Below are 72,089 nucleotides of genomic sequence, written 5' to 3'. Positions count from 1 at the left end.
TGTTTGGATATACAGGTAAAGTTACTAGGTTGTTAGCTAGCTAGCCAATGATGGAACCATTTGTTTACACTTCAGTCATGTTAACGGCCCGCAAATAATTTTATAAAGGCCCAAAACATGGTTTATGAATGGGAAATGTGATCTGCTATAGGAAGATAAAAATGTTGCTCCTGTAATATGGTTCAGATCATTTGACCTGGTGGGCTAGAAGCAAGCCATTTTTGCTGTAGTAATTTTTATTTTACCTTTATTTTACTAGGCAAGTCAGTTAAGAACAAATTCTTATTTTCAATGAAGGCCTAGGAACAGTGGGTTTAACTCCCTGTTCAGGGGCAGAACGACAGATTTGTACCTTGTCAGCTCGGGGATTCAAACTTGCAACTTTTCGGTTACTAGTCCAACGCTCTAACCACTAGGCTCCCCTGGTGCAGCCTTTACGCGATCGACTCTGCACTCACTTTTTCTCTAGGGCACTCGAAACAAAGTGAAGCCTTATTACAACAGTTGTTATTATCTGGGAGATTTGTTTTCCTATTCGCACCGTGCTCCAAATATTCATGGATGAACAGCAATATGTTCTTAACATATTTTGTTACATAGAGCTCTGGGTTCATGTCTATTTTCATTAGTTTATCTTATTTATTATGTGGCCTGTCTTGCCTTGCCAAAATTATTTTATAGAGACTTCCATATGCCATTAAAACCAGCCTATTTCTCATGTTCTACTGGTTTTCAAATCAACTTTTATTTTATTGTCAAATAGCCGAACTTCATTCCTAGTCATATTAGCAACCCATGCTAGTTGCATCTTTAGATCTCCCATATTTCTAAAGATATTTTAATCTCTTTCACTTGAAACCACTCGCATGTGTGGTGCGCTTTTGGCACCTGGGTTTCTCTGCTAATTTCATTATGGAACCAGCATTCGCGCGTAGCTTACTGCTTTGTGCGCATTGCTGTGCTTAAATGATTATTTCTTCACATTATATCAAAGTGTTAAGCTAATAGATCTGATCTGTTGCATCAGTCTCATTGCTTTTGAATTGATTTATTATTTGGTGTAACCTAGGACTACTGGTTGTAAAGTTTGGGATCTATTGTCCCATAACTGTCCCAGAGTCTGTTTTGGAATAGGCTATTTATTTCTCGCACAGAACAACATGCTGACCAATAGAATAGGGGAACTTTTCTACTATGGGGGATAGTAGATTGACATAGACAAGTGATTTTGCTGTTCGTTACTCCGCTAATATTGGTATTTCTCAAATGTCCGGTAAATAAAAATGCTGAAAGTCAATTTTCCTAACGGAAACCTTGATGAGGACACACCATATGAACCAGGGGTGTAATCATTAGTCTAAACACCTGCAAAACAGAATGTATTGGACAAATTCAGGTAGGTCCCTCCCCGTTCTGTTTAAGAAGCGTTTTGCAACAGAATTGGCATTATGAATACAGCCCATAGATGCGGGGCAATGATTGGTACAGGGCTCTGTGTGTGTGTAACGTTTTGTCTCTTTAGACGTCGCGGTCTGAGGGCTTCATGGCACTCTACAAAGGCTTTTTCCCCAACTGGCTCCGTCTCGGCCCATGGAACATCATCGTATCCTTTCACCTACTCACAGAAGTGTGTTTATGTTTTCATTTGTGTATGTTTATCTACCACTGACGGTTTGCACCAGAGTCTAGGTCAATTCCAGTTTAATATACATCTGTAGAGTTGGTCATGGAATTTCTTTATAGGAATGAAATTCCTAAATTGACTGGAATTGATCCCAACCTTAGTTTGGACATTCCAATGGCGCCAGAGGGTGAATCTAATGCCAGCTAACGCAATTATGTAATGCAGTTGCACACACATTACAGCTGCTGTAATAGCAATCCAGTTTCACCTAGGGTAACGGGGATCTAGGAGCGAGAATGGTGGTGAGGAAGATGGAGGGTAAGGAAGAGGGGGAGGAAGAATGGGGTGGGGGGAGAGGGTTTAAGTTTGGAGAGTGGCCAGGTCCCTTTGGTGCATTAAGAGAGAGGGAAAGGAAATTAAGATTTGAGGGAGAGAAATCTGTTCCCTGTGGCATGATGAGGCTGGTTTACAGTTGGTCTGTAGACAGATGTCTCAGTGACATCATGAACGAGTATAAACCCAAAATGATAGCCTCTGCATGACCTCCAAATAGCCTACTTTTATTATTTTATTTTATACATTATTTACAATTTACAGAAAGTCACGGAATAAAAGTAAATTGTCATCTGAGAATTGTACAACTCATGCACCGTCTTGTCACAGGTGGATTTGGTCTTGTTGCTGTAGCAGCCCAGTAACCACAACGGATGTTGCGACAGTCGCACAGACATGAACTTTTTTCATGTCTATGCAACAAGGAAACCGACGGTCTACAGACATTCCATCGGAGTATAAATTACATGTTTTGAACAGCGACACTTGTTACATTCTAATTATCTACAGATATGGCATTAGAACAAGTATAAACCTTTAGGAGAGTGGGCCTATAGATTGGGCAGAGGTAGCAGCTATAACTAAACCTCAGCCATGTAATGTGATTATTACATTGAGGTAACCAGGGGATCACAGAAGGGAGCTAGGAACGGGTAACCAGGGGATCACAGAAGGGAGCTAGGGACCTGTAACCAGGGGAGCTAGGAACGGGTAACCAGGGGATCACAGAAGGGAGCTAGGGACCTGTAACCAGGGGAGCTAGGAACGGGTAACCAGGGGATCACAGAAGGGAGCTAGGGACCTATAACCAGGGGAGCTAGGAACGGGTAACCAGGGGATCACAGAAGGGAGCTAGGGACCTGTAACCAGGGGAGCTAGGAACGGGTAACCAGGGGATCACAGAAGGGAGCTAGGGACCTGTAACCAGGGGAGCTAGGAACAGGTAACCAGGGGATCACAGAAGGGAGCTAGGGACCTGTAACCAGGGGAGCTAGGAACGGGTAACCAGGGGATCACAGAAGGGAGCTAGGGACCTGTAACCAGGGGAGCTAGGAACGGGTAACCAGGGGATCACAGAAGGGAGCTAGGGACCTGTAACCAGGGGAGCTAGGAACGGGTAACCAGGGGATTACAGAAGGGAGCTAGGGACCTGTAACCAGGGGAGCTAGGAACGGGTAACCAGGGGATCACAGAAGGGAGCTAGGGACCTGTAACCAGGGGAGCTAGGAACGGGTAACCAGGGGATTACAGAAGGGAGCTAGGAACCTGTAACCAGGGGAGCTAGGAACCTGTAACCAGGGGAGCTAGGAACTGGTAACCAGGGGATTACAGAAGGGAGCTAGGAACCTGTAACCAGGGGAGCTAGGAACTGGTAACCAGGGGTCACCGAGGTGAGCTAGGAACGGGAATGGAAGTCTACAGGGTGGACGTGGTGTGTTTGGGATGTGTTATGTTCCTAGCAAAGCTCCTGCACAGAGAAGGATGTTTTTATTTCTCTCTTTCTGTGCCTTGTCCTTAACTCCTCCTTAGTTCTTTGTTACCTACGAACAGCTGAAGAAGATGGAGGTCTGATGGAGAGAATGAAATGTAGCGCTGTGGAGAAGAGGAAAGAACTCGGCCAGAGAGGGGAAAGAATGGACCAAAAGAGGGGTGGACGTATCCTGTCTAGCCTCCCACTTCTTGTCTGGGTGGTGTTGACCACGCCCCCTCAGACACATTTCTCCTTTCTGATTGGCTGCTTACGTAATGGAGCTCTGGTTGGTTGGGAAAGAGGAAGTGAAAAGTTGCGGTCAATTGCACCATCAGAAAGCAAGGTGACGCGAAGACCATAATTTTGAAACTGGCCCTAAATTATGTATTTATTATTATGTTTTGAATCTGTCGAGCCTCAACTGCTGGTATCATATAAACACACAAGACATGGACAAATGTGGGTTGTGAGTTGGGGGTTTGTTACTACGATGATATATTTCTATTTATCCGGACCTTTGCAACCGAGGAAATTTATATGACCGGACCTTCTAAAATAGTACTTGAGTACCCCTGATGTACAGGATCTCAAATAATGTTAAAAGCAGTCACTACTTACCTCAGATTGTATGGATTTCAGATGCCTTGGTGTGCGTTCTCTGGTTGCAAGAGGAACTGCCAAAAGAAGCTGTGGAAAAGACTGCTAACTTTGCCATTTACTCAAGGACTGGCCACTTTCTGAAACCCTAGATGTCTGTGCAGCCACTTGAAAGCTTATATTTGTTATGATGGTTGGTTGTGGGTTTGGATTTTGTATGTCAGAGTATTTTCTAATTATAGAACTGGGTTGGTAGGACTTTTAATGGGGCTAGTTGTATAACCAGATTAAGATCAGAGGTCAGGTGACCACTAACTCTCTCCCACACACACTTAATCACACACACACACAATGGCACATAGGTTATTAATGCCAGGTTGAATTGGCTCAGTGTATTGACTCACTAAGTCATGTGGGCACCCTTAGAACAAACTTTCTTCATTTCAGGGTGACCTGGCACAGTATGAATGACCTACACACAGTTAATGGGGACGGTGTGTATGGACTATTCTGGGTTCATATTATTAGTACACTCTGGACCGCCTGATTGGCACGCCACCCCTTACGTCATTTCAGGACCCCTATCTCTGACACACACGCGGAGCCCCAGTTCTTACTCTGCCACAGCAGCAGAGACTCCATATTCTATCCCTGTTCAGGTCGAGGTGTCCAATCCAACCTATTTAACCTTTCATTTACAGGATATCTCTTCAACTTCCAGAGACCTGCCTGTGGTCTGACCTGGCCTATGCAGTAACAGGGAAGTGAATGTCAAGAGGTGGCTGTTCTATATTTAGCCATTGCACCTGACTACCAATGCCATTTTCTGTGTGCTGGTGTTGTTGATTTGCCATTTTATGATCCCAAGACACAGAACAAATGTACATGTCAACTAACTGTTAATCCTCTATTACCCTTCATTTCTTCTACTTTGTTCTTCACCATTATCAGTTAGATCGTTTGAAGGTGAGCTTGCTAGTTTTTTCTTTTTTCTTGAGTTAAGGTTGAACCTCGGAGTGTGTTCATGTGACAATATGGTTATTGTATATTGTTTATAGCCCCCAAAGCCTTAATTCCAATGTGTCACTGTCATAGCCCCTTAAATACTTCTCTTATCCTGATTTAAAGCAAGACATATATAAACTTCTGACTGGTCTCATGTTTTACTTCAACTGGGAGTAAAGCTCAGTCTCTTCACTAGGATGAAACGAAAGCAAACGGGGCAAAATGGGGATGGGCTACCTGACGTTAAGAAACGCTTGTTTTTCTATTCCAAAAATGTTTGCTTCGGGGTGCGCTAATGAAAACGACCGTGAACTTGTGATCTGACCAGGAATGTAATGAGCATATAGACTCCGTCCCAGTCTATTGACCAATCCTGTATTGACACCTAGTCTCTAGGAACATGCAAAATCATATGGTGAAAATTCAGTTTATGGCTTGATTCAATCCGTTTTGCAGAAGTTCAGTGCTATAGCGGGATTGAAATGTGACGGTAATTTACGATGTGAACCGACATGAAGCATTCACTGAATGCACTCTCCGTGACCAGGGCAACATGGCCTTTACATTTCAATCGCGCTGAACGTCCATGATCAGTATAGAATCGAGTCCTTGGACTATCAAGGCAATATTGCTTGCTGTCCAATTCTTTCATATCAGCTATGGATTTGTCATACCTGTAATTTCCTACATGGAAGTCCCACTAGACAGTTACACATTCGTCCACAGGGTGCCGCTGTGTACCATGTCTATGCATAAGCTCTCTATTGCAGACACATTTTTACACTCAGGACCCAAAATCTAGCACCACCTTTTAAAATACACACACACTGAATCATGAATAATTCAAAGGCTCTGATCTAATTGTTTATTTCAGTGGATAAATATCCTAGTTTTCCTCACCAGTTTTTGAAGAGATGGGACTGCTGGAGAGAGATTGCCATGAACCCTGACTGTGTGTATGAATGCTTTAGTTATTTTATTGACACACCATGGGATGGACTCATTAGACGTATATAGATTACTGTTATTCTAACTTCTGAATCTGAGCCATGATTTTTACTGCAAAGCTTCACTTAAAAAAATATATTTTCAAAATGCTGGTGTTTTCAGTAATTTCACAGTGGAGCAAACTATCTGACATATGAAGGCAATACAACCAAGAACAGTCCAAATGCGTAACTCAAAGCTTACCAACTACACACACACACACACACACAGGGCTTCTCCAAGAGCCAATGGCCATGGGGGGTTCCAATCACCATGGTGCATTGTGGGTAGTATTCATTCCTTTTTCCTCCTGGGGTACAGGGGTTGGCTTATTGTGTTGGAGGGATCTGTATGTGTTAGAGGAATTTGGTTCTGGGCTCCATTCCAAATTCTCCTTGATTTGCTCAATAATGAAAGGACAATAATATAATTGCTTGCAATCATGTAATTTTGGTAATGGTGAGAGGTACAATTCTTTGCATAAATTGTCTACATTACTACAAATATTAATAGCTAATTATGGAAAATAAGAAACAGGATTTTTAATATATATACAGTGGGGCAAAAAAGTATTTAGTCAGCCACCAATTGTGCAAGTTCTCCCAAGTTTTCATCATATGTACACTTCAACTATGACAGACAAAATGAGGGGAAAATCATCCAGAAAATCACATTGTAGGATTTTTAATGAATTTATTTGCAAATTATGGTGGAAAAATAAGTATTTGGTCAATAACAAAAGTTTATCTCAATACTTTGTTATATACCCTTTGTTGGCAATGACAGAGGTCAAACGTTTTCTGTAAGGTTCTCACACTGTTGCTGGTATTTTGGCCCATTCCTCCATGCAGATCTCCTCTAGAGCAGTGATGTTTTGGGGCTGTTGCCCAGCAACACGGACTTTCAACTCTCTCCAAAGATTTTCTATGGGGTTGAGATCTGGAGACTGGCTAGGCTACTCCAGGACCTTGAAATGCTTCTTACGAAGCCACTCCTTCGTTGCCCGGGCGGTGTGTTTGGGATCATTGTCATGCTGAAAGACCCAGCCACGTTTCATCTTCAATGCCCTTGCTGATGGAAGGAGGTTTTCACTCAATCTTACGATACATGGCCCCATTCATTCTTTCCTTTACACAGATCAGTCGTCCTGGTCCCTTTGCAGAAAAACAGCCCCAAAGCATGATGTTTCCACCCCCATGCTTCACAGTAGGTATGGTGTTCTTTGGATGCAACTCTGCATTCTTTGTCCTCCAAACACGACGAGTTGAGTTTTTACCAAAAAGTTATATTTTGGTTTCATCTGACCATATGACATTCTCCCAATCTTCTTCTGGATCATCCAAATGCTCCCTAGCAAACTTCAGACGGGCCTGGACATGTACTGGCTTAAGCAGGGGGACACGTCTGGCACTGCAGGATTTGAGTCCCTGGCGGCGTAGTGTGTTACTGATGGTAGGCTTTGTTACTTTGGTCCCAGCTCTCTGCAGGTCATTCACTAGGTCCCCCCGTGTGGTTCTGGGATTTTTGCTCACCGTTCTTGTGATCATTTTGACCCCACGGGGTGAGATCTTGCGTGGAGCCCCAGATTGAGGGAGATTATCAGTGGTCTTGTATGTCTTCCATTTCCTAATAATTGCTCCCACAGTTAATTTCTTCAAACCAAGCTGCTTACCTATTGCAGATTCAGTCTTCCCAGCCTGGTGCAGGTCTACAATTTTGTTTCTGTTGTCCTTTGACAGCTCTTTGGTCTTGGCCATAGTGGAGTTTGGAGTGTGACTATTTTAGGTTGTGGACAGGTGTCTTTTATACTGATAACAAGTTCAAACAGGTGCCATTAATACAGGTAACGAGTGGAGGACAGAGGAGCCTCTTAAAGAAGTTGTTACAGGTCTGTGAGAGCCAGAAATCTTGCTTGTTTGTAGGTGACCAAATACTTATTTTCCACCATAATTTGCAAATAAATTCATTAAAAATCCTACAATGTGATTTTCTGGATTTTTTTCCCCCTCATTTTGTCTGTACCTATGATGAAAATTACAGGCCTCATCTTTTTAATATATATATATATATATATATATGAATGAGGCTATATGTAATACAAATTGAGGTGAGGGCGATGGAAATGCATTTGGCCGTTGATCTACTTTTGTTCTGTAAATGGCACTGTGTACTCTTTTCGAAGGATGGATCCCAGTCTTTTCAGGGCTATGCCATATTGTGGGTCGGGGGCGGTCTGCCAGGCATTGGTATGACAACCCAACTCTAGATGAGGGCTTTTAGCGGTGGAATAGTGGGGACCAATTGGAGGTTTACTTAGTAGCAATGCAAATATCATGGTACAACAATATAGACACTTAATTATCATGTTACGTTTACAAACATATATATTTTGATAAATAGAGTTGTAGGTTGTCTCATGGTGAAAAAAATATAGCCAGTTATAATTGCAGATAAGAAAACACTTAAGGTTCTTTACCTGGCACAACAATTTTAGAATTTGTGCCAGTTTTGTAGAAAAAGGATTGAGGGGGATGAAATATATTTCTCCCATGGGCAAAGAAATTAAAAAGGGGAGATGGTTTTTATTAACAGTAATTTTGATCCACATTTTTTAAAATTTCATTTAACCAGGTAGGCAAGTTGAGAACAAGTTCTCATTTACAACTGCGACCTGGCCAAGATAAAGCAAAGCAGTTCGACAGGTACAACAACACAGTTACACATGGAGTAAAACAAACATACAGTCGATAATACAGTAGAAAAATAAGTCTATACACAATGGGAGGTAAAGGCAAAAACTTTTAAAAGGCCATGGTGGCGAAGTAAATACAATATAGCACGTAAAACACAAACAGTAAATATGCAGTGGAAGAATGTGCAAGAGAGAAATAATGGGGTGCAAAGGAGCAAAATAAATAAATACAGTAGGGGGAGAGGTAGTTGTTTGGGCTAAATTATAGATGGGCTATGTGCAGTAATCTGTGAGCTGCTCTGACAGCTGATGCTTAAAGCTAGTGAGGGAAATAAGTGTTTCCAGTTCCTGCTATGGTGACCAGCGAGCTGAGATAAGGGGGGACTTTACCTAGCAGGGTCTTGTAGATGACCTGGAGCCAGTGGGATTGGCGACGAATATGAAGCGAGAGCGTACAAGTCGAAAGCCTTTGGTCAGGTCAATGAATACGTCTGCACAGTATTGTTTCTTATCGATGGCGGTTAATATTTTGTTTAGGACCTTGAGCGTGGCTGCGGTGTACCCATGACCAGCTCTGAAACCATATTGCATAGCGGAGAAGGTATGGTGGGATTCGAAATGGTCGGTAATCTGTTTGTTGACGTGGCTTTCGAAGACCTTAGAAAGGCAGGGTAGGATAGATATAGGTCTGTAGCAGTTTGGGTCAAAAAATGCTTATTGAAATTCTCAATTATAGTGGATTTATTGGTGGTGACAGTGTTTCCTATCTTCAGTGCAGTGGGCAGCTGGGAGGAGGTGTTTTTATTCTCCATGGACTTTAGTGTCCCAGAACAATTGAGTTTGTTGCAGGAATCAAGTTTCTGCTTGAAAAAGCTAGCCTTGGCTTTTCTAACTGCCTGTGTATATTGGTTTCTAGCTTCCCTGAAAAGTTGTATGTCACCGGGGCTGTTCGATGCTAATGCAGAACGCCATAGGATGTTTTTGTGTTGGTTAAGGGCAGTCAGGTCTGGAGAGCACCAAGGGCGATATCTGTTCCTGGTTCTTCAAATTTCTTGAATGGGGCATGTTTATTTACGATGGTGAGGAAGGCATTTAAAAAAAATAACCAGGCATCCTCTACTTATGGGATGAGATCAATATCCTTCCAGGATACCCTGGGCCAGGTCGATTAGAAAGGCCTGCTCGCTGAAGTGTTTCAGGGAGTGTTTGACTGCTGACCCATTACAGATGCAGGCAATGAGGCAGTGATCGCTGAGATCTTGGTTGAAAACAGCAGAGGTGTATTTAGAGGGCAAGTTGGTTAGGATGATATCTATGAGGGTGCCCGTGTTTACGGCTTTGGGGTGGTACCTGGTAGGTTCATTGATAATTTGTGTGAGATTGAAAGCATCAAGCTTAGATTGCAGGATGGCTGGGGTGTTAAGCATTTTCCAGTTTAGGTCGCCTAGCAGCACGGGCTCTGAAGATGGATGGCTGGCAATCAGTTCACATATGGTGTCCAGAGCACAACTGGGGGCAGAGGGTGGTCTATAGCAGGCGGCAATGGTGAGAGACTTGTTTTTAGAGGTGGATTTTTAGAAGTAGAAGTTTTGGGTACAGACCTGGATAGTAGCCTGCAGAGTTCTGTCCTATCTTTGCAGTAGATTGCAACACCGCCCCCTTTGGCTGTTCTATCTTGTCTGAAAATGTTGTCGTTAGGGATGAAGATTTCAGAATTTTGGGTGGTCTTCCTAAGCCAGGATTCAGACACGGCTAGGACAATCTGGTTGGTAGAGTGTGCTAAAGCAGTGAATAAAACAAACTTAGGGAGGAGGCTTCTAATGCTAACATGCATGAAACCAAGGCTATTACAGTTACAAAAGTCATCAAAAGAGGGCGCCTGGGGAATAGGAGTGGAGCCTGGATTCACCTCTACATCACCAGAGGAACAGAGGAGGAGTAGGATAAGGATATGGCTAAAAGCTATGAGAACTGGTCGTCTAGAACGTCTGGAGCAGAGAGTAAAAGGAGATTTCTGGGGGCGATAAAATAGCTTCAAGGTATAGGATGTGAATACAGTGGAGGTAAACATAGGTATTGAGTGATGATGAGAGATATTGTCTCTAGAAACATCATTGAAACCAGGTGATGTCATCGCATGTGTGGGTGGTAGAACTGAAAGCTAGGATAAGGTATAGTGAGCAGGGCTAGAGGCTCTACAGTGAAATAAGCCAATAAACACTAACCCAGTGGTTCTTAACCTTGTTGGAGGTACTGAACCCCACCAGTTTCATATGCGCATTCACCGAACCCTTCTTAATTGGAAAAATACAATGATTTTTTTCAAATTCAAAACAGGTATATATTTGGCTGGTGCACAAAATGAACCGTGCATCAACATCACTGTGTTCAAAATCATCAAAACATGATTTTCACACAAACATAATAATGAATATTTACTGCAAATCAGTGTGACTTCTGCTGTTGCCTTTCAGAGACCAGTTCAGAAATGCGCGGCTTCACCTTGGCAAGTGCCACTCTCATGTCATTTTCGCAACAAAGTCTGTTCCTTTTCTTCGTTTTTATGTCCAGCATCCTCGGAAAGGATTGCTCGCAAAGATATGTTGTAACAAACGGTATGAAAATCTCCAGAGCTTTCTTAGCAATAACAGGGTACGTTACCATTTGTTGACACCAAAACGTTGAAAGCGTTGTTGTTCTGAAGAGTTGCTGTTGAACCTGGCTTTGCTGAATTTCAATGATTTCATCGAGGTATTCATCATTGACACCTGTTGTCTCAACACTAAACGTAAACGGCTGTCTCACCCATGCTGGATATGACTCTCTTGTAGGGAAGTATCCGTCGAGAGACTTTGCAAGCTCATCTAAGTGCGTGGCAATTGCTTGCTTCAGTTCCGCGGGTACAGAAATGTCTCCGATTCCAGATACATCTTCGATCTTACTTACACAGTCGTCCAGCAGGGGAAAGTTTGCGAAGTTATTGTTCTCTGTTCGTCGTTTCCATAATGGTAGCTTTTTTTGAAAAGCCTTCAGGTTTTCCTCCGCTTCGATGATGTTGACTCCACCGCCCTGCATCTTTTGATTGAGATGATTGAGAGCTGCGAAGATATCGGCCATGTACGCTAAAATGAGAATGAACTCAGAATTCCTGTCCCCGGGATAACCACCCGGGGACAGAGAATGGTACAGAAGTACCTCGAATTCAGAGCCCATTTCTTTACACAGCTCACTGAAGATGCGATGCCGCAGAGCACTAGTTCGCACATAGTTCACGCATTCCACTACAATTTTTAATACTTCTGCCAGTTTTGGAGGCAAGGTTATTGTTGCCAACGCATGCCAGTGCAGAATACAATGCGTAACAATGATGTGTGGTGCATCGGCTTTCACTAGAGCACCAAAACCAGTCTTTCTTCCCAGCATGACTGGAGCTCCGTCCGAAAAAACTGCAGAAACCATATCCCACGAAAGATTGTTGTCTTTGAAGAAGTCATCCACAAGTTTCTTCACATCGGCTGCCTTAGTTGTTGTAAGAGGCTTACAAAATAAAAAATATTCCTTTATCACGTCGACTTTCACATAGTGCACGAATACAGCAAGCTGGCTTAGATTGGAAACGCCTGTGGTCTCGTCGAGGTGAAGGCTGAATTTTGCCGGGCTTGAAATCAGATCTGCAATTACTTGAGCCAAGATGTCTTTGCTCATGTCCTCTATTCTGTCGCTGATGGTGTCATTTGAAAGAGGAATTTGGGATAACTTAACTTCAGTCTCTTTTCCCAGCATGATATTCGCCATCTTCAACACAGCTGGTTTTATGAGTGTTTCACCAATGGTGTGTGGTTTGCCCTGCTTTGCGATCAGGTAAGCAACTTTGTACGATGCTGTGAGGATCGGTTTGTTGATGGGTACAAAGCAGAGAACAGGCAGAGTAGCCTTTTCATTGAATCTGGCTCTCTTCACCTTGAATTCAGCGAGCGTTGTGTTCTTGTATTTTCCATCTCCATGCAGCTTAAGGAAGTGTTCTCTTAGTTTTGCCGGTGCTAGACTAGAATTGCTCAACTTGGCATTGCAAATCATGCAGTTAGGACACTGACTCCCATCACGTTCCGTTATACATGTGAATCCATATTGTACATATTCGTCCGACCACTTTCTTTTTTTGCTCGACATAGTAAGTATGAAGGGAATAAAATATTAAGAAAGAAATCACAAGACGTTACATCACGACAGTCACAAGTCGACTACTGAGCGCACCAAGTTCCCTGCAGCACAGATAGGCCAAGCGATGTAGCATGATGGCCAAGCGGAGAGTGTCATCACGAATCATATGAATCGGATGTGTGTCTTGACCTCCGCCGAACCCCTGAGACTGACTCACCGAACCCCTGGGGTTCGATCGAACCCAGGTTAAGAACCACTGCACTAACCAGAACAGCAATGGACAAGGCATATTGACATTAAGGAGAGGCATGCTTAGTCGAGTGATCATAAGGGTCCAGTGAGTAGTGAGGTTGGTTGGGATCACAGCGATTCAGACAGCTAGCCAGGCCATCGGTAGCAAGCTAGCATAGGATGCCGTCGGTAGATTAGTGGGGTTCCGTGTGGTAGAGGTAATCCAATTGGCAAAATAGATATAGTTATAGTGACCCAAGACAAATTGTGTGCAAATTGTCCAAACATATCATCAAAGTAGATGGATAATTTTAAATATGTTATTGGACAATAAACATATGGCTTATTAACACATACGGTCCAAATAATGATGATCCAAGCTTCTTTGAAAATATATATAAGAATTTATCAACTCTACAAGCAACACTAGACTCTATTATTATGGTGGGGAATTTTAATACGGTTATAAATATTTCTATGGACTGTAAAGGAAATCACACTACAAACTCTCACCCTCAGGCACTTAAGGAAATCATGAATGTCATGGATATATTGGAATTAGTGGATATATGGAGACTTAAATACCCTGACCGAGGGAGATATACATGGCGACTGCTTAATCAAGCTAAGTCTGGGAAAACTCCAGGGCTGGATGGCAGACCAGTGGAGGTATACCAAACTTTTTTTTTTACATACTCAGAGGACCATTATTAGCATTTTGTAACCACTCCTATTGGACACGGAACAAGAAGGTCTGATATCATTATTACTGAAAAAGGACCCAAGTGGTGTGTATTTAAATACACACTACACACTTCAAGTGTTGTGATGCAAAAATCCTAGCAAAATGTTTGGTGCGTAGAATTAAAGTATTGTCAGATATTATTCATCCTAATCAGACAGGTTTTTTACATGGACGAAACATTGGAGATAATATAAGACAAGTACTGGAAACAATAGAATACTATGAAATATCTGGGACACCAGGCCTGGTTTTCATGGTTGATTTTGAAAAGGCTTTTGATAAAGTACGACGAGTTTATATACAGTTGAAGTTGGAAGTTTACATACACCTTAGCCAAGTACATTAAATGCAGTTTTTCACAATTCCTGACATTTAATCCTTGTAAAAATTCCCTGTTTTAGGTCAGTTAGGATCACCACTTTTATTTTAAGAATGTGAAATGTCAGTTCTGCCCACATTTCCTATTGACTTGAGGTCAGGGCTTTGTGATGGCCACTCCAATACCTTGACTTTGTTGTCCTTAAGCCATTTTGCCACAACTTTGGAAGTATGCTTGGGGTCATTGTCCATTTGGAAGACCCATTTGCGACCAAGCTTTAACTTCCTGACTTATGTCTTGAGATGTTGCTTCAATACAGTGGGGCAAAAAAGTATTTAGTCAGCCACCAATTGTGCAAGTTCTCCCACTTAAAAAGATGAGGCCTGTAATTTTCACCATAGGTACACTTCAACTAGGACAGACGAAACGAGAAAAAAAATACAGAAAATCACATTGTAGGATTTTTAATGAATTTATTTACAAATTATGGTGGAAAATAAGTAGTTGGTCACCTACAAACAAGCAAGATTTCTGGCTCTCACAGACCTGTAACTTCTTCTTTAAGAGGCTCCATGGTGGCTGACTAAATACTTTTTTGCCCCACTGTATATCCACATAATTGTCCTGCCTCATGCCATCTATTTTGTGAAGTGCACCAGTCCCTCCTGCAGCAATGCACCCCCACAACATGATGCTGCCCCACCCCCGTGCTTCACGGTTGGGATGGTGTTCTTCAGCTTGCACGCATCCCCCTTTTTCCTCCAAACATAACGATGGTCATTATGGGAAAACAGTCCTATTTTTGTTTCATCAGACCAGAGGACATTTCTCCAAGAAGTATGATCTTTGTCCCATGTGCAGTTGCCAACTGTAGTCTGTCTTTTTTATGGTGTTTTGGAGCAGTGGCTTCTTCCTTGCTGAGCGGCCTTTCAGGTTATGTCGATTTATAGGACTCGTTTTACTGTGGAAATAGATACTTTTGTACCTGTTTCCTCCAGCATCTTCACAAGGTCCTTTGCTGTTGTTCTGGGATTGATTTGCACTTTTCACACCAAAGTACGTTCATCTCTAGGAGACAGAACGCGTCTCCTTCCTGGGCAGTATGACGACTGCGTGGTCCCGTGTTTATACTTTGCATACTATTGTTTGTACAGATGAATGTGGTACCTTCAGGCTTTTGGAAATTGCTCCTACGGATGAACTATAGTTCAGTTTGACTTAAATTATGTCAATTAGCCTATCAGAAGCTTCTAAAGTCATGACATTATTTTCTGGAATTTTCCAAGCTGTTTAAAGGCACAGTCAACTTCGTGAAGGTAAACTTCTGACCGACTGAAATTGTGATAGTGAAATAATCTGTCTAAAAAAATTGTTGGAAAAATGACTTTGTCATGCACAAAGTAGATATCCTAACCGACTTGCCAAAACTATATAGTTAACAAGAAATGTGTGGAGTGGTTGAAACACTTAGGTTGGAGTCATTAACTTGTTTATGTAAACTTCTGACTTCAACTGTATAAATGCAGAGAATATTTCTACTTTGGGGAATCTCTTAGAAAATGGGTTAAAGTTATGTATAGTAACCCTAGGTGTAAAATAGTAAATAATGGCTACATCTCAAAGTTTTAAACTATCTAGAGGAGTAAAACACAAGGTCGTCCACTATCGGCACGTCTATTTATTATTGCCATTAGAAGCTAAGGTGTCATTGTACGCTGATGAGTCATGTTTTCTTTTAAAACTACTATCTCTCCACTGCCTCATGACGATCTAGATTCTTTTGCTATCTTTTCTCGATTAAAACCAAATTATGATAATTGTACTATATTACTGGATTATTGGATCACTAATTTTACATTACTGTGTAGTTTACCAATTAAATGGTCTGACGGAGATGTGGACTTACTCGGTATACAAATCCCAAAAGAAAGAAATTATCTCAAATACATTTTTATAGAAAGTTAGCAAAAATAGTTAGATATTTTCCTTTCCATGATAGCAAGATCTTATCTATTTATAGAAAAATCACCCTGATTAACTCTTTAGTCATATCACAGTTGACCTATTTCCTTATGGTTTTGCCTACACCTAGTGACCTGCTTTTTAAATTATATGAACAAAAAATATTCAATTTTATTTGGAATGGCAAGCCAGACAAATTAAAAAGGGCCTATTTATATTATGAATTCGTAGGGGAGAAATGACTAAATATTAAAGCATTAGACCTCTCACTAAAGGCATCAGTCAAACAAAAGTTATACTTAAATCCAAACTGGTTCTCTAGTAAATTGGTAGGAATGTCTCATCCTATGTTCAAGAATGGCCTTTTCCCCTTTATTCAGATTACACCTGCTCGCTTTCGGTTGTTTGAAAAGGAAATAATCTCATTTTTATTTTTTTACAAGCCTTAGAAAGTTGGTTGCAATTTCAGTTTAATCCACCTGAAAAGACAGAACAAATAATACAACAAATATTGTGGTTAAACGCTAATATACTTATTGATTAAAAAAATACATATTTTCAAAGAATTGTTTAAGTGTTGGTATAATTTTAGTGAATGATATAACTATGACTGGTGGAGTTATGTCATACATGCAGCTAACACAGACATATGGAAATGTCTGTTCTAACCAAAATTACAACCAACTAATTGCAGCATTACCGCAAAAATGGAAGAGGCAGGTAGAAGGGGAAACAAGTTACTAACTTTTATTGTCAGCCCTGCATTAAAGACCATAAATGGTTAAAGAAAAGTGTGGTGAATAAAAACATACCAATTTCATGTATGGACCAAAAAACTGACAGCTGTGTCATATAAGTTACAAAATAGTTGAAGAGATTTTCGATGTACCCATTCCATGGCACATGGTTTATGATTTGATACGCAAAACAACGCCGCATTCAAAACTTGCACATTTGTGGCCTGCTGGAGGTCATTTTGCAGGGCTCTGGCAGTGCTCCTCCTGCTCCTCCTTGCACAAAGGCGGAGGTAGCGGTCCTGCTGCTGGGTTGTTTCCCTCCTACGGCCTCCTCCACGTCTCCTGATGTACTGGCCTGTCTCCTGGTAGTGCCTCCATGCTCTGGACACTACGCTGACAGACACAGCAAACCTTCTTGCCACAGCTCGCATTGATGTGTCATCCTGGATGAGCTGCACTACCTGAGCCACTTGTGTGGGTTGTAGACTCAGTCTCATGCTACGAGTAGAGTGAAAGCACCGCCAGCATTCAAGTGACCAAAACATCAGCCAGGAAGCATAGGAACCTAGAAGTGGTCTGTGGTCACCACCTGCAGAACCACTCCTTTATTGGGGGTGTCTTGCCAATTGCCTATAATTTCCACCTGTTGTCTATTCCATTTGCACAACAGCATGTGAAATGTATTGTCAATCAGTGTTGCTTCCTAAGTGGACAGTTTTGATTTCACAGAAGTGTGATTGACTTGGGGTTACATTGTGTTGTTTAAGTGTTCCCTTTATTTTGTTGAGCAGTGTATATATATTATTAATTTTTTTTACCAAAAAAAGATTGGGGATTGGAAATGATGCAGACAATTACATTGATGGAAGCAACATTCTTTCCGCAATATTAAGCTGATCCACCCCTTAAAAAATAGCATTTTTTAAATGACAAGAAAATGATGAAAGGACAAAGACATGGTAGAAGCTCCATTCACTATTATGGAATCATCGCCTATTGTTACCTTCTGTAGTGCATCTGTCAGAATTCAGATCTACCAGGGGTGTCGAGGGCAGAGGATAGGCAGAAACTGTTTGGTTTGGAATGTAGCCCTTTGGGAGAAGAACAGGAGGAGATGTGAGGAACTCTCCCCAGAAATGGAACTAGGCCCTATGGGCCTCTGGCGCTGAGCACAGGTGTCAGTCCAAACTACTGCCCCTGTTTTTTGTGAATCTAAATCGCCTCTCCCATTAATCTCTCAATATACCTTACTATGCCATATGACCTCTGATATACTTGCATTTTGTGAATTATTCAATGAGTACATTAACATGAGTACATTCAACAAAAATACGGTTCTCTAGAACAGTTGCCAAAAGATTGACTCATTTAGGCTAACTTAATTTAGGGATGCTTAATCATGGCCTGTAGCCTATAATCTAATCGGTCAATTAGCATATTTACAGATCCTGGGCTTTTGGGATTCATTCCTCAATGTTTTTTTATGTTTTTGAGAGAGAGCTGATACATACACACACACACACAATGCTTTCATGATGTATTTGAGGAAGTGCCTCATGTTTGAGGGTTCCATCCGTAAGTGCGCTAACAGCCTGCTAGATAATTTGGTTTCACCAGAGAGGATCTAAACCTTACATTCCGCCACCCATGAGCCAAACAAACACGAAACACGGGTGGGTTGCATTGGTGCCATGGCTCAGATCACACAGTTGATGTCTTTTGTCTGGTCGATGATTGAGGTCAGTGTAGTTACCTAGAAGGAACACTAGATGAAGCTCTGGCTTTGTAGCTGTGTCCTATGTGTGAGGGTTGGTCCTCACTGAATAAGTCCCTAAAACCTCTCTTTCCTTCTTGCTTTCTCTCTAAACCTCTCACAGCTTACATCCTGTATTGCTGCTCCAGATAAGGAATAAATATTGAGAAAATATAGCGATATCAGTTTCCCTCTGATGTCTGATTTTAAAATTCCCTTCCCTGGGACATATAAAACACACACACATTAGAAAAGTGCAGGGGTTTTGGTGTCCAACTGTGATCCCATCAGCTTTCCTTCAGGAGCACAGGCAGCTGGGCAACCTCACTGTAGCGATGGAGAGAACGAGAGAGGAGAGGGAGTCTCACTGTACAGTCATTTCAGCAGTGCTCTCAAACATGGTTGTAAACGTGGTTGTAAATGTGAGCATGCAGACATGCGCAGCCAGACAGACAGACGCCACACAGAGTCACGTAGGTCAGTGTGCTAATGTGGTCTGGGTTCACTGACCTACTCACTAAGTTTAATGGAGATGTCCTTTTTCTAGGGATATTGGTGTTTGTGGTTACTGGGACTGTTTGTGCCTCAATCTGATGGGAGATGCAGCCTCAACTCCTCACCTCACATATAATATTACATTTACTCAATTTAATGCAATACATCCTCACACACACATAAAGAAGTGGACAATTGGTCTCCATGCAGCAAAAATACACACACACACACACAGAGGACCTGGGTTAGCTGACCTGCTGTCTCCCACCAGTACCACATGTGGAATGCTAAACTAATCCATCACAAATGGAAAGTGAAGAAGAAAGTCTGAGTAATCCACTTTCACCTTTGTCACAAGATTAGTGTCACATGAAGGCATGAGACTCCGTATCACTTCATCTTCTCCACAGCTACACAATACTGTTAGAGTTGTACAAGAGGTGGGAGGAGGGAAAGAGCAGGAGACACATTTTCTAACAACCTACATGATCTCTCTCTTTACCTGGTTACACACACATACATACTCTCACAGCGTGGGTTTGTGTGTGTGTTTCCCTTTGTACAAGTGGCCCACATGTGGGAACAACTATTAGCCTGCAGTTCATTTACTGGGAAGAAATCATTAGCAACCTTTTTTAGACAAAAAATAATGACCCTTTAAATACCTTTGAACAAAAGATGGGACTCTCTCATTATAGTGTCACTGGGGCTCTCAATGCAGCTGCTGGTTCCAGTGCTTTTAACACTGTGGTCATTCATTCAACACACACACGCTCACACACACTGCTCAGTACATATCCACCCACACATTAGATAACTAATAGCCTAGTTCTGTAAATAGCAGTATTAACTGTGTTATGGGGACCCAGTCTCATACAATGTGACCTCAGTTTACCCCCCTACCATACAGCCATTAACGAGTCGTTAAACCTCAATTAGAACAGGCGATCTGCTGTGTGTGTGTGTGTATTCTTTCATGGTGCAAAATGCAGACATTCTGCAGACAACATACTAAACACAGCATGTATGTGTTGAATGTGTGTAAGACACCCATATTTGGAAGGCCGCCACGCTGCTTCGATTAAGACCCAGAAACCTCTGCCTCAGGCATCCAGTGTACAGTAATGTGTGTGTTCATAAGTCCAGGCATCTGTATGACCTTTGATCATTTGGGTCCTTAGTATTGTATTGCTCCACTGTGAACCCTAATAAAGTATTCAATATGTGAGTTTCTGTATTTAGCCTTCCAGTAATGGCATGGCTCAGTGTTTGACAGGACAAAGGTCCACTACACACGACCCCAGGGATACTGTCAAATGATTACAGTGAAAAAGAAAAGCTTGGAGAAAGAGACAAGGGGATGCAAGGCTTTATTGAGTTAGAATAGACAGACAGCCAGAGGGCATATTCATTATTAGTGGGCCGACTGTTAACTCTTTGCCCTCTGTTTCTTATAGAACATTTTATAAAAAGTGTATCAAATTCAATAACCAAATTCAGCGTGTCCATCCATCTCTCGTGCGCTCCCCTCTTTTTCTCTTATTTCCCTACCCTCCCTTATCCCACTGCCCCTCAGTTTATCTCTGTTATCCGTGTATCAATGTGTAAGAATGAGGTCGAGAGTGGGCAGCAGACACTGTGGCCTTTCGCTGTCCTCCATATTAGGTTCCATAACTTCTCCAAGATGGCCGCCTGTCGCCCAGACACAGGCTGTATACAGTACTGTCAAAACAACACATTCAGCTATGTCTCTACTGCCAAAATAAAAGAGAGCAGAGAGGAGGGAAGAGGCATAACTCTGTAGTTTTATTTTATAGGTTAGGGCAGGAATGAAGATTCAATGCACAGAGATTGGTAATGCATGGGGGGGGCAAGAGGAGATGGTGGAAGAGAGGGTGTGTGAAGTTGGAGAAGAAGAGTCAGACCGCTGCACTGCTGCTTCCTAATGTCATTACTTATACATCTGGACTCACCAGAAACGCACTGTGTGAGTGTGTGAACACTTGCTAATATTTAGTTGCACCTCGTTTTGCCCTCAACAGCCTCATGTTGTCGGGCATGGACTCTTCAAGGTGTCGAAAGCATTCCACAGGGATGCTGGCCCATGTTGACTCCAATGCTTCCCACAGTTGTGTCAAGTTGGCTGGATGTCCTTTGGGTGGTGGACCATTCTTGATACACACAGGAAACTGTTGAGCGTGAAAAACCCAGTATAGTTGCAGTTCTTGACACGCTCACTGGTGCGCCTGGCACCTACTACCATACCCTGTTCAAAGACACTTTTAGATTTTGTCTTACCCATTCACCCTCTGAATGGCACGCATACACAATTCATGTTTCAATTGTCTCAAGGCTTAAAAATCATCCTTTAACCTGTCTTATCCCCTTCATCCTCACCAATTGAAGTGGATTTAACACATGACATCAATAAGGGATCATAGCTTTCACCTGGATTCACCTGCTCAGTCTGTCATGGAAAGAGCAGGTGTTCCTAATGGTTTGTCCACTCAGTGTATGTGTGGTGTAATGTTAATTATTTGGTGTTGCAGTTGGTTGGTTCATCTTAATGTTGTGTGTTAACTGAATTTATGCTAATTTAAAGTGTTCAACCCCAAAATATGACAAACACAGTCCTTCTCCTGTGAAACTTCAGTGGTTTTTAGCGGGGAGAAAATGTGGCTCATCTATGTGTTACAATGCAAATGTCAGCCATGATGGCTCCCTGTTCCCTCTTCTGCTCAGATGTAAAATAGCAGGAAGAGCAGATGACAAGCAAAGCCCCCTGATAGGCCTCTGTCCTAGTGCCTTCACTCGTCCCATCTTCTCATAAGTGCTGATGAAAGAAGGAGGGGACAGGGATAGTAGTCCACTTTGGAGTGTTAAGATGTAGCCATAGAAGGGTCAGTGTGTGGGGTCAGGGTCATGTTATCTGATTTGAAGATGTACTCGTTTTCTAGTAAGGGTGAAAGTTCAATATAATACACACACACACACTAGTAGTTTACCATGTGGACCTTGTCATGTGTTACGTATTGCACTGGAAGGAGGATGTGTCGTAATTACTTTTGGAGTGGTTTGGTTTGATACAGTCTGAGTGTTTGATACAGTCTGAGTGTTTGATACAGTCTGAGTGTTTGATACAGTCTGAGTGTTTGCCGCGTGAATCTGTTCCGCTGTTATCAACCATATCCAGGGAACAGATCGGCACATGCTGTTGTGGTGAAGTGGACTTTGAGAACACATACAAATGACAACACATGTCCTAATGTCCACCTCAACTACATAAAGAAAAGGTGACCACGGCGACGGCTGAATGACAGCTGAACACTAGCAGACGTCTCTCTGAATTTACAGATAAACCACACTCACTAGAACGTTCTTTCAGTGCCTTAAACCCCCCTGGCCTACGTTGTGTATGTGCATGTGTGTATGTCCCACAGTAGCCAGTGAACAACTTCATGAATTATCCATCCACATCCATTTGTTGTTCTAGAGAGTTCCTATTCCAACAGAAACACTAACACAGAAACCTGAATAATCTCATTGGTCATTTTCTTCTCATTGATCTTCAATGCATTCACTTTACGATGACTACTAAGTATTAACCGAAGAGTTCAGTGAATAGCGTGTGTGTGAGAATGAGTGTGTGAATGTAATGTACCCACATCAACTAAATACTCAACTCAGTAGAAGGAGAGATTAGAACTATAGATGAAATAGGGGTGTTTTAAATCAGAGGTGTGATGGGAAGTAAATGAGAAAGAGAGAAAGAAAGAAAGAAGGAAAAAAGGAGGGATTGGAAAAAGGGAAAAAGTGTATATATAGAGAGGATGGTGGTAGGGAGATAAGAGTGAGTCAGTCTGGAGATTGGAAATAGAGAGAAGGGGAGGTAATGGAGGGGGTAAGGAAGACTGATAGACACTCAGTCTCTTAACTTTGAATACAGAAGATTCCATTGATAGGATCACGAGGAGTTACTGGAGGATGGACAAACACACACACACTGTTTGGGAAACGCTCAGTACAGAGAAATGTATCGTTCCATATCTTCTGGTTAAGGTGTCCTATCCTCACACACAACAGCCATTCACACTCATTGCCTGGGAAACCCCCCAGGGTTTCTGCTTCAAGCTCCAAGCGTTTACAACTAACTAACCACCCTTACTGACTGGCGTTAGAACATGCAGGCTGTCCATCAATCTGGTCAACAGCTTTCTAAAGGACACTTAAAACATCTCTCTCTCTGTCACAGTGTTGTATTGTGTTGCAGTCAGCTGGATCCCAGTGCTAAAAGACTATCACAGCAGTCACACCACAGAGAGAGGCCTGAGGGGGACTACACACACAGACGTGCACGCATACACACGCGCACAAACACAGGTATTTATGAAAGCGAATAAAGATTGGGTCTGTTTCACAGTTACATATTAATTTGCGACTAAAGACTCCAGCACCTGCGGCAAAAGTTCCCTACAGACGCTCTCTTTTCTTCAGGGGTGAATTTTTCTGTGAGACAGAACAAAGGGAGGTTGTTCACGCCTCTCATTCGTCATATCCACATGATCCTCTTCTGCTATGATCTACCCCAGTGGTATTCAAACTTGTTCAGGATGCCACTTTTTCAGCCAGAATTTCTGGAGACCCCTTTTTTTTTACGAAGCATTTCTCACAAACCCACCCCATTTCTCATAAACCCAACCCGCCCCGCCCCGCCCCACCCCAAATCTAAAGACACAACCTTAAATCAGTCAATTAAAATGTTTACATAAACAAATAGCCTTCAATTCATTACATTTTCATATCTTTTCAAAATGAAAAGAAATCAATAAACACATTTACTCATAAAATGTAATTTTTTAAATGATCTTTTTCAAAAATGTTTGTATATTGTCCCATACAGTAATCTGTACTCTTCTTTTTTTTTAACCCCCCCTCCCCCCAAAAGTACATTTTTCTTTACATTTTGGCAACCCCACCCCGGCATTGAATACCACTGCTCTACCCTCTAACCATACCTAAACCCTGCCCCCTCTTAATCTAATGTATCTTTCTCTCTCTCCATTCTCACTCTCTCTCTCCATTCTCCAATGTCCCCATTCACCCACCCTCTCTCTCGAACTGCATGTGCGTCAACCCATCTCTTTGCATCATACTGTTGCATTTCATTTGAGAATGGTGAAATGCAGGTTGAAGTTTATCAAGAGTATAAAAAAGTACGTCCCCATGACCCCACCCCTCTCCCTATTGGTGCTTTTGAGGTGTACAATCCCTGAGATGGATTTACATTCAGTTTTGGGGCGTATTTGTGACAATCCAATGAGCACGGACTACCCTTTTCAGATGGGGTACTTTGTTAACAAGGTTCCTTCATCCCTATAGTAACAAATGAGGTTGTTTTAATAGCTACTGTATGTTTCTCTACGTGGCTATATTGACATGGACGAGAAAGATACAACGACCACATTTTATATTGTATAGACTTTATCTAACTTGTTAACACATTTTAATTTTAGATAGCAAGTTAGCCAGTTGAAATGAATTATATAAACAACAACCTAAGTATATGGCTAGCTAGAAAAACAGGCTAGTTAGCGTGTTATGTGTTAATAACAGACTATGCTACCCATAGTGCAATGCACCACCCAAGCAGTGGATGTTGATAGAATGCCTTGCATGACTACAAATCGAATCAAATCAAATTGATTTATATAGCCCTTCGTACATCAGCTGATATCTCAAAGTGCTGTACAGAAACCCAGCCTAAAACCACAAACAGCAAGCAATGCAGGTGTAAAAGCACGGTGGCTAGGAAAAACTCCCTAGAAAGGCCAAAACCTAGGAAGAAACCTAGAGAGGAACCAGGCTATGTGGGGTGGCCAGTCCTCTTCTGGCTGTGCCGGGTAGAGATTATAACAGAACATGGCCAAGATGTTCAAATGTTCATAAATGACCAGCATGGTCGAATAATAATAAGGCAGAACAGATGAAACTGGAGCAGCAGCACAGTCAGGTGGACTGGGGACAGCAAGGAGTCATCATGTCAGGTAGTCCTGGGGCACGGTCCTAGGGCTCAGGTCCTCCGAGAGAGAGAGAAAGAAAGAGAGAATTAGAGAGAGCATATGTGGGGTGGCCAGTCCTCTTCTGGCTGTGCCGGGTGGAGATTATAACAGAACATGACCAAGATGTTCAAATGTTCATAAATGACCAGCATGGTCGAATACACCGTTGTATTGCTAGCGGAAGTCTTTTTTTTTAAGTAGTTAGATGTAGACTCAATGAAATGACGTTGCCACGAGCAGCGCCACAGATATTGAGATGAGTGAGATGCAAGACTAACCTCTCTCACACAGTTACACACCGTATCGGCGTATGTGCACGGGTTCGCTTCACCCTGTATACAGCGTGGAAGCCAGGTCACCAAAACACAACAATGTCTATTCCCCCTCGGGAGACTGAAAAGATTTGGCATGGGTCCCCGGATCCTCAAAAAGTTCTACGGCTGCACCATCAAGAGAATCCGAACTGGTTTCATCACCGGTTGGTAAGGTAACTGCTCAGCATCCGACCGCAAGGCGCTACAGAGGGTAGTGTGTATGGCCCAGTACATCACTGGAGCCAAGCTTCCTGCCATCCAGGACTTCTATACCAGGCGGTGTCATGTTCAAAGACTCCAGCCACCCAAGTCATGGACTGTTCTCTTTGCTACCGCACTGCAAGCGATACTGGAGTGCCAAGTCTAGGTCCAAAAGGCTCCTTAACAGCTTCTACCCCCAAGCCATAAGACTGCTGAACAGTTCATCAAATGGCTACACAGACTATTTTATTGACCCCCTTTTGTACGCTGCTGCTACTCGCCGTTATCTATGCATAGTCACTTTACCCCTACCTACATATTACCTCAATTACCTAAACTAACCTGTACCCCCTCACATTGGCTTGGTACTGGTACTCCCTGTATATAGCCTCATTATTGTTGTTTTGTTGTGTTACTTTAGTTTATCTGTATTTTTATAGACTTGTTTTATTTTTCACTCTGCATTGTTGGTTAAGGGCTTGTAAGTAAGCATTTCACGGTAAGGTCTACACTTGTTGTATTCGGCGCATGTGACATTTGATTTGGTTTGTCATTTGTTCAAGGGTCATACATAACAGTTAGCTAGCTTCTCAGTTATGTAGCTTAGCTGGCTATCAGCTAGCTAGCTAACGTTAGCCATTATCAAGCTGGTGCACAAGATATGATCATGCCAGCATAGCTACGTAGCGTAGCCACGCATGTAGACACATCAAAACAATGTCATTTGTCACTATGGGGGGTGGCGGAACCTTGATAAAAAAGGGCCCCATGCTCATTGGGTTGTCACATATTCTCCTATTTCAGCCAGGTTGCTCAAGATCCACTGAAATTCCATGTCTGTCCAAATAAGCGGGACATTGGAAGATGACTTCAAAACCGGCCACTAAGGGCCATGGTGAGTGCTATTACCATCAAGTAGACAAGCTCGGCTCCAAGGGTCATGTGTTAAATCCCAGTGCTGGTCACTCTTTAAAAAAAAATACAAATGTTTAACCCTATCCCAAACATTAACCCTTACCTTAACCATTCGGAATGAATGCATTGACTTAACCTCAGAAATTGGACTTTTATTGACAAACGTCGGATTCTGCATTGAGACTGTGAGAGCTTGTTGCCTATTTCCTCAACATAACCTACAGTAACTCAGACTAATTTTTACCCTCTCCGCACCAAACGATATACAGGAAAACTGGAAGACAAAGGCGGGTGTTGAGTGAAATAAGTGATGCTTCTTCTGCTCCCTTTCAACAAGGGGCGTCAAGCTGTCCTGTATTGAGCCCTGTGTGTGTGCATGGCCTAGGGCTAGGTGGCTGGGGCACACCAGACTTTACTCAGCAGGATTGAGGACATGGCTTAGAGCTATTGGGGTTAAAGATCAGGCTCTCTGTTGGATGCCAAGGAGGGGTCCTAGTTGAGACTATATTAATATCCCTCGGATGAAGAATCATCACTTGTTCCAGACAACATGCTCACAACACTCTCCATTGTCCTAACGCAGAGGTATCAGTCATTTTGCCAACTGGGGCATTTCTTTAAAGGCAAAAATCAAGAGGGCTGCAAACGTTGACAACTTTACAAATAAACCAACGCTATACTTACATTCCCCTAGTATATTGCCTATGAATTCTCCAACTTCCAATCTGTTCTAATAAGGGGTGATAGAAAATAAGTAGAATGGTGAAGCCTGGGGAGGGTACGGGAGAAGAGGAACATGTCCCAAAAACACACCCTGTGCTGGGACTTACTAGAAGGTGTAGAGAGGTGAGAGAGAGCAGATCATGAGCTGGGGACTTATTTATAAACATTGTGTACCCACAAAATATGCCCCAAAACATGGGTGCGCCAGTTTCCACGCAAAAGTTGGAATTTATAAAAATGGAACTTGATGTGATAACATGCTTATCCTCCCGCAAACCATGTGTATGCACAGTTTCTAGTGGTTGAAGTATTGCATTGCAAGGTGGCAAAATTAGCCTAGTAGTAACCTTGTCCAAGGTTACTACCACGTCAGTTTGTGGTGGAGGCCGACACTTCGGATGTCAGAGTGGGGGCTGTCATGTCCCAGCGTTCTGCCCTGGACCTCAAGTTACATCCCTGCGCCGCCTCCCATCGTCTTAACGCCACAGAGTGGAATTACGATGTGGGGAATCGTGAGCTTCTAGGGGTGAAGATCGCGTTGGAGGAATGGAGGCACTGGTTGGAGGGGGTGGAACATTGTGTGGACGGATCACAACAACCTGGAATATCTCCTCACCGCCAAGCGTCTCAATTCCAACCAAGCTTAGGAGGGCCCTGCTTTTCACCATCTCCTACTGCCTGGGATCCAAGAATGTCAAGACGGATGTGCTTTCACGGCGCTATAGCCCGGCGTGAAACACCGTCAGACCCCGAGACCTTCCTTCCCACCTCGTGTCTGGCGACGGCACTCAGCTGGGGAATAGAGAATCAGGTCCATGAGACGCAGCGTTCCCAGCTGAACGCCGGGGGGGGGCAGATAACCAGATGTTTGTTCCTGACGCTGTCTGCCCCTCAGACCTGGAGTGGGCCCACTCCTCCAGGCTTGTTCTTGACACTGTCTGCCCCTCAGACCTGGAGTGGGCCCACTCCTCCAGGCTTGTTCCGGACACTGTCTGCCCCTCAGACCTGGAGTGGGCCCACTCCTTCAGGCTTGTTCCGGACGCTGTCTGCCCTCAGACCTGGAGTGGGCCCACTCCTCCAGGCTTGTTCCTGACGCTGTCTGCCCCTCAGACCTGGAGTGGGCCCACTCCTCCAGGCTTGTTCCGGACGCTGTCTGCCCCTCAGACCTGGAGTGGGCCCACTCCTCCAGGCTTGTTCCGGACGCTGTCTGCCCCTCAGACCTGGAGTGGGCCCACTCCTCCAGGCTTGCCTGCCACCCAGGCTCCCGTTGGACCCTGGCCTTTGTGCGACAACGCTTTTGGTTGCCTACCATGGTCCCTGACGTCTCTGTTCGTCACCACCTGCACGATCTGTGCGCAGAATAAGACTCCCTGGTAAGCTCAGGCTGGCCTCCTTCAACCACTCCTGTCCCTTACCGTCCCTGGTTCCACATATCCCTGGACTTCGTCAATGGTCTCCCCCTGTCTGATGGCAACACTGTCATCCTTACAAGATTATACGTCTCAATATTTCTGTGCGTGCGTAGTCTTTTCAGCAATGGCGCAATTAAATGTAGCAACCGTTATAAGAGGTCTCAGGAGACGACTTCTTCTAAGTAATTTCCACGATCAGGATCCATGCCATGCTCTCCCCCTCTCTCTCTCCACCTCTGGGATGGTGATTAATCACGGGCACTGACTGTATTCTGGCAGCCAGCAATTCAGTCCATAGAAAACAGCCGCAGGTGTGGATAGAATATAGATCCTACAGAATTGTATAGATTATCATCTCCCAAACAATGTTTAAGCTGAACAATACACGATGTTTAACTCCACAATTCGCCTAATCAGGTAAATCCAGTTCACTTGGATGAAGGAATTCCTGAAAAAATGTCTTTAGTCTATAGTGCTCTTGTCCTGACTCCTGTCCCAAGGTGACAAGACACAGCCCAGTCATAGCGTACAATGATGTTGCACGGTCATAAAAATAACACCCCTCTCTACTTCTCCTCACTTTATTGAACAGTAATTCACTTTTAAGCAGCTATCCCTCTGGCTTACAATCAATTATATGCACTGCATTGTTCATTCATTCTCGCTCTCTGTCACCCTCTCTCTCAGAAGGGAGGGGTTGAGCAGAGGCAGTAACCTCTAATGGATAACAGTGCTCGAGGATTTAAAGTTAGACCACCGTCAGCGTGCGGAACCAGTAGGGTAACGTGACCAGAGAAGGATAGAATGCTGTTCAGTCAAACCGGAGCACTGACCAATGACATTTTGATTCATTTTATAACTTTTTGGAGCTATTTGACCAATTCAAACTAGATTAAAAAAGAGTCAAAGAGCACACACAAACCAGCATTTACCAGACAAAGATCAGCATCAAACGTCATGCGGACGTGAGAAGAGAAGTGATGAGGACAGTTTGGACAAGATACCCATGACATAGTTGGAATAATAGACCCACGATTGTTTTTTATGGAACCACTTAATGCCAATCTATAACAGTTGGGGAAGTTGTTTTCAAACGTTTAATTCTCAACTGGGAGAGAAGGCCTATCAAAACAAACATTTTCTGACGTGTTAGTCAAAGGATCCTTAGGGAATCTGATTTCCATCTTGCAGGTAAGAACGGGGTTTTACTGACATTTGCCTGCTCATGCCTCTTTACATTGAATTTAGCTGCACATTGGGGATAGTGTAAGCTATCAGGTTTTCTAACTCATGGGCTATTGGAAAAAGTGTCCGTTATAAATGTTGTAGCCTAAAGTTTTCATGTGTTTATGAGCAGACGGGACTCCTGTCGATTATGGCGAAGACCTTGTTCATCTGTTTCCCACTGGTTCTCCTGGTGGGACATCTCCTCGTGGTTACCGGACAAGCCACCCGAACACCGGTTTCGCAAGAACCGCGCCCAGACGTCCATCCGTCCGCCACCCAGAAACCAGTATTCTCTGGTAGAGGGGACAGGTTCAACGCCAATGTCTCCACTGCTCGGCGCATGCGACCTTTGCCACCGATGTGCTCGGGACCCACGGAGATCAGAGACACATTTAAGTACATCAACACGGTAGTATCATGTCTCGTGTTTGTTGTCGGTATTATCGGGAACTCCACGCTCCTCAGAATCATTTACCGGAACAAGTGCATGCGCAACGGGCCCAATATTCTCATCGGGAGCCTGGCGCTGGGAGACCTGCTGCACATTGTGATTGATATTCCCATTAACGTGTACAAGGTGAGAACAATCAAACACACACCAACATAGGCTCGGCATGCATGTAGGCTACACAACACGCATGCGCAAGCCACACACACAGGGGTAGTTTACAAGCTGAGAAACAGGCTGTACTGGAATACTGAGCCAAAAATATGTTCCCTGTCCCCAGTAAGCTTGTTTTGATATTTAAAAAAATCCCTCCAGGCAGGCCAGAATCATATCAACTCAGACACTTGTCTGCAAGCCAAATACTTTCTTCTTCTCAGACCACATTGTATTACAGTAGCTTCGTCTCTGTAGCACGTTTTCCTTTGTCTGAGCCATACCACATTCCACATGACTTTCTCTCTCTGTTATGCTTGAATATCCTGTATATTTGGACTATTAGGTGTGTGTGTGAGAGAGAGAGAGCGAGAGTATGTGTGTGAGATATATATATATACACAGAGAAAGAGAGAGAGTATTATAGATATTGGCATTATGGGAAGCCAAACATGTTTAAATGATTAACTGCATACCAGAAGAATCTACCTGTGTTCTATGGAGATAAAAACCACATGTGACTCCAATACAGTAGGGTGAGATTGCCTCCACATGCTGATCTATGGTCAGTTTGGTGTTTACCTCCACATGTGACTCCAATACAGTAGGGTGAGATTGCCTCCACATGCTGATCTATGGTCAGTTTGGTGTTTACCTCCACATGTGACTCCAATACAGTAGGGTGAGATTGCCTCCACATGCTGATCTATGGTCAGTTTGGTGTTTACCTCCACATGTGACTCCAATACAGTAGGGTGAGATTGCCTCCACATGCTGATCTATGGTCAGTTTGGTGTTTACCTCCACATGTGATTCCAATAGGCCTCATAAGCAGGCATGAAAACCATAAACCCAAATACAGGTTAGCCAGGGTTCAGCCTATATAGATTCTCATATTTTACTCATGACTGGTTATCATTTGCCATGGGTGTTCTTTTTGTCCATTTCATTAAGTAGATTAGTTGAAATGTGTATAGAGAGAGATTCCGGGTTGTGCTATCCTACTTACCTAGTATACACCAAGTAGAAATGACACAATAGCATTTTAATCACGTTCCTCCAAACTCCGATCATTCCTGTGTGAGTAACCCTGAACTCTTTATCCCTCTTCCCCTAGCTCCTAGCGGAGGACTGGCCGTTTGGTGTGGGTCTGTGCAAACTGGTGCCTTTTGTCCAGAAAGCTTCAGTGGGCATTACTGTGCTGAGCCTGTGTGCTCTGAGCATCGACAGGTACACACACACACACACACACACACACACACACACACACACACACACACACACACACACACACACACACACACACACACACACACACACACACAGAGAGAGAGAGAGAGGATATCCCCATAATGTTCCTCCCTGTCTTAACCTCTTCCAGGTACCGAGCAGTAGCGTCGTGGAACCGTATCAAGGGGATCGGTGTTCCCAAGTGGACGGCTATAGAGATCGCACTCATCTGGCTGCTGTCTATCCTGCTGGCTGTCCCTGAAGCTATAGCCTTCGACATGATCGCCATGGACTACAAAGGAGAGCACCTCCGCATTTGTCTGCTACACCCCATGCAGAATTCAGACTTTATGAGGGTATGTACGCACACACACACACACACACACACACAAAAATACTATATGGAGTGTCCCAGGCTGGGGTCTGATGTGGGAAGCTGCAGCTGTGTGCTGACTCTTCCCTAGTGGTCACTCTGGAAAAGATAAAATCATATGACTTATGAGGCCCCTGTTTGTCTGGATAAAGTAGTTTTAGTGTGTTTCTGTGTTTTCACAGGTTCGAGTACATCTGTGTGTGTTTGTGCGGGGTGTGTGTCTCAGAGTGACCGTTAGATGATAGCTTGAACTTGTGTAGTTGTCGTCCCAGAGAGGTTTTAGACGGAGTGCTAGTTGACGTTTAACCAAGACTGAACTCTGAGTTAGAGAGACCCTTGAGGTCTGCTTGAGGTTACTTCTCCTCACTCTTCTTCACTTCCTCATACTTCAGCATTAGGGTTTGGCTCCCAACTAACTCCCAAGGCAACAGGATCTTTCTGATGGGTATTTTGCATTGTGAATTGCAATACACTTAAAGGGATACTTCGGGATTTTGCCAATGAAGCCCTTTATCTACTTCCTCAGAGTCAGATGAACTTGTGGATAATATTTTTATGTCTCTGCATTCAGTTTGAAGGAAGTTCCTAAGTAGCGCTAGCGCAATTGCTAACTCATTTCCAGTTATTGTGCTAATGCCAGATAACATTGTCTCACAAACCCACCTCTAACTTCCTTCATAGAGACGTAATAATGGTATCCACGAGTTCACCTGACTCTCTGAAGTAGATAAAGGCCTCAATGCCAAAATCCCGGAGTATCCCTTTAAACGGAGTGTCCATTTATCTAGTGTACGTATCCTTGCACGAGCAGCTTGATGTACAAGTACACCCCCTGGACGCTAGTCTATCGCAGGGCCTTACCCCCACTCAGAGACGCGTCATGTCCCATTTTTAGTCTTTGGTACAACTCGGCCGGGGATCGAACTCCCAACCTTCAAATCTCAGGGTGGACCCTTTAACCACAAGGTCAATGAGTTGGTGCATTATGTTGTGTCCTTCCAGTTCTATAAGTCCGCTAAGGACTGGTGGCTGTTCAGTGTGTATTTCTGCCTCCCTCTGGCCGTCACCGCCGTCTTCTACACCCTGATGACTTGTGAGATGCTGAGGAAGAAGAACGGAGTCCAGATCGCCCTGAGTGACCATCTGAAACAGGTGACCTCTCTCTCCAGCCTTTATTTCATCTTTAATATTTAGGCTTGGCAAGTAGCCTAGTGGTTAGAGCGTTGGGCCAGTAACTGAAAGGTTGCTAGATCAAATTCCCGAGCTGACAAGGTAAACATCTGTCAGTTAACCCACTGTTCCCTGGTAGGCCGTCATTGTAAATAACAAACTGACTTGCCTAGTTAAGTAAAGGTTACAAAAATATATTGTAATGTACCTATATTTATGAAGGGCACTGTAGCTAGATTGATTGGTGGGTTGATTGATTCCTCTCTCTTTCTGTGTGTGTAGAGGCGTGAGGTGGCTAAGACCGTGTTCTGCCTGGTGCTGGTGTTTGCTCTGTGCTGGTTGCCTCTCCATCTCAGCCGCATCCTCAAGCTCACCATCTATGATGAGAAAGACCCTAACCGCTGTGAACTGCTCAGGTGAGGACCACATACTCTCATACTCTTCAAACTGTTTTCCTTAAGATGCCTATGTGCCCCACCCTCGCTACATTGACCGTAATATTGTGAAAAAGGAGAGAGATGAAATAGGACTGTGTGTTTCTCCAGTTTCTTCCTGGTTCTGGACTACATCGGGATCAACATGGCGTCTCTTAACTCCTGCATCAACCCCATCGCTCTCTACATGGTCAGCAAGCGTTTCAAGATCTGCTTCAGGGTAAGACATATGTGTGCACCCACCCACCCACCCACGCACGCACGTACGGACACATACACATACTGCATCTAACAGCGTGCTAAATGGTGTTAAATGTCCAAATAACTAATGTCCTCTCTCTCGTGCTCTCTCTCTCTCTCTCTCGTGCTCTCTCTCTCGTGCTCTCTCTTGCTCTCTCTCACTCTAGTCATGTCTGTGTTGCTGGTGTCTGCCAGCTGAGATGTTGATGGATGAGAAACAGTCCTGTATGAAGCTCAAAGTCTCAGACCGGGCCTCCGACCAGAGCAACTCACGCGCTACTAACAAGGACACTTCAGCATGAGAGGGGCCCTGCGCAGTGCAGAGAAGTACTCAATGAAGTAACCTATGATCTACCTTAAAGGACTAATTGAAGATCAATCATATAAACCTGATTCTGACTTAAACCATTATGACAAGGTCATAAGAAGTGCCCTTATTTAGGTATAGTTGATGTAGTTTAAAACCACTTGGAGAAAAGAAGTGCCCTAATCCAGTAAAGTCTCCTCTGACTGGAGGGTGTAAGTACTCAAGTGCACTTTGAGTGTTGCCTATGAAAGTGAATGGTCTGGGATGTGTAGCTGGGAGAGGGTTGATGGGAAGGAGGATCATTGGGGGAAGGAGGAGTGGATGGAAGTTTAGTGCAGACAATCAAACATCAGTATTATTGATAATGAATGGCACAACATCGGGTGGTCATATTGTAGAGAAATGACATTGCCGGGTGTGGCTGTTCCTGATTAGAACCTCTATATGAATGTTCATAAGATACATGACATAAGCCAAACCCAAAGAGGCATCATAGTGCAAATGCCTGACTTGAGACATACGGAACATTATATGAACATTTTAAGTAGGTTGTAAAAACGTTGTTAATTATACAGTATAATATCTGAACATATCCCATATACTGCTCAGAATTCAAGGACTTTAGACTTAATTCATTTTTATACCTTTGTTAAATTGCTTTTACACTGTTTGATATTGTTACCAGTGGAGGCTGCTGAGGGGAGGACGGCTCATAATAATGTCTGGAACGGAGTAAATGGAATGATATCAAACACCTGGAAACCTTGTGTCTGATGTATTGTTGGAATGGTATCAAACACCTGGAAACCTTGTGTCTGATGTATTGTTGGAATGGTATCAAACACCTGGAAACCTTGTGTCTGATGTATTGTTGGAATGGTATCAAAATCTTCTCCAGCCCTTACCACGAGCCCGTCCTCTCCAATTAAGGTGCCACCAACCTCCTGTGATTGTTACCATTAGCATTTATATGTGATTTTAGCTGGATAGTTAGCTATAGTATCCTTGAATGTTTGATTGTGTGTTCTGTGTTTGGGAGGCGTTCAGCTGTTTCTCATTAAACTACTGATCTAATTGGGTTGGACGATATGTGAATAAATCATAAATGGCACATTCCTAAAGTTCTCGCAATAACTTTCTGGCTTTCTGGCTTTTCAAAATGTGTTTCAAAAACAGTTCAGTGTTTGTCTCAAATATGATCATGTTAGTATTCTGTAGCTTTGTGGACCGCCACCCAATTGTAAAAACCGACTGATTTTGTTATGCTTTAATAGCGATCATGACAAGCCAGAAGGACTTTCGCCGCTTATTGGGGAGTCGGATGAGAGGGAGGGGAGAGGAGATATTTGAAGTGTTTCTCTCCATATGCCTTGTGGTTTTTTGCCAAGGGATTGTGATGGTGTGTTATTGAATACGGAGCTCTGTGTTGTTGTATATCCTGTACATACAGTAGTATATCCTGTACATACAGTAGCTGTCCTGTGAGTGTATGGTTGGGATGATGTGCCTGTCAAAGGTTGTGTGGTTTATATTTTCCCAAAAATGTTACAAAATAAAAACATTTACATTTAATTGGTGTTTTTAAGACTTCTAGAATCAGACATAATTTAATCTACTGTATCACTACAGTCAACTGTCTGATAAGGACTCAGAGCCTGCAGATATACTGAGCCAGCATATATATTACAATTATATATTTGACTTTGTACTGGTGAACTGCAATACTCTTCAACACTGTGAAGGAAGATCAAAAAAAGGTTTTATTCTACACCCCTTTGTCAGAGCTGTTTCCCTGCCCTCTCTCAGAGCTGTTTCCCTCTCCTCTCTCAGAGCTGTTTCCCTGCCCTCTCTCAGAGCTGTTTGCCTCTCCTCTCTCAGAGCTGTTTCCCTGCCCTCTCTCTGAGCTGTTTCCCTGCCCTCTCTCAGAGCTGTTTCCATGCCCTCTCTCAGAGCTGTTTCCCTGCCCTTTCTCTGAGCTGTTTCCCTGCCCTCTCTGAACTGTTTCCATGCCCTCTCTCAGAGCTGTTTCCCTGCCCTCTCTCAGAACTGTTTCCCTGCCCTCTCTCAGAACTGTTTCCCTGCCCTCCTCTCAGAGCTGTTTCCCTGCCCTCTCTCAGAGCTGTTTCCCTGCCCTCTCTCAGAGCTCTTTTCCTGCCCTCTCTCAGAGCTGTTTCCCTGCCCCCTCTCATAGCTGTTTCCCTGCCCTCTCTCAGAGCTGTTTCCCTGCCCTCTCTCTGAACTGTTTCCCTGGCCTCTCTCTGAACTGTTTCCCTGCCCTCTCTCTGAACTGTTTCCCTGCCCTCTCTCTGAACTGTTTCCCTGCCCTCTCTCAGAGCTGTTTCCCTGCTCTCTCTCAGAGCTGTTTCCCTGCCCTCTCTCAGAGCTGTTTCCCTGCCCTCTCTCAGAGCTGTTTTCCTGCCCTCTCTCAGAGCTGTTTCCCTGCCCTCTCTCTGAGCTGTTTCCCTGCCCTCTCTCAGAGCTGTTTCCCTGCCCTCTCTCAGAGCTGTTTCCCTGCCCTCTCTCAGAGCTGTTTCCCTGCCCTCTCTCAGAGCTGTTTCCCTGCCCTCTCTCAGAGCTGTTTCCCTCTCCTCTCTGAGCTGTTTCCCTCTCCTCTCTCTGAGCTGTTTCCCTCTCCTCTCTCTGAGCTGTTTCCCTCTCCTCTCTCTGAGCTGTTTCCCTCTCCTCTCTCTGAGCTGTTTCCCTCTCCTCTCTCTGAACTGTTTCCCTGCCCTCTCTCTGAGCAGTTTCCCTGCCCTCTCTCTGAGCAGTTTCCCTGCCCTCTCTCTGAGCAGTTTCCCTGCCCTCTCTCTGAGCAGTTTCCCTGCCCTATCTCTGAGCTGTTTCCCTGCCCTCTCTGAGCTGTTTCCCTGCCCTCTCTCAGAGCTGTTTCCCTGCCCTCTCTCTGAGCTGTTTCCCTGCCCTCTCTCTGAGCTGTTTCCCTGCCCTCTCTCTGAGCTGTTTCCCTGCCCTCTCTCTGAACTGTTTCCCTGCCCTCTCTCAGAGCTGTTTCCCTGCCCTCTCTCAGAGCTGTTTCCCTGCCCTCTCTCTGAGCTGTTTCCCTGCCCTCTCTCTGAGCTGTTTCCCTGCCCTCTCTCTGAGCTGTTTCCCTGCCCTCTCTCTGAGCTGTTTCCCTGCTCTCTCTCTGAGCTGTTTCCCTCTCCTCTCTCTGAGCTGTTTCCCTGCCCTCTCTCTGAGCTGTTTCCCTGCTCTCTCTCTGAGCTGTTTCCCTGCCCTCTCTCTGAGCTGTTTCCCTGCCCTCTCTCTGAGCTGTTTCCCTGCCCTCTCTCAGAGCTGTTTCCCTGCCCTCTCTCAGAGCTGTTTCCCTGCCCTCTCTCAGAGCTATTTCCCTGCCCTCTCTCAGAGCTGTTTCCCTGCCCTCTCTCATAGCTGTTTCCCTGCCCTCTCTCATAGCTGTTTCCCTGCCCTCTCTCTGAACTGTTTCCCTGCCCTCTCTCTGAACTGTTTCCCTGCCCTCTCTCTGAACTGTTTCCCTGCCCTCTCTCTGAACTGTTTCCCTGCCCTCTCTCTGAACTGTTTCCCTGCCCTCTCTCTGAACTGTTTCCCTGCCCTCTCTCTGAACTGTTTCCCTGCCCTCTCTCTGAACTGTTTCCCTGCCCTCTCTCAGAGCTGTTTCCCTGCTCTCTCTCAGAGCTGTTTCCCTGCCCTCTCTCAGAGCTGTTTCCCTGCCCTCTCTCAGAGCTGTTTCCCTGCCCTCTCTCAGAGCTGTTTCCCTGCCCTCTCTCAGAGCTGTTTCCCTGCCCTCTCTCAGAGCTGTTTCCCTGCCCTCTCTCAGAGCTGTTTCCCTGCCCTCTCTCAGAGCTGTTTCCCTGCCCTCTCTCAGAGCTGTTTCCCTGCCCTCTCTCAGAGCTGTTTCCCTGCCCTCTCTCTGAGCTGTTTCCCTGTCCTCTCTCTGAGCTGTTTCCCTGCCCTCTCTCTGAACTGTTTCCCTGCCCTCTCTCTGAACTGTTTCCATGCCCTCTCTCAGAGCTGTTTCCCTGCCCTCTCTGAGCTGTTTCCCTGCCCTCTCTCTGAGCTGTTTCCCTGCCCTCTCTCTGAGCTGTTTCCCTGCCTTCTCTCTGAGCTGTTTCCCTGCCCTCTCTCTGAGCTGTTTCCCTGCCCTCTCTCTGAGCTGTTTCCCTGCTCTCTCTCTGAGCTGTTTCCCTGCCCTCTCTCTGAGCTGTTTCCCTGCCCTCTCTCTGAGCTGTTTCCCTGCCCTCTCTCTGAGCTGTTTCCCTGCCCTCTCTCTAAGCTGTTTCCCTGCCCTCTCTCTGAGCTGTTTCCCTGCTCTCTCTCTGAGCTGTTTCCCTCTCTGAGCTGTTTCCCTGCCCTCTCTCAGAGCTGTTTCCCTCTCCTCTCTCTGAGCTGTTATCCTGCCCTCAGAACTGAGGGTGAACAAAAAGGCACCCATCATGTGAGACATTTCTCTCTCTCTCTCTCTCTCTCACACACACACACACACACACACACACACACACATATATACACACACAAACACAAAAATTTGACTTGGGAATGTCCCTCTGGGCCAATGCAGTGTCACGCATGTTACATTACGCGTGAAAGACGGCCGGTAACCTAGTGGTTAGAGTGTTGGGCAAGTAACTGAAAGGTTGCTGCATCGAATCCCTGAGCTGACAAGGTTAAAATCTGTCATTCTGCCACTGAACAAGGCAGTTAACCCACTGTTCACTGTTAGTCCGTCATTGTAATAAGAATTTGTTCTAAACTGACTTGGCTAGTTTAAAAAAAGAAGAAAAAAAGGCAATCTGGGTCTCTGTCCCTCTATACATCTGTCCCTCTATACATATGTCCCTCTATACATCTGTCCCTCTATACATCTGTCCATCTATACATCTGTCCCTCTATACATCTGTCCCTCTACACATCTATACATCTGTCCCTCTACACATCTGTCCCTCTATACATCTACACATCTGTCCCTCTATACATCTACACATCTGTCCCTCTATACATCTACACATCTGTCCCTCTATACATCTGTCCCTCTATACTTATATACATCTGTCCCTCTATACATCTGTTCCTCTATACATCTACACATCTGTCCCTCTAGCCCTCTACACATATGTCCCTCTATACCTCTGTCCCTCTATACCTCTGTCCCTCTATACATCTATACATCTGTCCCTCTATACATCTGTCCCTCAATACATCTGTCCCCCTCTACCTCCACACATCTGTCCCTCTACACATATGTCCCTCTATACCTCTGTCCCTCTATACCTCTGTCCCTCTATACCTCTGTCCTCTATACATCTGTCCCTCTATACATCTATACATCTGTTCCTCTATACATCTGTCCTCTATACATCTACACATCTGTCCCTCAATACATCTGTCCCTATAGCCCTCTATACATCTATACCTCTACACATCTGTCCTTCTATACATCTGTCCCTCTAGCCCTCTATACATCTGGCCCTCTATACCTCTGTCCCTCTATACCTCTGTCCCTCTAGCCCTCTATTTATCTGTCCCTCAATACATCTGTCCCTCTCTACCTCTACACATCTGTCCCTCTATACATCTGTGCCTCTATACATCTACACCTCTGTCCCTCTATCCCTCTAGCCCTCTATACATCTATACCTCTACACATCTGTCCTTCTATACATCTGTCCCTCTAGCCCTCTATTCATCTGTTCCTCAATACATCTGTCCCCCTCTACCTCTATACCTCTGGCCCTCTATACCTCTGGCCCTCTATACCTCTGGCCCTCTATACCTCTGGCCCTCTATACATCTGTCCCTCTATACATCTGTCCCTCTATACATCTATACATCTGTCCCTCTATACTTCTATACATCTGTCCCTCTATACATCTGTCCCTCTATACATCTGTCCCTCTATACACCTGTCCCTCAATACATCTGTCCCCCTCTACCTCTATACATCTGTCCCTCTATACCTCTGTCCCTCTATACCTCTGTCCCTCTATACCTCTGTACTTCTGTCCCTCTATACCTCTGTCCCTCTATACCTCTGTCCCTCTATACATCTGTCCCTCTATACATCTATACATCTGTTCCTCTATACATCTGTCCCTCTATACATCTACACATCTGTCCCTCAATACATCTGTCCCTATAGCCCTCTATACATCTATACCTCTACACATCTGTCCTTCTATACATCTGTCCCTCTAGCCCTCTATACATCTGGCCCTCTATACCTCTGTCCCTCTATACCTCTGTCCCTCTAGCCCTCTATTTATCTGTCCCTCAATACATCTGTCCCTCTCTACCTCTACACATCTGTCCCTCTATACATCTGTGCCTCTATACATCTACACCTCTGTCCCTCTATCCCTCTAGCCCTCTATACATCTATACCTCTACACATCTGTCCTTCTATACATCTGTCCCTCTAGCCCTCTATTCATCTGTTCCTCAATACATCTGTCCCCCTCTACCTCTATACCTCTGGCCCTCTATACCTCTGGCCCTCTATACCTCTGGCCCTCTATACCTCTGGCCCTCTATACATCTGTCCCTCTATACATCTGTCCCTCTATACATCTATACATCTGTCCCTCTATACTTCTATACATCTGTCCCTCTATACATCTGTCCCTCTATACATCTGTCCCTCTATACATCTGTCCCTCTATACACCTGTCCCTCAATACATCTGTCCCCCTCTACCTCTATACATCTGTCCCTCTATACCTCTGTCCCTCTATACCTCTGTCCCTCTATACCTCTGTACTTCTGTCCCTCTATACCTCTGTCCCTCTATACCTCTGTCCCTCTATACCTCTGTCCCTCTAGCCCTCTATTTATCTGTCCCTCAATACATCTGTCCCTCTCTACCTCTACACATCTGTCCCTCTATACATCTGTGCCTCTATACATCTACACCTCTGTCCCTCTATACCTCTGTCCCTCTGTACATCTGTCCCTCTAGCCCTCTATACATCTATACCTCTACACATCTGTCCTTCTATACATCTGTCCCTCTAGCCCTCTATTCATCTGTTCCTCAATACATCTGTCCCCCTCTACCTCTATAACTCTGGCCCTCTATACCTCTGGCCCTCTATACCTCTGGCCCTCTATACCTCTGGCCCTCTATACATCTGTCCCTCTATACATCTGTCCCTCTATACATCTATACATCTGTCCCTCTATACTTCTATACATCTGTCCCTCTATACATCTGTCCCTCTATACATCTGTCCCTCTATACATCTGTCCCTCTATACACCTGTCCCTCTATACCTCTGTCCCCCTCTACCTCTATACATCTGTCCCTCTATACCTCTGTCCCTCTATACCTCTGTCCCTCTATACCTCTGTCCCTCTATACCTCTGTACTTCTGTCCCTCTATACCTCTGTCCCTCTATACCTCTGTCCCTCTATACCTCTGTCCCTCTAGCCCTCTATTTATCTGTCCCTCAATACATCTGTCCCTCTCTACCTCTACACATCTGTCCCTCTATACATCTGTGCCTCTATACATCTACACCTCTGTCCCTCTATACCTCTGTCCCTCTGTACATCTGTCCCTCTAGCCCTCTATACATCTATACATCTACACATCTGTCCTTCTATACATCTGTCCCTCTAGCCCTCTATTCATCTGTTCCTCAATACATCTGTCCCCCTCTACCTCTATACCTCTGGCCCTCTATACCTCTGGCCCTCTATACCTCTGGCCCTCTATACATCTGTCCCTCTATACATCTGTCCCTCTATACATCTGTCCCTCTATACATCTATACATCTGTCCCTCTATACATCTATACATCTGTCCCTCTATACTTCTATACATCTGTCCCTCTATACATCTGTCCCTCTATACATCTGTCCCTCTATACATCTGTCCCTCTATACATCTGTCCCTCTATACACCTGTCCCTCAATAGATCTGTCCCCCTCTACCTCTATACCTCTGTCCCTCTATACATCTGTCCCTCTATACATCTGTCCCTCTAGCCCTCTATTCATCTGTCCCCCTCTACCTCTATACACCTGTCCCTCTATACACCTGTCCCTCTAGCCCTCTATACATCTGTCCCTCAATACATTTGTCCCTTTATCCCTCTATACATCTGTCCCTCAATACCTCTATACATCTGTCCCTCTAGCCCTCTATACATCTATACCTCTACACATCTGTCCTTCTATACATCTGTCCCTCTAGCCCTCTATTCATCTGTTCCTCAATACATCTGTCCCCCTCTACCTCTATACCTCTGGCCCTCTATACCTCTGGCCCTCTATACCTCTGGCCCTCTATACATCTGTCCCTCTATACATCTATACATCTGTCCCTCTATACTTCTATACATCTGTCCCTCTATACATCTGTCCCTCTATACATCTGTCCCTCTATACATCTGTCCCTCTATACACCTGTCCCTCAATACATCTGTCCCCCTCTACCTCTATACCTCTGTCCCTCTATACATCTGTCCCTCTATACATCTAGCCCTCTATTCATCTGTCCCCCTCTACCTCTATACACCTGTCCCTCTATACATCTGTCCCTTTATCCCTCTATACATCTGTCCCTCTATACATCTGTCCCTCAATACCTCTATACATCTGTCCCTCTATCCCTCTATACACCTGTCCCTCTATACATCTGTCCCTCAATACATCTGTCCCACAATAGCTCTACACATCTATACCTCTATACACCTGTCCCTCTATACACCTATGCATCTTTCCCTCTATGCCTATATACCTCTACATCTGTCCCTATACATCTGTCCCTCTATACCTCTCTACATCTGTCCCTCTATACACCTATGCATCTGTCCCTCTATGCCTCTATACATCTGTCCCGCTATACATCTGTCCCTCTATACCTCTGTCCCTCTATGCCTCTATACATCTGTCCTTCCATACATCTGTCCCTCTATACCTCTGTCCCTCTATGCCTCTATACATCTGTCCTTCCATACCTCTGTCCCTCTATACCTCTGTCCCTCTATACATCTGTTCTTCCATACCTCTGTCCCTCTATACCTCTGTCCCTCTATACATCTGTCCTTCTAGCCCTCCATTCATCTGTCCCTCAATACATCTGTCCCCCTCTACCTCTACACATATGTCCCTCTATACATCTGTCCCTCTAGCCTTCTATACATCTGTCCCTCTATACATCTGTCCCTCTACCTCTACACATATGTCCCTCTAGCCCTCAATATATCTGTCCCTCTAGCCCTCTATACATCTGTCCCTCTATACATCTGTCCCTCTATACATCTGTCCCTCTATACACCTGTCCCTCTATACATCTGTCCCCCTCTACCTCTACACATCTGGCCCTCTATACATCTGTCCCTCTAGCCCTCTATTTATCTGTCCCCCTCTACCTCTATACACCTGTCCCTCTATACATCTGTCCCTCTAGCCCTCTATACATCTGTCCCTCAATACATCTGTCCCTCTATCCCTCTATACATCTGTCCCTCTATACATCTGTCCCTCTATACACCTATGCATCTATCCCTCTATGCCTCTGTCCCTCTATGCCTCTATACATATGTCCTTCCATACATCTGTCCCTCTATACCTCTGTCCCTCTATACCTCTGTCCCTCTATACCTCTGTCCCTCTATACATCTGTCCCTCTAGCCCTCTACACATCTGTCCCTCTATACACCTGTCCCTCTATACACCTGTCCCTCTAGCCCTCTACACATCTGTCCCTCTATACACCTGTCCCTCTATACACCTGTCCCTCTAGCCCTCTATACATCTGTCCCTCAATACATCTGTCCCACAATAGCTCCACACATCTATACCTCTATACACCTGTCCCTCTATACACCTATGCATCTTTCCCTCTATGCCTATATACCTCTACATCTATACCTCTCTACATCTGTCCCTCTATACACCTATGCATCTGTCCCTCTATGCCTCTATACATCTGTCCCTCTATACCTCTGTCCCTCTATACCTCTGTCCCTCTATACATCGACATCTGTCCCTCTATACGTCTGTCCCTCTATACATCTGTTCTTCCATACCTCTGTCCCTCTATACCTCTATACCTCTGTCCCTCTATACATCTGTCCCTCTATACATCTGTCCCTCTAGCCCTCTATTCATCTGTCCTTCTAGCTCTCTATTCATCTGTCCCCCTCTACACACCTGTCCCTCTATACATCTGTCCCTCTAGCCCTCTATACACCTGTCCCTCTATACATCTGTCCCTCTATACCTCTACACATATGTCCCTCTAGCCCTCAATATATCTGTCCATCTAGCCCTCTATACATCTGTCCCTCTAGCCCTCTATACATTTGTCCCTCTATCCCTCTATACATTTGTCCCTCTAGCCCTCTATACATCTGTCCCTCAATACATCTGTCTCTCAATACCTCCATACACCTGTCCCTCTATACCTCTACACATCTGTCCCTCTATACATCTGTCCCTCAATACCTCTATACACCTGTCCCTCTATACATCTGTCCCTCTAGCCCTCTATACATCTGGCCCTCTATACCTCCGTCCCTGTATACATCTGTCCCTCTATACATCTAGCCCTCTATTCATCTGTCCCCCTCTACCTCTATACACCTGTCCCTCTATACATCTGTCCCTCTAGCCCTCTATACATCTGTCCCTCAATACATTTGTCCCTCTATCCCTCTACACATCTGTCCCTCTATACACCTGTCCCTCTAGCCCTCTATACATCTGTCCCACAATAGCTCCACACATCTATACCTCTATACACCTGTCCCTCTATACACCTATGCATCTTTCCCTCTATGCCTATATACCTCTACATCTGTCCCTCTATACATCTGTCCCTCTATACCTCTGTACATCTGTGTCTCTATACACCTATGCATCTGTCCCTCTATACATCTGTCCCTCTATACCTCTGTCCCTCTATACCTCTGTCCCTCTATACATCGACATCTGTCCCTCTATACGTCTGTCCCTCTATGCCTCTATACATATGTCCTTCCATACATCTGTCCCTCTATACCTCTGTCCCTCTATACCTCTGTACTTCTGTCCCTCTATACCTCTGTCCCTCTATACCTCTGTCCCTCTATACATCTGTCCCTCTATACATCTGTCCCTCTAGCCCTCTACACATCTGTCCCTCTATACACCTGTCCCTCTAGCCCTCTATACATCTGTCCCTCTATACACCTGTCCCTCTATCCCTCTATACACCTGTCCCTCTAGCCCTCTACACATCTGTCCCTCTATACGTCTGTCCCTCTATGCCTCTATACATATGTCCTTCCATACCTCTGTCCCTCTATACCTCTGTACCTCTGTACTTCTGTCCCTCTATACCTCTGTCCCTCTATACATCTGTCCCTCTATACATCTGTCCCTCTAGCCCTCTACACATCTGTCCCTCTATACACCTGTCCCTCTATCCCTCTATACACCTGTCCCTCTAGCCCTCTATACATCTGTCCCTCAATACATCTGTCCCACAATAGCTCCACACATCTATACCTCTCTACATCTGTCCCTCTACACATCTGTCCCTCTATACATCTACACATCTGTCCCTCTATACATCTACACATCTGTCCCTCTATACATCTGTCCCTCTATACTTATATACATCTGTCCCTCTATACATCTGTTCCTCTATACATCTACACATCTGTCCCTCTAGCCCTCTACACATATGTCCCTCTATACCTCTGTCCCTCTATACCTCTGTCCCTCTATACATCTATACATCTGTCCCTCTATACATCTGTCCCTCAATACATCTGTCCCCCTCTACCTCCACACATCTGTCCCTCTACACATATGTCCCTCTATACCTCTGTCCCTCTATACCTCTGTCCCTCTATACCTCTGTCCCTCTATACATCTGTCCCTCTATACATCTATACATCTGTTCCTCTATACATCTGTCCTCTATACATCTACACATCTGTCCTCAATACATCTGTCCCTATAGCCCTCTATACATCTATACCTCTACACATCTGTCCTTCTATACATCTGTCCCTCTAGCCCTCTATACATCTGGCCTCTATACCTCTGTCCCTCTATACCTCTGTCCCTCTAGCCCTCTATTTATCTGTCCCTCAATACATCTGTCCCTCTCTACCTCTACACATCTGTCCCTCTATACATCTGTGCCTCTATACATCTACACCTCTGTCCCTCTATCCCTCTATACATCTATACCTCTACACATCTGTCCTTCTATACATCTGTCCCTCTAGCCCTCTATTCATCTGTTCCTCAATACATCTGTCCCCCTCTACCTCTATACCTCTGGCCCTCTATACCTCTGGCCCTCTATACCTCTGGCCCTCTATACCTCTGGCCCTCTATACATCTGTCCCTCTATACATCTGTCCCTCTATACATCTATACATCTGTCCCTCTATACTTCTATACATCTGTCCCTCTATACGTCTGTCCCTCTATACATCTGTCCCTCTATACATCTGTCCCTCTATACATCTGTCCCTCTATACATCTGTCCCTCTATACATCTGTCCCTCTATACACCTGTCCCTCAATACATCTGTCCCCCTCTACCTCTATACATCTGTCCTCTATACCTCTGTCCTCTATACCTCTGTCCCTCTATACCTCTGTACTTCTGTCCCTCTATACCTCTGTCCTCTATACCTCTGTCCCTCTATACCTCTGTCCCTCTAGCCCTCTATTTATCTGTCCCTCAATACATCTGTCCCTCTCTACCTCTACACATCTGTCCCTCTATACATCTGTGCCTCTATACATCTACACCTCTGTCCCTCTATACCTCTGTCCCTCTGTACATCTGTCCCTCTAGCCCTCTATACATCTATACATCTGTCCTTCTATACATCTGTCCCTCTAGCCCTCTATTCATCTGTTCCTCAATACATCTGTCCCCCTCTACCTCTATACCTCTGGCCCTCTATACCTCTGGCCCTCTATACCTCTGGCCCTCTATACATCTGTCCCTCTATACATCTGTCCCTCTATACATCTATACATCTGTCCCTCTATACATCTATACATCTGTCCCTCTATACATCTATACATCTGTCCCTCTATACATCTGTCCCTCTATACATCTGTCCCTCTATACACCTGTCCCTCAATAGATCTGTCCCCCTCTACCTCTATACCTCTGTCCCTCTATACATCTGTCCCTCTAGCCCTCTATTCATCTGTCCCCCTCTACCTCTATACACCTGTCCCTCTATACACCTGTCCCTCTAGCCCTCTATACATCTGTCCCTCAATACATTTGTCCCTTTATCCCTCTATACATCTGTCCCTCAATACCTCTATACATCTGTCCCTCTGTACATCTGTCCCTCTAGCCCTCTATACATCTATACCTCTACACATCTGTCCTTCTATACATCTGTCCCTCTAGCCCTCTATTCATCTGTTCCTCAATACATCTGTCCCCCTCTACCTCTATACCTCTGGCCCTCTATACCTCTGGCCCTCTATACGTCTGGCCCTCTATACCTCTGGCCCTCTATACATCTGTCCCTCTATACATCTATACATCTGTCCCTCTATACTTCTATACATCTGTCCCTCTATACATCTGTCCCTCTATACATCTGTCCCTCTATACATCTGTCCCTCTATACACCTGTCCCTCAATACATCTGTCCCCCTCTACCTCTATACCTCTGTCCCTCTATACATCTGTCCCTCTATACATCTGTCCCTCTAGCCCTCTATTCATCTGTCCCCCTCTACCTCTATACACCTGTCCCTCTATACATCTGTCCCTCTAGCCCTCTATACATCTGTCCCTCAATACATCTGTCCCTTTATCCCTCTATACATCTGTCCCTCTATACATCTGTCCCTCAATACCTCTATACATCTGTCCCTCTATCCCTCTATACACCTGTCCCTCTATACATCTGTCCCTCAATACATCTGTCCCACAATAGCTCTACACATCTATACCTCTATACACCTGTCCCTCTATACACCTATGCATCTTTCCCTCTATGCCTATATACCTCTACATCTGTCCCTATACATCTGTCCCTCTATACACCTATGCATCTGTCCCTCTATGCCTCTATACATCTGTCCCGCTATACATCTGTCCCTCTATACCTCTGTCCCTCTATGCCTCTATACATCTGTCCTTCCATACATCTGTCCCTCTATACCTCTGTCCCTCTATGCCTCTATACATCTGTCCTTCCATACCTCTGTCCCTCTATACCTCTGTCCCTCTATACATCTGTTCTTCCATACCTCTGTCCCTCTATACCTCTGTCCCTCTATACATCTGTCCTTCTAGCCCTCCATTCATCTGTCCCTCAATACATCTGTCCCCCTCTACCTCTACACATATGTCCCTCTATACATCTGTCCCTCTATACATCTGTCCCTCTAGCCTTCTATACATCTGTCCCTCTATACATCTGTCCCTCTACCTCTACACATATGTCCCTCTAGCCCTCAATATATCTGTCCCTCTAGCCCTCTATACATCTGTCCCTCTATACATCTGTCCCTCTATACATCTGTCCCTCTATACACCTGTCCCTCTATACATCTGTCCCCCTCTACCTCTACACATCTGGCCCTCTATACATCTGTCCCTCTAGCCCTCTATTTATCTGTCCCCCTCTACCTCTATACACCTGTCCCTCTATACATCTGTCCCTCTAGCCCTCTATACATCTGTCCCTCAATACATCTGTCCCTCTATCCCTCTATACATCTGTCCCTCTATACATCTGTCCCTCTATACACCTATGCATCTATCCCTCTATGCCTCTATACCTCTGTCCCTCTATACCTCTGTCCCTCTATGCCTCTATACATATGTCCTTCCATACATCTGTCCCTCTATACCTCTGTCCCTCTATACCTCTGTCCCTCTATACACCTGTCCCTCTAGCCCTCTACACATCTGTCCCTCTATACACCTGTCCCTCTATACACCTGTCCCTCTAGCCCTCTATACATCTGTCCCTCAATACATCTGTCCCACAATAGCTCCACACATCTATACCTCTATACACCTGTCCCTCTATACACCTATGCATCTTTCCCTCTATGCCTATATACCTCTACATCTATACCTCTCTACATCTGTCCCTCTATACACCTATGCATCTGTCCCTCTATGCCTCTATACATCTGTCCCTCTATACCTCTGTCCCTCTATACCTCTGTCCCTCTATACATCGACATCTGTCCCTCTATACGTCTGTCCCTCTATACATCTGTTCTTCCATACCTCTGTCCCTCTATACCTCTGTCCCTCTATACATCTGTCCCTCTATACATCTGTCCCTCTAGCCCTCTATTCATCTGTCCTTCTAGCCCTCTATTCATCTGTCCCCCTCTACACACCTGTCCCTCTATACATCTGTCCCTCTAGCCCTCTATACACCTGTCCCTCTATACATCTGTCCCTCTATACCTCTACACATATGTCCCTCTAGCCCTCAATATATCTGTCCATCTAGCCCTCTATACATCTGTCCCTCTAGCCCTCTATACATTTGTCCCTCTATCCCTCTATACATTTGTCCCTCTAGCCCTCTATACATCTGTCCCTCAATACATCTGTCTCTCAATACCTCCATACACCTGTCCCTCTATACCTCTACACATCTGTCCCTCTATACATCTGTCCCTCAATACCTCTATACACCTGTCCCTCTATACATCTGTCCCTCTAGCCCTCTATACATCTGTCCCTCAATACATCTGTCTCCCTCTACCTCTATACATCTGGCCCTCTATACCTCCGTCCCTGTATACATCTGTCCCTCTATACATCTAGCCCTCTATTCATCTGTCCCCCTCTATCTCTATACACCTGTCCCTCTATACATCTGTCCCTCTAGCCCTCTATACATCTGTCCCTCAATACATTTGTCCCTCTATCCCTCTACACATCTGTCCCTCTATACACCTGTCCCTCTAGCCCTCTATACATCTGTCCCACAATAGCTCCACACATCTATACCTCTATACACCTGTCCCTCTATACACCTATGCATCTTTCCCTCTATGCCTATATACCTCTACATCTGTCCCTCTATACATCTGTCCCTCTATACCTCTCTACATCTGTGTCTCTATACACCTATGCATCTGTCCCTCTATACATCTGTCCCTCTATACCTCTGTCCCTCTATACATCGACATCTGTCCCTCTATACGTCTGTCCCTCTATGCCTCTATACATATGTCCTTCCATACATCTGTCCCTCTATACCTCTGTCCCTCTATACCTCTGTACTTCTGTCCCTCTATACCTCTGTCCCTCTATACCTCTGTCCCTCTATACATCTGTCCCTCTATACATCTGTCCCTCTAGCCCTCTACACATCTGTCCCTCTATACACCTGTCCCTCTAGCCCTCTATACATCTGTCCCTCTATACACCTGTCCCTCTATCCCTCTATACACCTGTCCCTCTAGCCCTCTACACATCTGTCCCTCTATACGTCTGTCCCTCTATGCCTCTATACATATGTCACGGTTGACAACTCCATTGTGTCCTCGTCCCAGAGCGCTAAGAACCTTGACGTGATCCTGGACAACACCCTGTCGTTCTCAAATAACATCAAGGCGGTGGCCCGTTCCTGTAGGTTCATGCTCTACAACATCCGCAGAGTACGACCCTGCCTCACACAGGAAGCGGCGCAGGTCCTAATCCAGGCACTTGTCATCTCCCGTCTGGATTACTGCAACTCGCTGTTGGCTGGGCTCCCTGCCTGTGCCATTAAACCCCTACAACTCATCCAGAACGCCGCAGCCCGTCTGGTGTTCAACCTTCCCAAGTTCTCTCACGTCACCCCGCTCCTCCGCTCTCTCCACTGGCTTCCAGTTGAAGCTCGCATCCGCTACAAGACCATGGTGCTTGCCTACGGAGCTGTGAGGGGAACGGCACCTCACTACCTCCAGGCTCTGATCAGGCCCTACACCCAAACAAGGGCACTGCGTTCATCCACCTCTGGCCTGCTCGCCTCCCTACCACTGAGGAAGTACAGTTCCCGCTCAGCCCAGTCAAAACTGTTCGCTGCTCTGGCCCCCCAATGGTGGAACAAACTCCCTCACGACGCCAGGACAGCGGAGTCAATCACCACCTTCCGGAGACACCTGAAACCCCACCTCTTTAAGGAATACCTAGGATAGGATAAAGTAATCCTTCTCCCCCCCCCCTTAAAAGACCTAGATGCACTATTGTAAAGTGGCTGTTCCACTGGATGTCATAAGGTGAAAGCACCAATTTGTAAGTCGCTCTGGATAAGAGCGTCTGCTAAATGACTTAAATGTAAATGTAAAATATGTCCTTCCATACCTCTGTCCCTCTATACCTCTGTACCTCTGTACTTCTGTCCCTCTATACCTCTGTCCCTCTATACATCTGTCCCTCTATACATCTGTCCCTCTAGCCCTCTACACATCTGTCCCTCTATACACCTGTCCCTCTATCCCTCTATACACCTGTCCCTCTAGCCCTCTATACATCTGTCCCTCAATACATCTGTCCCACAATAGCTCCACACATCTATACCTCTCTACATCTGTCCCTCTACACATCTGTCCCTCTATACATCTACACATCTGTCCCTCTATACATCTACACATCTGTCCCTCTATACATCTACACATCTGTCCCTCTATACATCTGTCCCTCTATACTTATATACATCTGTCCCTCTATACATCTGTTCCTCTATACATCTACACATCTGTCCCTCTAGCCCTCTACACATATGTCCCTCTATACCTCTGTCCCTCTATACCTCTGTCCCTCTATACATCTATACATCTGTCCCTCTATACATCTGTCCCTCAATACATCTGTCCCCCTCTACCTCCACACATCTGTCCCTCTACACATATGTCCCTCTATACCTCTGTCCCTCTATACCTCTGTCCCTCTATACCTCTGTCCCTCTATACATCTGTCCCTCTATACATCTATACATCTGTTCCTCTATACATCTGTCCCTCTATACATCTACACATCTGTCCCTCAATACATCTGTCCCTATAGCCCTCTATACATCTATACCTCTACACATCTGTCCTTCTATACATCTGTCCCTCTAGCCCTCTATACATCTGGCCCTCTATACCTCTGTCCCTCTATACCTCTGTCCCTCTAGCCCTCTATTTATCTGTCCCTCAATACATCTGTCCCTCTCTACCTCTACACATCTGTCCCTCTATACATCTGTGCCTCTATACATCTACACCTCTGTCCCTCTATCCCTCTAGCCCTCTATACATCTATACCTCTACACATCTGTCCTTCTATACATCTGTCCCTCTAGCCCTCTATTCATCTGTTCCTCAATACATCTGTCCCCCTCTACCTCTATACCTCTGGCCCTCTATACCTCTGGCCCTCTATACCTCTGGCCCTCTATACCTCTGGCCCTCTATACATCTGTCCCTCTATACATCTGTCCCTCTATACATCTGTCCCTCTATACATCTGTCCCTCTAGCCCTCTACACATCTGTCCCTCTATACACCTGTCCCTCTATCCCTCTATACACCTGTCCCTCTAGCCCTCTATACATCTGTCCCTCAATACATCTGTCCCACAATAGCTCCACACATCTATACCTCTCTACATCTGTCCCTCTACACATCTGTCCCTCTATACATCTACACATCTGTCCCTCTATACATCTACACATCTGTCCCTCTATACATCTGTCCCTCTATACTTATATACATCTGTCCCTCTATACATCTGTTCCTCTATACATCTACACATCTGTCCCTCTAGCCCTCTACACATATGTCCCTCTATACCTCTGTCCCTCTATACCTCTGTCCCTCTATACATCTATACATCTGTCCTCTATACATCTGTCCCTCAATACATCTGTCCCCCTCTACCTCCACACATCTGTCCTCTACACATATGTCCCTCTATACCTCTGTCCTCTATACCTCTGTCCTCTATACCTCTGTCCCTCTATACATCTGTCCCTCTATACATCTATACATCTGTTCCTCTATACATCTGTCCTCTATACATCTACACATCTGTCCCTCAATACATCTGTCCCTATAGCCCTCTATACATCTATACCTCTACACATCTGTCCTTCTATACATCTGTCCCTCTAGCCCTCTATACATCTGGCCCTCTATACCTCTGTCCCTCTATACCTCTGTCCCTCTAGCCCTCTATTTATCTGTCCCTCAATACATCTGTCCCTCTCTACCTCTACACATCTGTCCCTCTATACATCTGTGCCTCTATACATCTACACCTCTGTCCCTCTATCCCTCTAGCCCTCTATACATCTATACCTCTACACATCTGTCCTTCTATACATCTGTCCCTCTAGCCCTCTATTCATCTGTTCCTCAATACATCTGTCCCCCTCTACCTCTATACCTCTGGCCCTCTATACCTCTGGCCCTCTATACCTCTGGCCCTCTATACCTCTGGCCCTCTATACATCTGTCCCTCTATACATCTGTCCCTCTATACATCTGTCCCTCTATACTTCTATACATCTGTCCCTCTATACATCTGTCCCTCTATACATCTGTCCCTCTATACATCTGTCCCTCTATACACCTGTCCCTCAATACATCTGTCCCCCTCTACCTCTATACATCTGTCCCTTTATACCTCTGTCCCTCTATACCTCTGTCCCTCTATACCTCTGTACTTCTGTCCCTCTATACCTCTGTCCCTCTATACCTCTGTCCCTCTAGCCCTCTATTTATCTGTCCCTCAATACATCTGTCCCTCTCTACCTCTCCACATCTGTCCCTCTATACATCTGTGCCTCTATACATCTACACCTCTGTCCCTCTATACCTCTGTCCCTCTGTACATCTGTCCCTCTAGCCCTCTATACATCTATACCTCTACACATCTGTCCTTCTATACATCTGTCCCTCTAGCCCTCTATTCATCTGTTCCTCAATACATCTGTCCCCCTCTACCTCTATACCTCTGGCCCTCTATACCTCTGGCCCTCTATACCTCTGGCCCTCTATACATCTGTCCCTCTATACATCTGTCCCTCTATACATCTATACATCTGTCCCTCTATACATCTATACATCTGTCCCTCTATACTTCTATACATCTGTCCCTCTATACACCTGTCCCTCAATAGATCTGTCCCCCTCTACCTCTATACCTCTGTCCCTCTATACATCTGTCCCTCTATACATCTGTCCCTCTAGCCCTCTATTCATCTGTCCCCCTCTACCTCTATACACCTGTCCCTCTATACACCTGTCCCTCTAGCCCTCTATACATCTGTCCCTCAATACATTTGTCCCTTTATCCCTCTATACATCTGTCCCTCAATACCTCTATACATCTGTCCCTCTGTACATCTGTCCCTCTAGCCCTCTATACATCTATACCTCTACACATCTGTCCTTCTATACATCTGTCCCTCTAGCCCTCTATTCATCTGTTCCTCAATACATCTGTCCCCTCTACCTCTATACCTCTGGCCCTCTATACCTCTGGCCCTCTATACCTCTGGCCCTCTATACCTCTGGCCCTCTATACATCTGTCCCTCTATACATCTATACATCTGTCCCTCTATACTTCTATACATCTGTCCTCTATACATCTGTCCCTCTATACATCTGTCCCTCTATACATCTGTCCCTCTATACACCTGTCCCTCAATACATCTGTCCCCCTCTACCTCTATACCTCTGTCCCTCTATACATCTGTCCCTCTATACATCTGTCCTCTAGCCCTCTATTCATCTGTCCCCTCTACCTCTATACACCTGTCCTCTATACATCTGTCCCTCTAGCCCTCTATACATCTGTCCTCAATACATCTGTCCCTTTATCCTCTATACATCTGTCCCTCTATACATCTGTCCTCAATACCTCTATACATCTGTCCCTCTATCCCTCTATACATCTGTCCCTCAATACATCTGTCCCACAATAGCTCTACACATCTATACCTCTATACATCTGTCCCTCTATACACCTATGCATCTGTCCCTCTATACCTCTGTCCCTCTATACCTCTGTCCCTCTATACATCGACATCTGTCCCTCTATACGTCTGTCCCTCTATACATCTGTTCTTCCATACCTCTGTCCCTCTATACCTCTATACCTCTGTCCCTCTATACATCTGTCCCTCTATACATCTGTCCCTCTAGCCCTCTATTCATCTGTCCTTCTAGCCCTCTATTCATCTGTCCCCCTCTACACACCTGTCCCTCTATACATCTGTCCCTCTAGCCCTCTATACACCTGTCCCTCTATACATCTGTCCCTCTATACCTCTACACATATGTCCCTCTAGCCCTCAATATATCTGTCCATCTAGCCCTCTATACATCTGTCCCTCTAGCCCTCTATACATTTGTCCCTCTATCCCTCTATACATTTGTCCTCTAGCCCTCTATACATCTGTCCCTCAATACATCTGTCTCTCAATACCTCCATACACCTGTCCCTCTATACCTCTACACATCTGTCCTCTATACATCTGTCCCTCAATACCTCTATACACCTGTCCCTCTATACATCTGTCCCTCTAGCCCTCTATACATCTGTCCCTCAATACATCTGTCTCCCTCTACCTCTATACATCTGGCCCTCTCTATACCTCCGTCCCTGTATACATCTGTCCTCTATACATCTAGCCCTCTATTCATCTGTCCCCTCTACCTCTATACACCTGTCCTCTATACATCTGTCCTCTAGCCTCTATACATCTGTCCTCAATACATTTGTCCCTCTATCCCTCTACACATCTGTCCCTCTATACACCTGTCCCTCTAGCCCTCTATACATCTGTCCCACAATAGCTCCACACATCTATACCTCTATACACCTGTCCCTCTATACACCTATGCATCTTTCCCTCTATGCCTATATACCTCTACATCTGTCCCTCTATACATCTGTCCTCTATACCTCTCTACATCTGTGTCTCTATACACCTATGCATCTGTCCTCTATACATCTGTCCCTCTATACCTCTGTCCCTCTATACATCGACATCTGTCCCTCTATACGTCTGTCCTCTATGCCTCTATACATATGTCCTTCCATACATCTGTCCCTCTATACCTCTGTCCTCTATACCTCTGTACTTCTGTCCCTCTATACCTCTGTCCTCTATACCTCTGTCCCTCTATACATCTGTCCCTCTATACATCTGTCCCTCTAGCCCTCTACACATCTGTCCCTCTATACACCTGTCCCTCTAGCCCTCTATACATCTGTCCCTCTATACACCTGTCCCTCTATCCCTCTATACACCTGTCCCTCTAGCCCTCTACACATCTGTCCCTCTATACGTCTGTCCCTCTATGCCTCTATACATATGTCCTTCCATACCTCTGTCTCTCTATACCTCTGTACCTCTGTACTTCTGTCCCTCTATACCTCTGTCCCTCTATACATCTGTCCCTCTATACATCTAGCCCTCTACACATCTGTCCCTCTATACACCTGTCCCTCTATCCCTCTATACACCTGTCCCTCTAGCCCTCTATACATCTGTCCCTCAATACATCTGTCCCACAATAGCTCCACACATCTATACCTCTCTACATCTGTCCCTCTACACATCTGTCCCTCTATACATCTACACATCTGTCCCTCTATACATCTACACATCTGTCCCTCTATACATCTACACATCTGTCCCTCTATACATCTGTCCCTCTATACTTATATACATCTGTCCCTCTATACATCTGTTCCTCTATACATCTACACATCTGTCCCTCTAGCCCTCTACACATATGTCCCTCTATACCTCTGTCCCTCTATACCTCTGTCCCTCTATACATCTATACATCTGTCCCTCTATACATCTGTCCCTCAATACATCTGTCCCCCTCTACCTCCACACATCTGTCCCTCTACACATATGTCCCTCTATACCTCTGTCCCTCTATACCTCTGTCCCTCTATACCTCTGTCCTCTATACATCTGTCCCTCTATACATCTATACATCTGTTCCTCTATACATCTGTCCTCTATACATCTACACATCTGTCCCTCAATACATCTGTCCCTATAGCCCTCTATACATCTATACCTCTACACATCTGTCCTTCTATACATCTGTCCCTCTAGCCCTCTATACATCTGGCCCTCTATACCTCTGTCCCTCTATACCTCTGTCCCTCTAGCCCTCTATTTATCTGTCCCTCAATACATCTGTCCCTCTCTACCTCTACACATCTGTCCCTCTATACATCTGTGCCTCTATACATCTACACCTCTGTCCCTCTATCCCTCTAGCCCTCTATACATCTATACCTCTACACATCTGTCCTTCTATACATCTGTCCCTCTAGCCCTCTATTCATCTGTTCCTCAATACATCTGTCCCCCTCTACCTCTATACCTCTGGCCCTCTATACCTCTGGCCCTCTATACCTCTGGCCCTCTATACATCTGTCCCTCTATACATCTGTCCCTCTATACATCTGTCCCTCTATACATCTATACATCTGTCCCTCTATACTTCTATACATCTGTCCCTCTATACATCTGTCCCTCTATACATCTGTCCCTCTATACATCTGTCCCTCTATACATCTGTCCCTCTATACATCTGTCCCTCTATACACCTGTCCCTCAATACATCTGTCCCCCTCTACCTCTATACCTCTGTCCCTCTATACCTCTGTCCCTCTATACCTCTGTACTTCTGTCCCTCTATACCTCTGTCCCTCTATACCTCTGTCCCTCTATACCTCTGTCCCTCTAGCCCTCTATTTATCTGTCCCTCAATACATCTGTCCCTCTCTACCTCTACACATCTGTCCCTCTATACATCTGTGCCTCTATACATCTACACCTCTGTCCCTCTATACCTCTGTCCCTCTGTACATCTGTCCCTCTAGCCCTCTATACATCTATACCTCTACACATCTGTCCTTCTATACATCTGTCCCTCTAGCCCTCTATTCATCTGTTCCTCAATACATCTGTCCCCCTCTACCTCTATACCTCTGGCCCTCTATACCTCTGGCCCTCTATACCTCTGGCCCTCTATACATCTGTCCCTCTATACATCTGTCCCTCTATACATCTGTCCCTCTATACATCTATACATCTGTCCCTCTATACATCTGTCCCTCTATACTTCTATACATCTGTCCCTCTATACATCTGTCCCTCTATACACCTGTCCCTCAATAGATCTGTCCCCCTCTACCTCTATACCTCTGTCCCTCTATACATCTGTCCCTCTATACATCTGTCCCTCTAGCCCTCTATTCATCTGTCCCCCTCTACCTCTATACACCTGTCCCTCTATACACCTGTCCCTCTAGCCCTCTATACATCTGTCCCTCAATACATTTGTCCCTTTATCCCTCTATACATCTGTCCCTCAATACCTCTATACATCTGTCCCTCTGTACATCTGTCCCTCTAGCCCTCTATACATCTATACCTCTACACATCTGTCCTTCTATACATCTGTCCCTCTAGCCCTCTATTCATCTGTTCCTCAATACATCTGTCCCCCTCTACCTCTATACCTCTGGCCCTCTATACCTCTGGCCCTCTATACCTCTGGCCCTCTATACCTCTGGCCCTCTATACATCTGTCCCTCTATACATCTATACATCTGTCCCTCTATACTTCTATACATCTGTCCCTCTATACATCTGTCCCTCTATACATCTGTCCCTCTATACATCTGTCCCTCTATACACCTGTCCCTCAATACATCTGTCCCCCTCTACCTCTATACCTCTGTCCCTCTATACATCTGTCCCTCTATACATCTGTCCCTCTAGCCCTCTATTCATCTGTCCCCCTCTACCTCTATACATCTGTCCCTCTAGCCCTCTATACATCTGTCCCTCAATACATCTGTCCCTTTATCCCTCTATACATCTGTCCCTCTATACATCTGTCCCTCAATACCTCTATACATCTGTCCCTCTATCCCTCTATACATCTGTCCCTCAATACATCTGTCCCACAATAGCTCTACACATCTATACCTCTATACACCTGTCCCTCTATACACCTATGCATCTTTCCCTCTATGCCTATATACCTCTACATCTATACCTCTCTACATCTGTCCCTCTATACACCTATGCATCTGTCCCTCTATGCCTCTATACATCTGTCCCTCTATACCTCTGTCCCTCTATACCTCTGTCCCTCTATACATCGACATCTGTCCCTCTATACGTCTGTCCCTCTATACATCTGTTCTTCCATACCTCTGTCCCTCTATACCTCTATACCTCTGTCCCTCTATACATCTGTCCCTCTATACATCTGTCCCTCTAGCCCTCTATTCATCTGTCCTTCTAGCCCTCTATTCATCTGTCCCCCTCTACACACCTGTCCCTCTATACATCTGTCCCTCTAGCCCTCTATACACCTGTCCCTCTATACATCTGTCCCTCTATACCTCTACACATATGTCCCTCTAGCCCTCAATATATCTGTCCATCTAGCCCTCTATACATCTGTCCCTCTAGCCCTCTATACATTTGTCCCTCTATCCCTCTATACATTTGTCCCTCTAGCCCTCTATACATCTGTCCCTCAATACATCTGTCTCTCAATACCTCCATACACCTGTCCCTCTATACCTCTACACATCTGTCCCTCTATACATCTGTCCCTCAATACCTCTATACACCTGTCCCTCTATACATCTGTCCCTCTAGCCCTCTATACATCTGTCCCTCAATACATCTGTCTCCCTCTACCTCTATACATCTGGCCCTCTATACCTCCGTCCCTGTATACATCTGTCCCTCTATACATCTAGCCCTCTATTCATCTGTCCCCCTCTACCTCTATACACCTGTCCCTCTATACATCTGTCCCTCTAGCCCTCTATACATCTGTCCCTCAATACATTTGTCCCTCTATCCCTCTACACATCTGTCCCTCTATACACCTGTCCCTCTAGCCCTCTATACATCTGTCCCACAATAGCTCCACACATCTATACCTCTATACACCTGTCCCTCTATACACCTATGCATCTTTCCCTCTATGCCTATATACCTCTACATCTGTCCCTCTATACATCTGTCCCTCTATACCTCTCTACATCTGTGTCTCTATACACCTATGCATCTGTCCCTCTATACATCTGTCCCTCTATACCTCTGTCCCTCTATACCTCTCTACATCTGTGTCTCTATACACCTATGCATCTGTCCCTCTATGCCTCTATACATCTGTCCCTCTATACCTCTGTCCCTCTATACCTCTGTCCCTCTATACATCGACATCTGTCCCTCTATACGTCTGTCCCTCTATGCCTCTATACATATGTCCTTCCATACATCTGTCCCTCTATACCTCTGTCCCTCTATACCTCTGTACTTCTGTCCCTCTATACCTCTGTCCCTCTATACATCTGTCCCTCTATACATCTGTCCCTCTAGCCCTCTACACATCTGTCCCTCTATACACCTGTCCCTCTAGCCCTCTATACATCTGTCCCTCTATACACCTGTCCCTCTATCCCTCTATACACCTGTCCCTCTAGCCCTCTACACATCTGTCCCTCTATACGTCTGTCCCTCTATGCCTCTATACATATGTCCTTCCATACCTCTGTCCCTCTATACCTCTGTACCTCTGTACTTCTGTCCCTCTATACCTCTGTCCCTCTATACATCTGTCCCTCTATACATCTGTCCCTCTAGCCCTCTACACATCTGTCCCTCTATACACCTGTCCCTCTATACACCTGTCCCTCTAGCCCTCTATACATCTGTCCCTCAATACATCTGTCCCACAATAGCTCCACACATCTATACCTCTCTACATCTGTCCCTCTCTACATCTGTCCCTCTATACACCTATGCATCTGTCCCTCTATACCTCTGTCCCTCTATACCTCTGTCCCTCTATACATATGTCCTTCCATACATCTGTCCCTCTATACATCTGTTCTTCCATACCTCTGTCCCTCTATACCTCTGTCCCTCTATACCTCTGTCCCTCTATACATCTGTCCCTCTATACATCTGTCCCTCTAGCCCTCTATTCATCTGTCCTTCTAGCCCTCTATTCATCTGTCCCCCTCTACACACCTGTCCCTCTATACATCTGTCCCTCTAGCCCTCTATACACCTGTCCCTCTATACATCTGTCCCTCTATACATCTGTCCATCTAGCCCTCTATACATTTGTCCCTCTAGCCCTCTATACATTTGTCCCTCTATCCCTCTATACATTTGTCCCTCTAGCCCTCTATACATCTGTCCCTCAATACATCTCTCTCAATACCTCCATACACCTGTCCCTCTATACCTCTACACATCTGTCCCTTTATACATCTGTCCCTCAATACCTCTATACACCTGTCCCTCTATACATCTGTCCCTCTAGCCCTCTATACACCTGTCCCTCAATACATCTGTCCCCCTCTACCCCTATACATCTGGCCCTCTATACCTCCGTCCCTGTATACATCTGTCCCTCTATGCATCTAGCCCTCTATTCATCTGTCCCCCTCTACCTCTATACACCTGTCCCTCTATACATCTAGCCCTCTATTCATCTGTCCCTCAATACATCTGTCCCCCTCTACCTCTACACATCTGTCCCTCTATACATCTATACATCTGTCCCTCAATACATCTGTCCCTCTATCCCTCTATACATCTGTCCCTCTATACCTCTACACATCTGTCCCTCTATACATCTGTCCCTCTAGCCCTCTATACATCTGTCCCTCAATACATCTGTCCCACAATACCTCTACACATCTATACCTCTCTACATCTGTTCCTCTGTCCCTCTATACACCTATGCATCTTTCCCTCTATGCCTATTTACCTCTACATATGTTCCTCTATACCTCTCTACATCTGTTCCTCTGTCCTTCTATACACCTATGCATCTGTCCCGCTATACATCTGTCCCGCTATACATCTGTCCCTCTATACCTCTGTCCCTCTATACATCTGTTCTTCCATCCCTCTGTCTCTCTATACATCTGTCCCTCTAGCCCTCTATTCATCTGGCCCTCTATACATCTGTCCCTCTATCCCTCTATACATCTTTCCCTCTAGCCCTCTATACATCTGTCCCTCTAGCCCTCTATACATCTGTCCCTCAATACATCTGTCCCACAATACCTCTACACATCTATACCTCTATACACCTGTCCCTCTATACACCTATGCATCTTTCCCTCTATGCCTATATACCTCTACATCTGTCCCTCTATACATCTGTCCTTCTAGCCGTCTTCATCTGTCCCCCTCTACCTCTATACATCTGTCCCTCTATACATCTAGCCCTCTATACAGCTGTCCCTCTATACATCTGTCCCTCTAGCCCTCTATACATCTGTCCCTCAATACATCTGTCCCTCAATACCTCTATACACCTGTCCCTCTATACCTCTACACATCTGTCCCTCTATACATCTGTCCCTCAATACCTCTATACATCTGTCCCACAATACCTCTACACATCTATACCCCTATGCATCTTTCCCTCTATGCCTATATACCTCTACATCTGTCCCTCTATACATCTGTTCCTCTGTCCCTCTATACACCTATGCATCTTTCCCTCTATGCCTATATACCTCTACATCTGTCCCTCTATACCTCTCTACATCTGTTCCTCTGTCCCTCTATACACCTATGCATCTTTCCCTCTATGCCTATATACCTCTACATCTGTCCCTCTATACCTCTCTACATCTGTCCCTCTGTCCCTCTATACATCTGTCCCTTTATACCTCGACATCTGTTCCTCTGTCCCTCTATGCCTCTATACATCTGTCCTTCCATACATCTGTCCCTCTATACCTCTGTTCTTCCATACCTCTATACCTCTGTACCTCTGTCCCTCTATACATCTGTCCCTCTATACCTCTGTCCCTCTATACCTCGACATCTGTTCCTCTGTCCCGCTATGCCTCGACATCTGTTCCTCTGTCCCTCTATGCCTCTATACATCTGTCCTTCCATACATCTGTCCCTCTATACCTCTGTTCTTCCATACCTCTATACCTCTGTACCTCTATACATCTATACATCTGTCCCTCTATACCTCTGTCCCTCTCCCCAATCCTCCCTGTCTTTGCTGTAATTCTCAACAACGGTGACAGTGATGAGTTGTGGGATGTATTCATTCCGCAGATTCTCTTCCAAAACATTTCTTAAACGGGACGAAACCAGGAGGGACCTACCTGAATTTGTACTATAGAAACTCTTGTTTTGTTCTGTTTGCTTACGTTGGGTTCTTAAACGGTAAACGATTTCCGTAATAAATACACCCCTGATGTTTGGAAAATAGCACACTATCACAGCTCCTCGAATCAGTGTCTATCCCTGAACCCTGCATGGATGGCAGCATTAGGAGATCAACAGACTGTGTGTGTGTGTGTAGGGTCACGGTGTTATAGGATACTGGGTGGGTAATAACAGCTCCTCGAATCAGTGTCTATCCCTGAACCCTGCATGGATGGCAGCATTAGATCAACAGACTGTGTGTGTAGGGTCACGGTGTTATAGGATACTGGGTGGGTAATAACAGCTCCTCGAATCAGTGTCTATCCCTGAACCCTGCATGGATGGCAGCATTAGGTGATCAACAGACTGTGTGTGTAGGGTCACGGTGTTATAGGATACTGGGTGGGTAATAACAGCTCCTCGAATCAGTGTCTATCCCTGAACCCTGCATGGATGGCAGCATTAGGAGATCAACAGACTGTGTGTGTGTAGGGTCACGGTGTTATAGGATACTGGGTGGGTAATAACAGCTCCTCGAATCAGTGTCTATCCCTGAACCCTGCATGGATGGCAGCATTAGGAGATCAACAGACTGTGTGTGTGTAGGGTCACGGTGTTATAGGATACTGGGTGGGTAATAACACACACTGTACTTGTCTTTATTCGAGGCATACATGTTAATCTTCACTCTGTAGCTCATAGTAGAGAGAGTTTGAACCAAACATCCCCAATGCTGCTCTTCAGTTTACTGTCCAACTGATGAAGAAAACCCAACCCCACACACACACAGAGAGAGAGATGAAGGCCCTTTAGAGTCAGACTATGGAGCCCATGTCACTGATGAAGCTGGTTTATCATCAGTAATCAGGACAACCATGTATGTACGCACGTGCACACACACACATATTGTGGAGCGTTTGTCCATCTGGCCGAGGTAACAAATATTTAGACAGAACAAATCAAATAGTCCTGCAGGGTGTGTGTGTGTTCAGACAGAACAAATCAAATAGTCCTGCAGGGTGTGTGTGTGTGTTTAGACAGAACAAATCAAATAGTCCTGCAGGGTGTGTGTGTGTGTTTAGACAGAACAAATCAAATAGTCCTGCAGGGTGTGTGTGTGTGTTTAGACAGAACAAATCAAATAGTCCTGCAGGGTGTGTGTGTGTTTAGACAGAACAAATCAAATAGTCCTGCAGGGTGTGTGTGTGTTTAGACAGAACAAATCAAATAGTCCTGCAGGGTGTGTGTGTTCAGACAGAACAAATCAAATAGTCCTGCAGGGTGTGTGTGTGTGTTTAGACAGAACAAATCAAATAGTCCTGCAGGGTGTGTGTGTGTGTTTAGACAGAACAAATCAAATAGTCCTGCAGGGTGTGTGTGTTCAGACAGAACAAATCAAATAGTCCTGCAGGGTGTGTGTGTGTTCAGACAGAACAAATCAAATAGTCCTGTCTAAACACACACACACCCTGCAGAACAAATCAAATAGTCCTGCAGGGTGTGTGTGTGTGTTTAGACAGAACAAATCAAATAGTCCTGCAGGGTGTGTGTGTGTGTGTTTAGACAGAACAAATCAAATAGTCCTGCAGGGTGTGTGTGTGTGTTTAGACAGAACAAATCAAATAGTCCTGCAGGGTGTGTGTGTGTTCAGACAGAACAAATCAAATAGTCCTGCAGGGTGTGTGTGTGTGTTTAGACAGAACAAATCAAATAGTCCTGCAGGGTGTGTGTGTTTAGACAGAACAAATCAAATAGTCCTGCAGGGTGTGTGTGTTCAGACAGAACAAATCAAATAGTCCTGCAGGGTGTGTGTGTGTTTAGACAGAACAAATCAAATAGTCCTGCAGGGTGTGTGTGTGTTTAGACAGAACAAATCAAATAGTCCTGCAGGGTGTGTGTGTGTTTAGACAGAACAAATCAAATAGTCCTGCAGGGTGTGTGTGTGTGTTTAGACAGAACAAATCAAATAGTCCTGCAGGGTGTGTGTGTGTTCAGACAGAACAAATCAAATAGTCCTGCAGGGTGTGTGTGTGTTCAGACAGAACAAATCAAATAGTCCTGCAGGGTGTGTGTGTGTTCAGACAGAACAAATCAAATAGTCCTGCGGGGTGTGTGTGTGTTCAGACAGAACAAATCAAATAGTCCTGCAGGGTGTGTGTGTTTAGACAGAACAAATCAAATAGTCCTGCAGGGTGTGTGTGTGTTTAGACAGAACAAATCAAATAGTCCTGCAGGGTGTGTGTGTTCAGACAGAACAAATCAAATAGTCCTGCAGGGTGTGTGTTTGTTTAGACAGAACAAATCAAATAGTCCTGCAGGGTGTGTGTGTGTTTAGACAGAACAAATCAAATAGTCCTGCAGGGTGTGTGTGTTCAGACAGAACAAATCAAATAGTCCTGCAGGGTGTGTGTGTGTTTAGACAGAACAAATCAAATAGTCCTGCAGGGTGTGTGTGTGTTTAGACAGAACAAATCAAATAGTCCTGCAGGGTGTGTGTGTGTTTAGACAGAACAAATCAAATAGTCCTGCAGGGTGTGTGTGTTCAGACAGAACAAATCAAATAGTCCTGCAGGGTGTGTGTGTGTTTAGACAGAACAAATCAAATAGTCCTGCAGGGTATGTGTGTGTTTAGACAGAACAAATCAAATAGTCCTGCAGGGTGTGTGTGTGTTTAGACAGAACAAAGAAAACACACGCTCCTGGCTCTACCATAAAATCACTTCAATGCAAATATGTTGAAGTAACCCAAAGTAAGATCTTCACTCCACCAAGAGAAGCTATGTGGGCCTGGAATGTGTGTGTGTGTGTCGTGCACATGTTTCAAATACATAGCGAGGAGAAGAACAAAGTTGCCACAACTTTGATCCAAAGCCTCATAAATAACTTATGGACATATGGAGAAGAAGATGGGCACACCAAGCTTTATGTTAAATCCAGGAGAACAGAACAGAACCGGCTGACTTCAAAAGCAGAGGGTCAAGTGTTCATGCCAACAGAAAGGATTGATCAGTTTGTTTTGTGGAAAATTTCTTCTGGGTTTTCTCCCTCTATTCTCCAGTATGAGAGTAATGGTCAGACATCACAGACAGTTTCGTTCTTTCTATGTCCAAGAACCTGTCATCTTCATTTATGCCATTTTATGGTCAAATGATACACGATGCAATAGAATGTGATGTATAAAACACTGTAGACCTGAGTACTATGCAAATAGCCCAGTCGACATTATAAAACATATATATCTTCAATAAGATCACTAGGATCTGTCAGTCTCTTCAAATGAGATCCTCTGGTGATCTATATATCTATACCTGCATGTGTTTCCTAAATCTGAGAATAAGGTTCTGACAAAACGGAGTGGAACATGTGTGTTGCTCCAGGAGTTATCATGGAAGAATGTCCACAAACACACACACACACACATGCAAACACGTACGCAGGCTGCGCACAAACAAACACACGTACGCAGGCTGCGCACAAACACACACACACACATGCAAACACGTACGCAGGCTGCGCACAAACACACACACGCACACACACACACACACACGTACGCAGGCTGCGCACAAACACACACACACACACACGTACGCAGGCTGCGCACAAACACACACACACACACAAACGCAGGCTGCGCACAAACACACACACACACGTACGCAGGCTGCGCACAAACACACACACACACACACAAACACGTACGCAGGCTGCGCACAAACACACACACACACACACACACACACATGCAAACACGTACGCAGGCTGCGCACAAATACACACACGTACGCAGGCTGCGCACAAACACACACACACACACACACACACGTACGCAGGCTGCGCACAAACACACACACACACACAAACACGTACGCAGGCTGCGCACAAACACACACACACACACGCGTACGCAGGCTGCGCACAAACACACACACACACACAAACACGTACGCAGGCTGCGCACAAACACACACACACACATGCAAACACGTACGCAGGCTGCGCACAAACACACACACACATATTCATGTACACAATCAGAATGTGTCCTCTGCTACTTTATAATAACAGTAGGGGGAGTGTACCTATCTTTTTGGGCCAAACCATGAAATTCTTGGACCCAAGTTTATACACCGCAGATAATGGCAGAGGGGGAGGGAGAAAGAGAAAGGGAGTATTAAACGCAGAATATTGCCTTTACTGGCACTGAAAACAACAACCAAACACACATCGTTATTTTTCCTTTTTATCTATTCTGGATAGGAGTATGACAACTGGCATCACATTCTCTTGTCTATGTGGCACTGTAGGGTGGTTCTACACCAGCGGTTGTCTATGTGGCACAGTGGCACTATAGGGTGGTTCTACACCAGCGGTTGTCTATGTGGCACAGTGGCACTATAGGGTGGTTCTACACCAGCGGTTGTCTATGTGGCACAGTGGCACTATAGGGTGGTTCTACACCAGCGGTTGTCTATGTGGCACAGTGGCACTATAGGATGGTTCTACACCAGCGGTTGTCTATGTGGCACAGTGGCACTATAGGGTGGTTCTACACCAGCGGTTGTCTATGTGGCACAGTGGCACTATAGGGTGATTCTACACCAGCGGTTGTCTATGTGGCACAGTGGCACTATAGGGTGATTCTACACCAGCGGTTGTCTATGTGGCACAGTGGCACTATAGGGTGATTCTACACCAGCGGTTGTCTATGTGGCACAATAGGGTGATTCTACACCAGCGGTTGTCTATGTGGCACTATAGGGTGGTTCTACACCAGCGGTTGTCTATGTGGCACAGTGGCACTATAGGGTGGTTCTACACCAGCGGTTGTCTATGTGGCACAGTGGCACTATAGGGTGGTTCTACACCAGCGGTTGTCTATGTGGCACACTGGCACTATAGGGTGATTCTACACCAGCGGTTGTCTATGTGGCACAGTGGCACTATAGGGTGATTCTACACCAGCGGTTGTCTATGTGGCACTGTAGGGTGGTTCTACACCAGCGGTTGTCTATGTGGCACAGTGGCACTATAGGGTGGTTCTACACCAGCGGTTGTCTATGTGGCACAGTGGCACTATAGGGTGGTTCTACACCAGCGGTTGTCTATGTGGCACAGTGGCACTATAGGGTGATTCTACACCAGCGGTTGTCTATGTGGCACAGTGGCACTATAGGGTGGTTCTACACCAGCGGTTGTCTATGTGGCACAGTGGCACTATAGGGTGGTTCTACACCAGCGGTTGTCTATGTGGCACTATAGGGTGGTTCTACACCAGCGGTTGTCTGTGGCACAGTGGCACTATAGGGTGATTCTACACCAGCGGTTGTCTATGTGGCACAGTGGCACTATAGGGTGGTTCTACACCAGCGGTTGTCTGTGGCACAGTGGCACTATAGGGTGATTCTACACCAGCGGTTGTCTATGTGGCACAGTGGCACTATAGGGTGGTTCTACACCAGCGGTTGTCTATGTGGCACAGTGGCACTATAGGGTGGTTCTACACCAGCGGTTGTCTATGTGGCACAGTGGCACTATAGGGTGGTTCTACACCAGCGGTTGTCTATGTGGCACAGTGGCACTATAGGGTGGTTCTACACCAGCGGTTGTCTATGTGGCACAGTGGCACTATAGGGTGATTCTACACCAGCGGTTGTCTATGTGGCACAGTGGCACTATAGGGTGGTTCTACACCAGCGGTTGTCTATGTGGCACAGTGGCACTATAGGGTGGTTCTACACCAGCGGTTGTCTATGTGGCACAGTGGCACTATAGGGTGATTCTACACCAGCGGTTGTCTATGTGGCACAGTGGCACTATAGGGTGATTCTACACCAGCGGTTGTCTATGTGGCACAGTGGCACTATAGGGTGATTCTACACCAGCGGTTGTCTATGTGGCACAGTGGCACTATAGGGTGGTTCTACACCAGCGGTTGTCTATGTGGCACAGTGGCACTATAGGGTGGTTCTACACCAGCGGTTGTCTATGTGGCACAGTGGCACTATAGGGTGGTTCTACACCAGCGGTTGTCTATGTGGCACTATAGGGTGGTTCTACACCAGCGGTTGTCTGTGGCACAGTGGCACTATAGGGTGATTCTACACCAGCGGTTGTCTATGTGGCACAGTGGCACTATAGGGTGGTTCTACACCAGCGGTTGTCTGTGGCACAGTGGCACTATAGGGTGATTCTACACCAGCGGTTGTCTATGTGGCACAGTGGCACTATAGGGTGGTTCTACACCAGCGGTTGTCTATGTGGCACAGTGGCACTATAGGGTGGTTCTACACCAGCGGTTGTCTATGTGGCACAGTGGCACTATAGGGTGGTTCTACACCAGCGGTTGTCTATGTGGCACAGTGGCACTATAGGGTGGTTCTACACCAGCGGTTGTCTGTGGCACAGTGGCACTATAGGGTGATTCTACACCAGCGGTTGTCTATGTGGCACAGTGGCACTATAGGGTGGTTCTACACCAGCGGTTGTCTATGTGGCACAGTGGCACTATAGGGTGGTTCTACACCAGCGGTTGTCTATGTGGCACAGTGGCACTATAGGGTGGTTCTACACCAGCGGTTGTCTATGTGGCACAGTGGCACTATAGGGTGGTTCTACACCAGCGGTTGTCTATGTGGCACAGTGGCACTATAGGGTGGTTCTACACCAGCGGTTGTCTATGTGGCACAGTGGCACTATAGGGTGATTCTACACCAGCGGTTGTCTATGTGGCACAGTGGCACTATAGGGTGGTTCTACACCAGCGGTTGTCTATGTGGCACAGTGGCACTATAGGGTGGTTCTACACCAGCGGTTGTCTATGTGGCACAGTGGCACTATAGGGTGATTCTACACCAGCGGTTGTCTATGTGGCACAGTGGCACTATAGGGTGATTCTACACCAGCGGTTGTCTATGTGGCACAGTGGCACTATAGGGTGATTCTACACCAGCGGTTGTCTATGTGGCACAGTGACACTATAGGGTGATTCTACACCAGCGGTTGTCTATGTGGCACAGTGGCACTATAGGGTGGTTCTACACCAGCGGTTGTCTATGTGGCACAGTGGCACTATAGGGTGGTTCTACACCAGCGGTTGTCTATGTGGCAAAGTGGCACTATAGGGTGGTTCTACACCAGCGGTTGTCTATGTGGCACAGTGGCACTATAGGGTGGTTCTACACCAGCGGTTGTCTATGTGGCACAGTGGCACTATAGGGTGATTCTACACCAGCGGTTGTCTATGTGGCACAGTGGCACTATAGGGCGGTTCTACACCAGCGGTTGTCTATGTGGCACAGTGGCACTATAGGGTGGTTCTACACCAGCGGTTGTCTATGTGGCACAGTGGCACTATAGGGTGGTTGTTACGGATACAGTTATCCTGTGTGTGTGTGTATCCTGTGTGTGTGTTTCTTTTCTCTCCTTCTCCCCTCACAGGTGAAAATCATCACTCCCCAATCAATCAACAATCAATCATCAATCAGAAGACACACCTCCTCCTATTTCCTACCCTATCACAGTTCCTTCCCCATGGTTTAAAAACCCCATCATTTGTTTGCTCTAGCAATCTCAATCTCTCTGTAAATGCCATGTCTGTAGGTCTCTGTGTTTCACTCTCGCTTTTTGTCTTAACCTCTCTTTTGTTTAAGCACCTCCATAGCACTTTGTCATCACCTGTGAGTATTGTTTTTGGTTATGGTGTTTGTGTGTTTGCTGGTGGGAAAAGGGGAAACCAAGTCGCCCATGGGCATACACTACCCGTAGGTGAACTTTGTTAAATACACTAGTTAGAACTGGGCGGACCACCAACTGTATTTTTGGTTAGTTAGTTAGCTGTTGTTAAAAGTAGGCTAGTCTAGCTTAGGGGTGTTTTTGAATACTTATTGTTTCTTTTCTTGGGTCCAGCTCAGCCCCTTTTCCTGCTCCCCCCATTACCGTGTTTATAAATAAACCTAGAGTTTGACGGTAGATTTCTGTTGTCGTGGTTATTTCGTGCACACTTTTACTTTGTCACAATAATAATTTGCATGAGTTATGTTACGGGTCTCATTACCATCCCCCCTTGACTGTCGGGCCAAAAGGGATTCGTAACATAAGTGGGGCCTCGTCCGGGATCTGTCATAACTGACACCCATGCCGCTCATGTAGATTGTTGTAGTGGTATAGTTCAGTGTTGAGCATCATAGCTGAAGTAGCATTAGTGTTTGCTATTTTCTTTGGCACTTGTGAAGTAGTGTAACATGGCTACTTTTGATTTGAGATCCTTTTTGGATAACCCTTCGTGGGAGGTTTTTGACAAATGTCGTAGAGTTGATTTAATGACCTTGGCTGACCATTATTCAGTATCGATTCCGCAGAGTTTAGTTAAGGCGGAGGTTAAACAACTAGTATTAAATGTATTGTTGGAAGAGCAGGTGCTTGTGTTACCGCTGCCTGAGCCTACTACACCTGTAGGGGATGTTGCTGCTCCTGTGAGCCCATTGGTGTCTGATAATGAGGGCGAGGCTAAAACACCAGCCACATTGTCCCGTTTTGATCCACTCTCCCCACTGTCAAATGGTGATGCCAGGAGGGATGTCCGTTTAGCACAGTTCT

General features: G+C 45.2%; 2 protein-coding genes and 2 pseudogenes across 3 annotated transcripts in view; all 4 read left to right on the top strand.

Annotated features, from left to right (window-relative positions):
* The window catches only part of LOC115114704 (kidney mitochondrial carrier protein 1-like), a 17,516-nt gene extending 12,344 nt beyond the window's left edge, over positions 1–5,172 (top strand). For both annotated transcript variants that reach the window (XM_029643161.2, XM_029643162.2), the window contains 2 exons: positions 1,523–1,603; positions 3,488–5,172. In XM_029643161.2, coding sequence (XP_029499021.1) covers positions 1,523–1,603; positions 3,488–3,529 — 123 coding nt within the window. In that variant the 3' untranslated portion in view covers positions 3,530–5,172. The remainder of the gene's footprint in view (positions 1–1,522; positions 1,604–3,487) is intronic.
* Positions 5,173–29,127: 23,955 nt separating this feature from the next.
* LOC115114703 (endothelin receptor type B-like) lies at positions 29,128–35,890 on the top strand. Its single transcript, XM_029643160.2, has 8 exons — positions 29,128–29,927; positions 30,094–30,540; positions 31,682–31,794; positions 31,946–32,150; positions 33,170–33,319; positions 33,620–33,753; positions 33,883–33,991; positions 34,179–35,890. Exons 2-8 carry the CDS (start codon positions 30,112–30,114, stop codon positions 34,311–34,313), a joined length of 1,275 nt encoding a protein of 424 aa, XP_029499020.1. The 5' UTR covers positions 29,128–29,927; positions 30,094–30,111; the 3' UTR covers positions 34,314–35,890.
* LOC135565718 (uncharacterized) lies at positions 35,598–44,566 on the top strand (annotated as a pseudogene).
* Positions 44,567–45,154: 588 nt separating this feature from the next.
* On the top strand, positions 45,155–47,988 carry LOC135565717 (uncharacterized; annotated as a pseudogene).
* Positions 47,989–72,089: the final 24,101 nt, after the last annotated feature.

This window comes from Oncorhynchus nerka, linkage group LG9b (genome assembly GCF_034236695.1).
Source record: "Oncorhynchus nerka isolate Pitt River linkage group LG9b, Oner_Uvic_2.0, whole genome shotgun sequence".
NCBI classification, from domain to species: domain Eukaryota; kingdom Metazoa; phylum Chordata; class Actinopteri; order Salmoniformes; family Salmonidae; genus Oncorhynchus; species Oncorhynchus nerka.
Note: the sequence above shows the minus strand (reverse complement) of the source record. Positions and strands in the feature narration are given on the sequence as shown.

Excerpts from the sequence above, each read along its gene's own strand:
- LOC115114703 (XM_029643160.2), top strand. The coding sequence starts at position 30,112 with ATGGCGAAGACCTTGTTCATCTGTTTCCCACTGGTTCTCCTGGTGGGA. Across the intron at positions 30,541-31,681 it reads TTCCCATTAACGTGTACAAG|CTCCTAGCGGAGGACTGGCC; the intron begins GTGAGAACAATC and ends CTCTTCCCCTAG. Across the intron at positions 32,151-33,169 it reads AGAATTCAGACTTTATGAGG|TTCTATAAGTCCGCTAAGGA; the intron begins GTATGTACGCAC and ends GTGTCCTTCCAG.